Raw genomic sequence first — 72,089 nt, 5'->3', positions numbered from 1 at the left:
TTTTGAACTTTGCGTCAATTCCACCATTGCGAACTTACCAGTGCTTCTCTTCTTCGTCACCATATCCTTCTGAAACTTTGCATACTACAACATCTATTCAATCGCTTCAGTGAATGGAATGTTAATATGCAACTATTTCAGCATGTCCATGAAACGCTGATAATGTACCTCATCAGTTTTATTCTTTTTAAGTCTCTATGGGAATGGTGGCAGCTGTATTTTCACGATTCCCTGTTCTTTCGGCTCCGAAGTGGACGCAATCTCTGGTTTCATCGCCTCATTTTCTCCTGTTTCTTATTGAGTCAACGGGATCTGCGGTTCCATCGCAATTAGAGCAATCCTACTTGGCTTCTTCTTCTCCTCCGCCATAGTCTTTCCACTCTACAACGTTACAACTTGACATTGCTCTTTTCCCGTACACCCTGGTTTGTGCGGGAGTTCAGTAGAACTAGGCAATGCCTCGTGCGGTCCACTCTTGAGTTCGCCCGCAATCTGTCCTATCTTAATTTCAAGATTGTGAATAAATGTCGCTTGATTCTGAAGCACTATTTCATACTTTTCAATATATTGCTTCAGTAAACTCTCCAAAGATGAAGATTGCGGCGCCTGCGAACTGCTAGCTTGATTTTGCGTTTGACCGTTTGTTCGCGGGAAAAATCCTGGTGGCTCTTCCTTTTGCGCCACTGGTTGAAAATTTTGTTGTTGATTTTTCCATGTGAAGTTAGGGTGGTTTCTCCACCTAGGGTTGTACGTATTAGAAAATGGATTATTCTTCACAAAATAGAGTGACTATGGGTTCCTCGGGCATTCCTCCATTGGATGGCCTTCATCGCAAGTAGCACAACTTGCGGTTGTCTGGTTGATTGCGTTGACTTGCCCACTATGCATTCCTGGGCTATTGATTGTGATTCCTTGTATCAAATTCATCATCGCAGTCATTTGGTTGTGAAGGCATGCGATGGCCCCGTTGTTTGCGTCACTTTCTTTGATCCTCAATCCTTGATCACTTTCTCTCCGGTCTTCATGATTTTTAGAAATACGATCAAGTATATTCTTGGCCTCATTGTAAGTTTTATCAAGAAGACCTACAGTTGCTACCACATTGGCAGTTATCCGCGATGCAGGGTTCAATCCGTGGTAGAAAATTTCCATCTGTAAACAGTTTGGTAAGCCATTATGCGGGCAATCTCTTACCAACCTCTTAAACCTCGCCCAGGCATCACTTAGCGATTCTTCAATTGTAAACTGTTTAAAATTAGTGATCCACATCCTTCTTCTAGCATTTTCTGTCGGGGGGAAGTACTTCTTCATAAACTTCTCAACTACTTGTTCTCATGATGTAATCTCCCCTGGTTCGAGAGAATAAGCCCACTTTCGTGCCTAGTCACACAACGAAAATGAGAACAATGTTAATCAAATCTCCTCAGCGGAGATGTTTAGAAACACAAACGTGTTGCAGATTTTAATGAAACTCTGGAGATAAGCGTGCAGATCCTTGCCACGCCTACCGCCAAACTGTTCAACAATTTGAATCATTTGCAGCATCACTAGTTTCATTTCGAACCTCGATCCATCAAGAGCTGGCCTCATGATTCCTGGTGAGAAATCATAGAGGTTAGGCGACGCATAGTCCCGGATGGGCCTATTGTGATTGTTCACCAAGAGGATGGGATTCGCCATGATATTATTTGCATTTGGTGCTCCATCTTCTGGTTGCTCCACCATGTTTGGATCTTTCTCTTATTGTTGTTGTTGGCGGTTGTTTCTTCTTCTTCTTCGGAAGGTTATCTCAATCTTTGGGTCGTAAATGGGCTCAGGATTTTTTCATTCGCTCATACGACGCTCGCTTCTTCCCTTACCTAAGGAGAAGTAGTGCACAGAGATGGAGAGGCTGCAAAGAAAATAAAAAAGTTAACGTTAGCACAATGTATTGTCGTAGTCCCCGGCAACGGTGCCAAATACTTGACTTGTGATTTATGTGATGAAATAATGGTGTAGAATGCGATGGTGGAATATGCGTTGTGCAAGAAAGTTTTCTTAGCAAGATCTAAGTATAAATCCTACTAAGTTTCCTAGTAAGCTCAGGGTCGAACAAAAGGACTATGGAACAATATACAACGGTCATTTCTGATGACTTTGCAATGACAAATAGAACAATACGTTGGTTGGTATGTTTGTTTAATGTATAAAGTCTATGCGGCGGAATTGAGAAAAGAGTCAATAACAACGAAAGTACAATGAATATGCGGAGGAACGAGTTGAGAAGGTCTTTAGCTAACGCGTCCTGAGATTGGGTTCAAGCTATGCGATCATGCTACACTCATGCAACAGTAATTCATTTTTCAATGGAAATATGATAGCTCCTAGTTTTAGGACACATGTGATGTATGCGATGATGTCTATAGGACTTATTCCTAAGTCTCTATTTCTTACCTATGCGATGATGAATGATGCACATAGGTACAAGGTGACCGCATACAATCATATCTTATCTCTAGGTTGCATGCGATGCGTTAATAGCATACAAAACTTATTCTTAAGTTTATATCTGTTGATTATGTGGCTCTAATCTGACTCTCCCGAGCCTAGATTCTAATCTGACTTTTCCAAGCCTAGATTCTATCCTTAGACCACCCTTCCAAGCATCTCTAAAGGACGAATGACACATACATAATACAAGATGATCGCATAAAGTGAAGATCTCAGGTCATGCTAGCTAAGTATTTCTCAACCCATTCGATAGATTAGTTACTCATGCGTAAGGTACAGAGAGTGGACAGATATAAAGATGCAATTTTCATTTTATAAGAAAGTTCAGAATACAGAATGACGATGGAAAGTAAGGATAGAGAGCCTGGTAGAAATATCTTACTTCCCAAGGCTTTTACACTGAGTTTTCTCTACTCTGCCCAAAAGATGTTCTTGCTTCCGCAAGAGTTGGGCCTCTCTCTATTTTCGACGCTTCCCAACACTCTTCCTAGTCAACCAGGACGACCTCTCAGCCTATTCTCCCTTCACTCGCCTCCGCCTTTTAAATATATAAAATTATAGACTATGGCTATCTATGGTGAAGAAGAACAATAAATTAAAAATAGCGAAACCGAACTCTCCAAACTTCTTTAACGAATGTGGCCTTCGGTATTTATAGAGCTTCAGTTTGAAGAGCTTTTTCTCATGAATGATTGTACTGATGGATGTCATTAATTCTCTGTTTGATGCGCCGAATAATTATCATCGAAAAGTTGAGTGTACTTGCTACAGTGTATTGTTAACGGCTTGTCAACTAAATTCGGATTCGACCGTCATCAGCTTTCTGTCCCATCGTGATTTATTAAACTTTCACCTTGATGCACAGGCTCTATGCGGCCACCTTGTTTGAGCAGATCTTCGCGAATGCATATGATCGTATATTATTGTGGTTGCAATCTTTTATGCGTTCGGACGCGAATTTCCTTGGATCGCAATTTCGCCTTGCCCCAACACATTTTCCTGCACAAAATACATAAATTAGCTGCATTAATGCGATGGACGCATGAGATCGCAATGTTCTAACTTAATGCTTTTAGTCAAATATTTATATATTTTTACCGTCGCAATCTTTCATTGTTTTATATCTTTGCGTTGTCATAACATGCATTTCTGCCTGTTATCAGTCGTCCCCACGGCGTTCGTGTTCGCGGTTGTTTGTGATGCTGCAGTCGACGCTTCCACTGGGCGTTGGTAGATTACGTAGAGGTTTTTCACTGCTTTGAGTGCGGAAGTTTGAAGAACATCTTCAACTGGTATGGCAATCTTTCCCCTGTTATTTTGTTGTTCATAGCATGCCGATAATTAGTGTTTGTTTGCATAATTGTATGTTTTGAATGTATAATGTATAAGTCATGGTGAGATCGGAGCGATCCGAACGCGCTCATGGAACTCTTCGGTAAGAGATCCTTTAATTGGTATCAGAGCCATGTTATGATACTCTGATTTCATCTGTTGCAACAAAATGAGATTTACATTCATGGTGGGTGCATTTCTACACTGATTTTAATGGTTAAATTTGCTGTGGATGTGTGGATTAATGGATTTTTTCTGGATGATTAGCTTGGTTTTATTTAGATCCTTTTACATTTGTGGTTGTTTGTAAAGGCCCCTACGTTTTTGGGCATTAATAATCGTTATCGAGTCTGTATTCAAAGTTTGTTTGAAGTTTTGAGTCGTTCGTCAAAGTTCTGGGTAAACATTGCGGTTCTTCAAAGAAGAAGACGATCTAGGGTTGATCGCATCGTGTAGAAGATGTGCTACGCGATCTCTATTGATCGCATCGTAAATATGAAAGAGTACGTAATCGCTGTTGAATGCATCGGTTAAACGAAGGGGTATGCGATCAAGAGTTGATCATATCAAGTTGACGATCGGGATGCGATCGCTGAGTATCGCGTCGTGTAGACGATGAGATGCTCTCGGATCGCTTAATGCATGCGCACGCTAGATGATTGTTTAGGTTAGCAAGATTCATCGCTTAGTAACTGACAAACGATCACTTAGTATCGCAAGGTAAATCGTTTACCTGGTCGCAGGCATCATGTAGACGATAAGATGCTCGCATATCATTTAATGTATGCGCACGCTAGACGATCGTTTAGGTCAGCAAGCTTTATCGCTTAGTAACTGACTAAACGTTTGCTTAATAACGCACGGTAAATCATTTATCTGTCGTCATGCTAAGCGATCGTATAGACGATCAGGCTTCGCCGCGATCGCATATCGTTAAATGGGTGTGCGCGGTAGACGATCATTTAGGTCAGCAAGCTTCATTGCTTAGTAATTGACTAAATGATTGCTTAGTATCACACGGTAAATCGTTTACCTGTCGTCGTGCTACACAATCGCATATACGATCAGGCTTCACGACCTCGTTGTCATCTACGCGATAATTTAAATTATGCTTCTATTATCTAGTGCACGTTGAACGATCGTCTACCTACTGAAGTTTGCTACACGATGAAGACCTCTTGGTAGTTCAAGACCCGGTTCGTCTATGAACAGATTTGCTCGATGAAAAATGTAATAGATAGGGTTTTTTCATTCTGGTTTTTGCAAAGGCTCATCTCGGTCCATTAATCCTTTATTTATTACATGCGATGTATGTTTTTTATATGTCATATGGTATGCACATATAGTAAATCCCACCTTAGGTTATGTAATGGTCATGTATCATCTCTTTATTGTAATTGTTATAATTTAGAGAAGCATGATTTTAATATGTAAGAGCATGCTTATGCATCATATAATATAAGAGTTATATTTATGCATGCATAAAAAGCATTGACATGCATCATCTTTATATTATAATTGTTATAGTATAAGGGTGAATGGTAGCATGTTTTCTTGGTTGTTACGCGTTATATAAAAGTTATGTATAGTAATGACCGAACATTGCATGAAACATGACACATAGGTTACTTTATAAATTTTATAAACGCCTCGTTGTGTGCAATGGTTTTAGTTGTTTCTTTTTAAAAGTTAAAAAGAGAAATTAGAACTAAAAGAAATAAGAAAGACATGCATGCTCACTTAGGTTTAATTTATGGTTTTAAAGTGTTTAAAACTTGGATCACAAAGACCTAAGATCACGGTTCTAATATGATTAGCAACCCTAAGACTTTAATCTTTTAATCAGTTTAATAAGATTAAATTGGCTAATAAAAGTTTAAAATGTAGCAAATCTATCTATAAGAGACCTTTTGTCTAAGACGGATTCTGTTTAGGCTGGAATATTTATATTGATGGAAACGTAACACCCCTACCTGGGAACTTACCTGGAAACGTGAATTAGATAGATTTGATGCATGTATGCAAGTTAAGAACAGTCCATTAAAGTGTATAAATGTGACTACTTGAACTTGTTTATATTTCATAGACAAACGTTGATTATGAGCAGAGTTTAAAAAGACGACGTAGACTAAAATCAATGGTCGGATTGTCTAGGTTAATGAACCCCTAGGTAGAACATTCAGTGGGAGGTACTTTGGGCATGAGATGTTTCACTTAAACCTTTCACGTTTCTCCTACATAGTCCACACCGTGAGATCTATCCTCGACCTCGCAGAACCTTTGGCGTGTCCCCCCAATGGATGGTGTTTGGGTAGGTCGATATCAAGGTGGATGGAGAGAGTATTCATAGTAAGTGGGAGTAGTAAGTGCGACAACATATCCTTTGGTCTCCCTCGTTAGGTTGAATAAAGTTAATACGCATCGCCTCGAGGCACCCTGGGATTGTCCCCCTAAAGGATGGCAGTTTTGTACGTTTCTTTATTTGATCTCCTGTAAGAGGATAAGGTAACTTATTCTCTTGTCCTAATCTGTCTTTTCCCTACGGTAAGCGCATTAAGGCAGGACTCTGGCACCGAAAGCGAGGGGTTACACTTACGCGGAATAGTTAAAAGTTATTGATTCTGAACCAAAAAATGGTGGTTGTTAGGTTCAGTTCCAAGAGTTGGTTCTGCCTAATGGTTGAGAATGTCTCATCTCAGCAAAGGGGCAACTGATCACCCCACCAGTGGCATTTGTCCTACCTCACTGGGCATCATTGTAAAATAGAAGTCTATAACTTAGGATACTTGAAACTTTTTTGCAAAAATGATTGGTTTAAAAGTGGTTTAGAAAAATCTAATAAAGTTTTGTTCGTATTTTCAGTAACATTTTCAAATGACAACAACCACGTTAGCTTTGTTAAGCGCTGAAAAACTAACTGGTGATAATTTTGCAACATGGAAACATATGATCACGACGATCCTAATCATCGAGGATCTCATGTTCACACTCACGGAGGCTTGTCCTTCTATTCCAGCTCCTAATGACGCTCGAAATGTTCGGAAGGCATATGAGTGATGGACAAGGGCGAATGAGAAGGCCCGAGCCTACATCTTGCCAAGTCTTTCTAAAGTCTTGGCCAAGAAACATGAGCCTATGGTCTCAGCGCGTGAGATCATGGAGTCCCTATGGGGGATGTTTGGACAACCGTCTGAAAAACTTATGCATGAGGCTCTTAAATACATATTCAACTCCAAAATGGAAGAAGGCACCTCTGTTCGTGAACATGTGCTAAACATGATGGTCTACTTTAATGTGGCGGAGTTGAATAGGTCTACCATCGATGAGGGCAGCCAGGTTAGCATAATCTTGCATTCTTTGCCAGAGAGCTTCCTGCACTTTGTTAGCAATGTGATTCTTAACAAAGTGAAATATAACCTTACAACTCTCCTCAATGAGTTGCAGACAGATCAATCTTTACTAAAAAGTAAGGAGAGGAAGAAGGGTGAGGCAAATGTTGCTTCATCCTCTAGGACGTTCTATAGAGGTTCGACCTCAAGAACGAAGTCTGCACCTTCTACTTCTAACTATGGAAAGGGGAAGAAGAAGAAGGGTGGTAAGGGAAAAAGGAAGGCGTCCACAAGAACAAAGTCTGCACCTTCTACTTCTAACCCACCGCCTGTCGCTCCAAGGAGGCGTCCACAAGTTGCTAAGGGAAAGTGTTTCCATTGCAACCAAGATGGACACGGAAAGAGGAACTGTCCTTAATATCTGAAAAGGAAGAAAACAGCCAAGGCCGGTAATGGTAAATGTGATTTACTTGTGCTTGAAACTTGTTTAGTGGAGAATAATGATTATGCCTGGATAATTGATTAAGGCGTCACTAATCATGTTTATTCTTCTTTTCAGGGGATTAGATCTTGGCGACAGCTGGAGGCTTGTGAGATGATGATGCAAGTAGGCACCAGGCACGTCATCTCATCTGTGGCAATGGGAGGACTCCAGTTAGCTTTACAGAATAGGTTTCTTATTTTAAATAATGTATATATTGTTCCTTAACTAAAGAGGAACCTTATTTCTGTAAAGTGTTTAACGCAATGTAAAATATACTATCTCGTTTAATGTGAATAAAGCGTTTATTCATCAAGATGGTGTTTTTATTTGCACAGCAAATCTGGAATCGAATTTATATGTGCTAAGGCCATTAGCCATTAATTTCCTCCATAATACTAAATTATTCAGAACTGCCGTAATTCAATCAAAACATCGACGAATTTCTCCAAAAGCAAATGCCCAACTTTGGCATCTACGTTTAGGGCACATCAATCTCAATAAGATTGAGAGATTGGTGAAGAATGAACTTCTAAGTGAGTTAGAAGAAAATTCTTTACCAATGGGCGAATCTTGCCTTGAGGGTAAGATGACTAAACGACCTTTTATTGGAAAAGGTTATAGAGCCAAGGAGCCTCTTGAGTTAGTACATTCTAACCTTTGTGGTCCTATGAATGTGCGAGCCCGACGTGGCTATGAGTATTTTATCAGTTTTATTAATGATTACTCCAAGTATAGGTATGTTTATCTTATGCAACGGAAGTCTGCATCCTTTGAAAAGTTCAAAGAGTTCAAGGCTAAAGTTGAAAACACATTAGATAGACGGATTAAAACACTTCAATCGGTTCGAGGTGGAGAGTTTTTGGACTCGGCATTCCAAGACTATTTGATAGAACATGGAATCATTTTCCAACTCTCAGTTCCGGGTACATCTCAGCAGAATGGCATGGCGAAGAGGAGAAATAGGACCTTGTTAGACATAGTTCGCTCGATGATGAGTTACGCTTCCTTACCAAACTTGTTTTGGGGTTTCGCAGTGCATACTGCAGAGTACATACTCACACATAGTTGGCAAATGTATGAGATACATTATGTTGGAGGAAATTAGATATAAATATGATTTATATCAAGTAAAGGAGAAAATACTATAGTAGATATGTGATATCAAACTATAGGATATAAATATAATATGATTATTTTATTAATTAAATTAATAGATTAATTATTTGATAATTAACGAATTTATCCACGTTCGGACATAGGAAGTGGGCTGCGTAGGTTATGGTAACCGGTAGATTAAAAATTAAAATTATTTTCATTTTTCACAATCGTGCATTCATATTATCGTCCGTGCCCAAAAGAATCAGTGAACGCAATCGCGAGAGCCTATACAATAGAAGCTCGTCCATCTAAACGATCGTCTGTTTCACGTTTTATTTAAACGATCATATACGTTTTTCGTAAACGATCATTCAGTCTTTCATATACAATCGTGTAGCTCTATTATACAATAAGTATTTCCGCTATACGATAGCAGAGTTTCATCTCCCACTTGCTTATCGTCTACATGACACGTTCACCTCCGTCCTCTACCAAACTCACCAAAGCCCACTCTTTAGGTTTTTGACGCCGAGGGTACCCGAGTTTCTCTTGGGGTGGTGTCGTCCCCGCTGCAGTGTTTGGGTATGTTCTGATCGTGCGATTATAGTCGACCTACTCGCCGGGTGCTGGTAGATCCGTTGGAGGTTTTCCGCTACTTAGGGTTCAGACGTTCGAATAGTGTCTTCATCTGGTATGAACCCTTTCCTTGTTAATTATTATGTTCTGAGCATGCTGATAATTAGGTTTATATGCATAACTGTTTGTGTGGAATGTATATCTTTTGTGTTTCGGTCACTGTGAAATTGGAGCGATCTAAACCCGCTCATGGAACTCTCAGTATGAGATCCTTCATATCCTTGATCACATTTCAAAGAATTATGAAGATTGACAAGAGAGTGATCAACGAGTAAAATTTTGAGAAGGAAATGCAAACAATGGGGCCATCACATCCCTATAGAATCAAATGAATGTGATGATTAATTTGTTACAGGGCATCGCAATCAACAACTCTGGAACGCAAAGAGGGCAGGTCAATGCAATTGAATAGACGAGCACAAGTTGTGCTACTTGTAGAGAATCGCATCTGATTGAAAAATGTCCAAGGAACACACAGTCAATATACTTCATAAAGAACAACCCTTTCTCTAACAAATACAACCCCGGGTGGAGAAACCACCCCAATTTCGCTTCGAAAAATAACCAACAACAGAGTTATCAACCTATGGTACAAAAAGAAGGAACACCAGGATTTTTCCAAAGAACAAACGGTCAACTGCAATATCAAACCAGTAGCTCGCAAGCACCACCATCATCCTCCCTGGAGAACCTATTAAAGCAGTACATTGAGAAGAATGAGATGGTCCTCTAGAACCAGGCGACTTCCATCCGCAATCTAGAGATCCAAATAGGACAGATTGCTGAGGAGCTGAAACATAGATTGCAAGGGATGCTGCTGAGCTCAACTGAGCTCTCTCGCAATCCGGAGAACACAGGAAAGGAGTAATGTCAAGTATTTACCTTACGAAGTGGAAAAACAATAACGGAATAAAAGAAGGAGCCGAGTAGGACTAATCCAATTGCGATGGAATCCAAGAACCCCTTGACGCAAAATGAACCAGAAGAGCCTGAGACGATGGAATCGGAAGTTGCGTCCACCTCTAAGGCTGTAGAACACGGAACAGTGAAGGTACAACTACCACCATTCCCATAAAGACTAAAGAAGAAGCAAAATGATGAAGTGCAGTATCATCTCTTATGGAAATGTTAAAACAGTTACACATCAACATTCCTTTTACAGAAGCAATAGAATAAATACCAAAATATGCTAAGTTTTTTCAGAACATGGTGTCAAAGAAAAGAAGCACGGGAAAGTTCGCAACAGTGGTGTTAACGCAAAAATTAAACACCATAATCCCACCGAAGATGCGTGACCCGGGAAGTTTCTCGATACCCTGCTCAATCGCTGGGATCTATATCGGCCAAGCGCTATGCGACCTTGTGGCCCCTATAAATTTAATGCCTCTTTCAATCTTCAAACAGTTGAATGTGGTGTAGCTGACGCCGTGACTCTCCAGCTTGCAGACAGGACCCTAGTTCACCTTGAGGGAAAGTTGAAGGATGTCTTGGTTATAATTGATAAATTCATTCTACCGATAGACTTCACCATTCTTGACTATGAGGCGGAAAAAGATGTGCCCATCATATTGAGACGACCATTTTTATCTACTAGTCGTGCTCAAATTGATGTGTATAAGGGAAAGATCACGATGAGTATAAATGGGAAGAAGCTCAGGTTTAACATCATCAAAGCCATGAAGTATCCAGAAGATGAAGACCTATCCGATTCTGACAATGAACACAGTTGTAATGAAGAAGTGGAGTCCGAAGAAGAAGATGAAAGAGAGGATACGACCGCATCCGTAGAAACCTGCAATGTGATCACGGAAACAGCAAACAAAGAAGAAAAATTGAATTTGAATGAAGAGAAAAAACACAAAAACCATCCTTAGAACAACCACCTACTGTGGAGATGAAAACTGTGCCAAGTAATCTGAAATATGTTTTCCTTAGGCAAAATGAAACTTTGTCGATGATAATTTCCTTTGCGCTACAAGAAGGATAAGAAAATGCTCTGCTTAGCATCCTGAAGAAGTACATAAAAGAAATCGGGTGGACGCTAGCAGATATAAGAAGAATTGGCCCAACATACTGCACGCACAGAATACGTCTCTAAGAAAACAAAAAAGGGTCTATCGAACCTCAACGCAGATTGAACCCTGCGATGAAGGAGGTTGTGAAAAAGGAGATAATTAAATGGTTGGACGCAGGCATCATATACCCAATCATTAATAGCATGTGGGTCAGCCCGTGCAATGTGTGCCCAAGAAGGGAGGAATGACGGTAGTCCCGAACGCAAACAATAAGTTAATACCAATGAGGGTCGTCATTGGCTGGCGGATTTGCATGGAGTACCGCAAGCTCAATGCGGTGACGAAGAAGGACCATTTCCCTTTGCCTTTTATTGACCAGATGCTAGACCACATAGCAGGAAATGATTACATCTGTTTTCTTGATGGGTATACGGGCTACAACCAAATAATGATCACTCCTAAAGACCAAGAAAATACCACATTCACTTGCCCATATGGAACGTTTTCTTTTCGCCGCATGCCGTTCGAATTATGCAATGCACCAAGCATGTTTCAGAGGTGCATGATGCCTATCTTCTCCAAGTATCTTGAGGATTCAATGGAAATTTTTATGGAGGACTTCTCAGCTTATAGGCAAACATGTGAAGTGAAGGATCTCATATCGATGAGTTCCATGAGCGCGTTCGGATCGCTCCGATCTCACCGTGACCGAAATATAACATTAAACATTCAAATCATATAGTTATACAAATAATCTCTACTTAACGGCATGCTACGAACAACAAAATAACAAAGGGACAGAGTTCCATACCAGTTGAAGACAATCTTCACATTCCGAAAATCCAATGTAATGGAAACCCTCCACGCGATCTACCAACGCCAAACGAAAACGTCGACTGCAGCAACATGAACAACATGAACTCATGACACCACCACTAAAGAGCCCTGGGTATTCTCGGAGTGAAAACCCAAAGGGTGGGCTTAGGTGAATTTGGTAGAGGAAGGAGGACACACGAATCGTGTAGGATTTACTGAACGATCGTTTAGGAAAAGATATATGATCGTTTAGTTAAATTGGCACACTATACAATCATTTAGAGAAGCTATCTGATCATGTAGGCGAGAGCCTGTGATCGTTTAGCGCGAGGTGGACGATTGTTTAGGCGGAGAAGCGACTATCGTATAGGCTCTCGAGCAATCATTTTCTTTCACCAACGCGCGCTTCACTTGTCTCTTCGGGTGATTCGATTGAGCGATGCGAAAATGAAAAATATTTTCATTTTAAATCATCAGTTACAATAACTAATGTTGCCCACTAACCCATGTTTGAACATGAAACTTGGCATAATTATCTTATAATTAACCAACCAATTAATTAATAAATATAATCATATTATATTTATATCCTATAGTTTGATATCACATATCTACTATAGTATTTTCTCCTATACTTGATATAAATCATATCTAAGCTACCCAGGGGACCTAATGGACCTATGGCTTGAAGCTTCAATGGGTCGTGAATAGCTTACTAAACTCTTTAGCCACGAGATCCACCATCCGTTAACTATCAGTGATTCCACTAAAGACAAACAGCTGAACTCTTCTTACCACAGATATATTTTTGTGTCCATCAGATATAATCAATCATGAGTACGATGACCTTCACAGATGATCGTAAGTATAGCTGGGCCAAATTACCGTTATGCCCCTCTAGTTACATCTCACTCCTTAAGTACCACTGATTCCTCTAATGAACAATACAACATAGTCCAACTATGTGTGAACACCTCTCGGGCCAAGAGAAGATGTGTGGCGCCACATCGTTCAAGCCCCAGAATCAGCCCTTAAGGGAGCCATCTATCTACTTACCCCTACCTCAGTTAAGGAGTGAATTCCATCTTGTGTAGCTGAGTTCCCAGCTTCTAAATCAGACGAATCCCCAAAATGATAGGTTTGAATTGGCGACTTGGCCACTCGCACCCATACAAATCAAAGGACTGCCCTCAATGGCAGGAGTTCCCAACTCACTCAGAATTGAGGTCATGTTACCTATGGTCATCTTAGTGAAGTGAAGTCTCTATCATGAACGGTGTTATATAACGAGACATTAACACTTTGTGGTCAGGTCTTATACAAACTCTTTGTATATGACGCCCCCGCTCGCATGTCCCCAACACGAATGATCAGGATCAGACCATTTGTGACAAATCACAACACTTATGACCATTCCACAAAGCGGGCCACGTCCGTAGCATTACTAGGATAAGGTTTCCCTCCTTTATCCATTTACTACAAACCATTTTGGTTATCAATCAAGACATGATCTACTTCTATGTCACCACATACATGCTTGAGTCACATACAGATAACCAGGGATTTTATGTTAATTGGTTTGTGATAAAGCAAATAAAACAAATAACCGAGCAAAATACAAGATGTGAAGTAAATATCATATATTAACATCACAAGTGTTCGTACATATTGTTTACAAACTACAAGACACGAGACTTTAGGGCATCAATCCCAACAGGATATTCTTCGCCTCATCATAAGTTTTATCAAGCAGACCACCAGCTGCTGTCGCATTGGTAGCCGTCTGTGACTCAGGGTTCAAACCATGATAAAATATCTCCATCTGGAGATAGTCTGGTAATCCATTGTGCGGACAATCTCGCACCAATCTCTTAAACCTCGCCCACGCATTACTGAGCGATTTGTCTATTTCCTATTCAAAATTCATAATTAACTTCCTCCTTCTTGCATTCTCTGTAGGAGGGAAGTATTTCTTCATGAACTTCTCTACAACTTGTTCCCACGAAGTTCAAGGGAATATGCCCATTTCCTTTCTTGAACGCATAACGAAAATGGGAACAACGTTAGTCGAACTTCTTCAGCTGAGATATTCGAGAACACAAGTGTTACAGATTTCAATGAAACTCCGAAGATGGGCATGCGGATCCTCGCCACGCCTTCCACCAAACTGTCCGACTATTTGGATCATCTATAACATAACTGGCTTTATCACAAACCTCAATCCGTCCAAAGCTAGCCTCATGATTCCTGGGGAGAAATCATGGAGGTTAGGTGACGCATAGTCCCGAATGGGTCTATTGCAGTCGTTCGCCAGGAGAATGGGTTTGCCATGATGTTGTTCGCGTTCGCAGGACTTTCTTCCGGTTGTTTCACTATTCTGGGAATTCTCTCTTGTTATTGTCAGCGGTTGTTTCTCTGTCTTTTTCGAAATGTTCTTTCGATCTCTCGGTTGTAGTTGGGCTCAGGAATGTGTCCTTCGCTCATACGACACCTGCTTCTTCCCTTATCAAAGGAATGATAGTGCACAGAGGTCGAAAGCTGCAAAGAAAATAAAAAAAGGTTTACTGTTAGCGCAATATATACTGTCGTAGTCCCCGGCAATGGAGCCAAAAACTTGATGCATTGTAAATTGTGATGTGATTATGGTGTGAGTTTGCGGTGATGCATTATGTGTTGCACATACAAGTTTTCCTAATAAGACCCAAGTATAAGCCTCACTAGGTTTCCTGGTAAGTCCAGGGTCGAACACAGGGACTACTGAGTAAATATGCGACAGTTAATTTGATTCTCTTGTGGTGGTGAAAACAAATAAATTGGATGGTGTTTTGATTAAGAATATTTCCTATGCGACGGAGTTTAAACGAAGAGTTGATGAAATCGAGAGTTACAATGAGTATGCGATGAATGGGTTGAGAAGGGGTTTAGTTAACACTTCCTAAGATTGCGAACAAGTTATACGATCATGCTACACACAAACAAACAGCACGTTATCTCTCAATGCAAATGTCGTAATTCCTATTTCTAGGACGCATGCGATGTATATGAAAATGTCGATAGGACTTATGTCTAAGCCTCTATTCTTGTCTATGAGATGATGAATGATGCACACAGAAACAAGGTGACCTCATACTAACATATCTTATTTCTAGGGTGCATGTGATGTGTTAATAGCAATAGAACTTATGTGTAACACCCCAAATATTTTTTATTTTTTATGTGTAATTTCAGTATTTTCTTTTATTATTGAGGACATTTTTGGAATTTTGGAAGTCAAGTGTAGTTGCGAAATTTAATTTTTGGCGTTGAATTTATTCAATTTGGAAATTAATGATAGAAATTAATTTCATTTTGGAAAGGAAACAAATTTAATAGTATAAAGTGGAATAAGGAAAGGAATAAAATAAAGTTTATTTTATTTCCTTTTTAGTTTTTCTTTTATTATTATTAAAAAAAAAAAAAAAAAAACTTAAAATCTTCTTCTTCAACCTCACTGCACGCGCCTCCTCCCCTTTGAGAAAACTAAGCCGTCGACGACAGCTTAGTTTTTTTCGAACCCGACGCCGATGAGCAGTCGGCGATTCGAAGCCCCTCAGCGCGCCAGCTGGGCAGAGCAGACGTCTCGTCCGCTACGTTCCGCCGAGAGCCCAGATCCGAAGGCGTCCGCTGCGTTCCGTCGAGAGTCGCTCGCCCAAGCTTTGCCGGTCGTTCAGTCGTCGCTCGCGGTCAATCTCGCCGCGTAACCCTCCCCTATAACCTCCGCTGACCGTCGCCTCTCTTCACTGCTCAGATCTGAACACCGCTGCACCGCCCCTTCACTCATCTGGACCACGAAGCAGTCGCCGCCACTTGATTCACGCTCAGTCGTGCCTCTGATCGTCAAATCCCGACGGTAATGCTCGCCAACCCGCACTGCTCTCCGTGGGTTGCAGGTCGATGCCCAGAATCTCGAGTTCGACAGTCACGCAAGGGTGCATCGGATCAGTCTTTTCTTGTCGTTTGTACTACTAATAGTAAGGGTCGTCGAAACTTGTGGATTTAGAGTAAGATTGTGCTATTTTTTAATTGGATTTATTGGCTAATGGTGTTCTGCTTCAACCTATTGACACATATTTGTTTGGGTTTTAAAAATTAAGTTTTGGAGAAGCTTTGAAACTAAAAGGATGCTGTTAAGAGGATTTTGGTTGTGGTTTCGACAAGCTTTTGGGTAAGATTATTGGGAATTATTTGGTTAATTTGGTTGCTAGAACAAAGCTCTTTTTATTAATTGTAAATTTGGATTATGTTTAGGCCTAATTCAAGATCCATCTAAGCTAGGAGGAAGATTAATTTGCTTGTCGCTTAGACAAAATTTTTTACTTCGAGGTAAGTAATCTTACCACTGGAACTGCCCATGGGCCAGGCTCTAGTTGTATGCTAGTATGATAAGTGTATGTTATGGTAACTGACAATATGACTTGAATCAAAGTATATTCTGGCACAAATTCTAATTTGTTTACATACATACCTAAGTGCTTGATCGTTAGTATGTGATAGTATGTGTTTTCAAATGTCGATGTCTGATCTGCTAGCGTTGAGGCATACTTGTATGTTGTGGCTTTATGATATAAGTTATACATAGATGATGTATAATATGTTGTTAAGAATTATGGGTATGTGATGCAGCCATGGTATTAAGGATTTTTATGTATGCTTTAGAACCGTACAATGTTGAATCATAGCATGTTAAGACCGTGTGAATATCCTCATTGATTAGTTAGATGCTCACCAGTTTGTGTTTCCTTCGGGATTCACCAGTTTTGTGTTTCCTTCGGGATTCACTAGTTTTTTGTTTCCTTCGGGATTCACCAGTTTTGTGTTTTCTTCGGGATTCACCAGTTTTGTGTTTCCTTCGGGATTCACCAGTTTGTGTTTCCTTCGGGATTCACCAGTTTTGTGTTTCCTTCGGGATTCACCAGTTTTGTGGGCATACTTAACTACAATAGGATAGGACTCAGTCTCTTATTTGTTACATGTATTTATGTGCCATAGGCGGGTATCTAGAGGACATAAATGCCTAGCCTGACCCCAGTGGTGGGGTTACTTGCTGAGTATTTCATATTTATTCTTTCTTATGTTGATGTTGTAGGTAAGGGTAGAGATGCACCGGCGATGGCGCAGCAAAATTCGTGATCGTGTCACTGGGACTAGTTTTTACGCTTCCGCATCATGAGATTTAGAGTTCTTTTCATGTTTCTCTTAATGTTTAGTTTGATGTTTGAAACTCATTATTAAGAATCGTTTTTCATATGTATTTATTAACCTTTATGATTTATGGGTACCCTATTATTGTTGCATTTAATAAATGTCTTTTGAACTTTTCTTGTTTTAATTAGCATTTATTTCAAATAACTGAGTGTCGTTTTAAATTCTTTGCATGCATTTATTTTAGTAACGACCTTACCTAAGTCCTAGGGGGTCGGGTCGTTACAGTTGGTATCAGAGCCCATGTTTTGGGTTCTGTAGACTGACTTAATATGTAAGTCTAGATTGTCCCTGTGGCCCATGAACGGATTCCTCGTCATCGCCAGGTACGTCCTATCAATTACAAGTTTTATGATAGTTGTGCATTAAAATATTTGTTTAGCTTAAATGCACCAGTTATGTTCTAATGCTAGGTCAGTGACTCGTTAGAAGTTATTATAAGAGGATTATCAGGTACGACACTACAAAAGGAGGAAAATAAAATAAAATAAATTATGAGGTCACTTGGCACTAGTTTATCTCATGAAAATTATGTTAGAAACGAACAAATACATATGCCTCAGTTCAGAGATCTTAAAAGTTGATGAAACTATGTAGAGTTATGACAGTTTAGGAGTAAAGGTATGTATATGTTTAAGCCCCGGGATAAAATTGTCTTGACAAGAATTCATTAAGGACTAGTGTTATGTTTTGTGGTGCAATTGGAGACATTATAAATAAATTCCTTCACGTGGAACGTTCTCGAAAATAAGGTAAAAAAAAAATTGGGATGTTACATTATGTCTAAGTTTCTATCTCTTGCTTATGCAATTCTAATCTAACTCTCTCAAGCCTAGATTCTAATCTGACTCTCTCAAGTCCAGATTTTATCTGCATACTACTTTCTCAAGTATCTCTAAAGGGTGAATGACGCATACATAAGACAAGATGATCGCATAAAATATAAATCTTAGGTCATGCTAGCTGAGTACTTCTCAACCCATTCAGAAATTTAGATACTCATGCGAAATGTGGAGAGATTGAACATAGATTGAAATGAGATTTCCATTTTCTATAAATAAAGTGCTGAATACAAATAATAATGGGATTTAGAGATAAGAAGCCCGGTAGGCAATGTCTTGATTCCTGTGGTCTTTTACACTGTCTTTTTCACTCCAAATCTGTCCAGATGAATATTCTTGCTCTCACAAGTGTTGGCCCTCTCTCCCTTTGTAGCGCTTTCCGACAGTCTCTCGATCTGTCCGAGAATGATCTCTCGGCTTCTTTCTAAAGCTTTCACAATGACTCAAGGTTTTTAATGTATGACCTTAAATAACCCTATTGCATCACAGAATCAAGGAAAACGTAAGGAATATTGAAACGTGTTGTGGGGGTCTCAATCATAACTATTGAAAGTCCAAGAAGGTAAGTCACTTTCTATAATTAAATTGTTGTTCTTATGTGAAAATATAATTCTTTATTTAATTTAGAACAGAAACATTTTACATATTTAATTTGGATCTAAAAGAAATATTTGTATTTGATTTAGATATATAACATTTTTTATATTTAATTCCAATTTGAAACATTTTTTGGATTTATTTTAAATCGAAAAAAATTAGGTAAGGTTCTTACAATTGGTTACCTAAGTTCTTAAGGAGGGGCGGAGTTTTTGGCATTGTTTTTTCTCTAGTCTTTTCATACTTCTAGTCTGAGTAAATTTTCTAATTGATTACGATCCTTCTCCGACGAGTATATGTTTGAGAAGGGTGTTGTGTAATTTTAGAGAGCAACTGACAAGAAATGATTTAGCACCCAATGTCGTGCTGCAATTTACTTTCAAGGCAGTAATCATTCTATGACACAGCATTTAATTTATTCGATACTCCGGTATACAATAGACACAAACCTCAGTGCTTGACTAACTTTATAATTTGTGATAAAATAAAATAGTAATGACTCGCATAAAAATCAAATTAAAAGATCAATTCAAGTTTCTATATAATAAATCTTGAAACAAATCAAGTGATATAAAAGTTGGGAATACTTGAAAACTAAACTTTGATTATACCATCGAATTTGTAACTATTGTATATTATCTGTATTGTTGTTTAAGCTGACAAGATAATAGCAGATTTTAGGGTCTGTTTCATAGGTAATCTAAAAATAGAAATTTAAAAATAAAAGATTCAATAAAAACATAATTATATTCATGTTTTTAGATATGTGTTTGGTATCGGATTTAGAAATTAAATTCCAATTTTTAAAATGTGATTGAAAATATATTTAGTTACTTACTAAATAATAGATTGAATATATACCAATACTAATTAATTTATGAACTTATTTTATGTTAAAGTTTTTGTATAATTATTTTGTATAATTACTAGATTGAATATATTATTTACACTGTTTGGATCACATAATCCGAAAAAAAAATTTCGTAGAATCCAGACTGCCAATAAAAAATGTATTCGCTGACCTCAATGAATCTGAAAACAAAAAACATAATCTGAGTTGCCTATCAAAAAGGCCTTTAATGTTTCATTCAAAAAGATATAAAATACAACTTTTCTTTTGTAAAAATGGAAAAACGAATTAAAAAATAATAATTACAAATTTGTAGAAGTTCAAATTACTCCCAACCATGCAAATGAAATATTACGGTCTTATTGGGTTGGAACACGTGTCAATAAATTTTTTAATTTGGAAACCCAACTACCTATTCATCTTCCCCAAAAAGCAAAAGTGTTTTTTGCATCCGTCATTTCCAACGTTGACGGAATAACCAAAAGCTCTCCACTACTCCAAGATAATCCAAAATAGAAACCAAACCTTCTCAACTACCCCACGTTAATCACAAAACACATTCAAAAGCTCTCCATCTTTCAATTATCAAGCTACTTCATCGATATTTAGAAACTTCAGAAGAAAAATCTACAATATAATCCAAGAGTGAGATCGTCGATTAATAGTGCTTTCATCGTTGTTTGAAGAAAAACTCAATATACAACCTTCCAAACACCAAAACGCAAAAACGCATGCATTAAGGGTGCTCTGATCTTCTTTTGAGACTAATTTCGTTGATAAGACAAGAATTATAAATTAAACGCTATATTTCATGTTTAAAATAAAGTTTAATGTAAAGATAATGATGATTCAAAATTTTAAAATAAGAAGAATTGGTAAAAAGACGAGATGTATCCTTGTATTTTAGACAAAATTATAACAAAGATAATGGTAAAAACAATTTAAAAATCATATGATTTAGTTAGGATTGTTGGAATATAAAGACAGCATGCATAACAGAAGCAAAGATCGATAACGTTTTAATTACATTAAAACTAAGAATAAGCATGCAAAAAGGGTTAGAAAATACAATCTTTGTAGAATCCACTATAATCTTCCTCTCTGTACTCGAGTAACACTACCAACGAAAAATTCTCGTTATTCTCCAGTTGAAGAACACGGTTGTGGGACCGAATTATGAGTGAAAGTTAGGGAATTTCACTAATTAAATTGGAGAGTTAAGGAGATTTTGTGGAAGATGTGAATTCAATATTCAAGGAAGCATTAAGTTTTAATTTTTTAAAATCAAAATCTATTCCAGACAAAATACATGAAAAATCTCATCTTGCATATCTTCCACCGCAAACTACACTAGCATGAATCTCTAGGTGTCAAACTTTGGAAGAGTCACTTCAAAAACCACTTAGTTAGTGGAAAAATCCAACAATTGGATTTTTCTATTAACTAATTTTTTTTATTAAAATAAATTTTATAATAAAACAGTTTTTTGATAAAAATATGAAATATTATTTTCATACTTAGAAATTATTTAATTAAGATAATTTTAATTAAATAAAATAAACATTTAATATCGCATATTAAATTGTCTTTGACACCTAGATTTGATTAATCACAATAATCAATTTTTAAAACACTTTCATGCTAATATTTTATTTAAAACATACTCTCCAAAATTAATTATAAATTATATCTTATATAAAATACAATTTTTCCTAAAGACTGAATTTGAACATTTCAAATTCTCACTTCACCTAGTTCTTCAGTTTTGTCCGTAGTGAGTTAGCAAGTGTTGGAACGTACCATCGTGTAGCGGAAGTGACTAGGATCCATAAGCATTCTAATTCATTAATTTTCCCGAAATGAAGCAGTAGAAATAAATGGGTTTCGTGATATACCTTTGCAGAACTTCCTCAAAACTTGAATCCAGCTGCTAATCTCCTCTGAATCTTGCTGTAGACCACCCCAAGATCTTCTCTACTATTCTCTTGGTGCTCTAGATTGAGTAGTGGGACTCAAAGGAAGCCTGAAATAAGAGAATTCAGAGACAAGCTCACAGTTGCAACCCAAATGAAAAACACCTTTCTTCTCTCGAATTTTTCAAAAAAATTTGATCGGTTGCATTACTTGAAAGTCACTCCAATCTCTTCAATATAATACAGACAGTCATGCATGCAGCTCATGCTTAGAGTTCATGAAGCTTGAAGATGGTGGGTTGTTAATGAGCTATTTGAAGAAGTAATGGAGAAATGCTAAATTCCATTTTGTGTACTTTTCCTTCTTTTTCAAATTATCAAATATTGATTTCATAAATCATTTCTTTTAATAAAATTGAAAATATTATTAATTTAACAAAATTAATTTCATAAATTAATTTTCTTAATAAAATTAATAAATAATTATTTAAACAATTTAAATAATTTTAATTAATTTAATATCAAATATTAAATTAATTTTTACACAATTCTATTTTCAAATATTTAAATCATATCTTAATATTATTTCTCTAATTTCATTTAATTCTAATTTGAACGTTTCAAATTAACTTATCACGCTACTCTAGAGCTAATCCATTTATGAGCTAGTAGGGGAACCTCGCGGACCTACAGATCATGGGCTCCAACGATCCGAGATTAATCGACAAAACTCATTAGACTGAACTAACCCCCATTCGTTAACTAATGGGTGATTCCACTAAAGCCGATAGCTGAACTCCCTTCACTGTAAATATATTATGTCCACTTGATATAACCATGATTAGTAAGTTAACCCTTCACAAATTGTTCGTAATAACAGCGGGGTGGAATCTCTGTTTTACCCCCGAAATTACCTCTTGTTCCTTAAGTCTCATTGATCTCCTAATGAACAATTGATTTGTGATCCAATCAATAAATCGAATCCCTCTCCAGTTAATGAGAGGGTGAGACCTCTTGTTCAAGACCCAGAATCAGCACTTAAAAGAAACAATCTCTCTACTAAGCATAATCGGGTAGGAGTGAATTTTGTCTTGCACCCTATATCCCTAGCTATTTATCTAATCTTATCCCCAAAATGGGAAGCTTATTGAGCAGAGACAGTTGGTCTATTCTCGTCGCTTGCAGATCAAAGAATAATCCCAAACAAACAGGAATTCATAGTTAGCTCAGGATTAAGGTCAAGTTACCTAGGTCATCGCTTTGAAATAGTCAGTCTTAAACAGTAAACAATGTTATAAAGTAAGAGTGACTAGTTTCATGGTCCGATCTTGCACAAAACTCATTTGCACAAGACACCCCCACTCCTCATGTCCCAACATGAACGAATTAGGGTCACTTCGTTTGTAGCACTTTACAACTCTTTGTAACAACTATAGAGTAGGCCATATCCAATAGTGTTACCAGAATAAGGCACCCAACTATAGATCATTTTGACTATTTACTCGAACCTGATTCACTTGTATGTCTTCACATAAAGTTCAAGTACTCATGTAATAGTCAAGGGACTTAAATTTATTGGATTTCTAAAAAAACAATATATTCAATACAACTTATTGAATTTTTAGAATAAGTTCTATTGTTTACAAACCACGAGTTTTAGGACATAAAAATCTAACAGCAAAGAGACCTGATGGTATGAAACCCGGATTTCTATTTTCCTTACTTAAGCAAGTGATAAAAGGAATTAACTAAGTGAAAGTTAAATCCTAAGTTATGGGGAAGGAAATTTCTAAGTGTTAAGTAGATTTTCCTTGAATAATTTAAATTGAGCTTTAATTGGTAAAATTGCAATGAAATTTGTATAATAAATAGGTTGTTGAAAACAGTTAGTGTGATTGGTGAACGAAGGAATGGAGATTTGAAAGGAGAAAATAATATTGGAAAAGTTGGGGAAAATTATTAAGTGGAAATAAATATAGAAATTAAGTACGTGGAATTATATGAAGATTGAGTTTGGAAAATTCGGGGAAGAATACGACTAAGCATGAAAAATTAGGTGAAGTACGGAGTAAGGAATTAAGGAAAAATATAGAAAATATTATTTTGGAATTATCCTGGAAGATCCATATAAAAATATCATTAAGTGGTGAGTAAATGGGTAAAAAAATATATACGGGGAACATTTGTCACAGTAGCTAAAGATTGGAGAGAAAACTTGGAGAGAAAGATGGAGAGAGCGAGATCATTGAGATCGAGACTAGCGAGATTGGAGAGGAAATGGGAGAGAGCGAGATTGGATAAAAAATGGGAGAAAGCGAGACCAGCGAGAAAGCTGGAGAGAGCGAGAGTGGAGAGAAAAGTTGGAGAGAAAGCTGGAGAGAGTGAGGGAGAGAGCAAGATTGGAGAGAGCTGGCCAGCGAGATTGCTGGAGAGAGCGAGAGTGAAGAGAGCGAGACCAGCGAGAAAGTGGAAGAGAGCAACACTACCGAGAGTGGAGTGAGCGACATTGCCGAGAGCGGAAAGAGCGAGAGCATCTATGCGTTAGCCTTGCTTTGTCTGATTCGAACGTCACACCCACGCCTCGCCTATGCATTGAACGGCCAAGCAAGTTTCTGGACAATGTATTTGGACGCGTTGGGGTGGATTATGCATGTAAAACCCCTAATTTGAATACAAACAAAGCTTGAAGACGTAAGGACAAACGTCAATTAAAATCTAGGTGTCTGATTAAGAGAAATTCTTAAACCCTAAGAAATTGTGTTGGATGCGTTTGGGAAGAACACATTGAACCAAGATGAAGTCAGCTTACGTTGATAAAGGGAGGATTAAACATTTGGCCATGCAGCCAAGTAGGTGCTGTCAATCCCACGAGCAATTTGAACACCTATAAATAGGGATTTGGGATTTCATTTTCAAATCACACAAAAATCATAAATTTCGTAGAGAAAGTAGAGGGCAGTGAGGGTTTAAAGGAATGTGTCAATTTTGGACGAGGAGATCTTCCAATATACTCGTGCGTTTAGAGTGATTTTAAAGCCATCTGAAAGCTCTGGAAGTCTAGTTTTTAGATTAGAGCTGCTGGAGGAAAAGGCTCAAAGGAACTGGGCTGGAGGTTAAGAAGAAAGCAGAAGGGTCAGACTATTGGATCAGTCTGAGCCAGCCTTGAAGATTTTGAGATTCCGGCCAAACCACGAGGAATTATGAGTTGAAAGTTTTGGGTAATATTTCTATGAAATTTTAGAATAAGTTTGTAGAAGGAAGTATTTCTAAATAAGGTTCGAAACTATAAGTAATCTAAATTGAAGTTGAATCTGGATTCTAGGGGTAAAAAAGGGACTCGAGGAGCTACTAGAGTGAAAAGTTCCTAAGAGTTCGAGGTGAGTGGCTAAAATGTTTTCGAACTAAAACGTTTTTAAACTGTTTTGATTGCAAAGTTTTACAGAAAGCATGTTTGTGAAAATAATTCTCATGCCTACTAGTTTTCTAAAGTGGTTTCCAAGCAAGTTTGAATTGTGATTTGAACGCATGCATATTGTTGAAAAACTATTTACATATGTATATTTATTGATTTTATCCAGCATGTGTTACCATCTTTAAAGTCATGTTGTATATGTGTTATGTTGTACATGTTTTAAAGAGAAAAGTTGTTTATAAATAGTTTTGGTAAAATGCGATGCCGAAGTACAAGGAGAAGGCATCTACCTAACTAGATACTGAAGTACAAGGAGAAGGTATCTATTGGTACTGAAGTACGTTGGAGAAGGTATCCTAGTAGCTCGATACTGAAGTACAAGGAGAAGGTATCTGAGCAGTAGTACCTAATGTGTGAAGGTACTTAGTGTGGCCACAAGTGAATAAAGTCAGAGATTGAGCAAAAGGGTTCTCTCTGGACTAGTAGTTGGTGTTGGGATTATTTTACCAGATATACAGTACTTTGATTTGAGAAATGACTTTACTGTTTTATGTTTAAAACAGTTTTATATACATTACGCTTGGAAATTATTTATGCTGCAAAAGTTTATATTTCAGATAAAATTATTTTCTGAAATTATGCATGAGAATTTACTATGTTTTCTCGGTCACTCACTGGGCGTAAGCTCACCCCGTTTTCAAATAATTTTGTTTTTTCCCCCCCACAGGTAGCGATCAAATCCTCTGAAGACAGCTCAGTATCTGCTCTGCCACTAAAGGACCAAAAGACTTGTAACCGTTTGCTAGGTGGTTACTGTTAATATTGTACACATGTTACTATTGTTCATATAGGGACTAGGGTTTGTGGGTTTTGGGACTTGTAAATCTAATGTTGTAAATACTCTAAACATATTAAGTTTCTAAGTTAATACATTGTGGGCCTACAGCCGTCCCGTTGCATATAATTTGTATTTGGTATCAGAGTTATTCCGTAAGAGTTTTTAGGCAGTAAGTGTCAGCCTAAAGGTTGATAACTACTGCAATCACGCCCTTTTCTAGGCTAAGAGGGTGATCTGGGGTGGGGTGTGACAGATGAACCTATAGATCATAGGCTCCAACGATCCGAGACTAACCGGTTAAACTATTTAACCTAGTTAATCAACATTCGTTAACTAATAGGACTGTCCACTATAGCCTGTAGTTGCACTCTCCTCACTTTAGATACATTATGTGTCCATTTGATATAACCTTCATCAATAAGTTGATCTTTCACAGGTTGTTCGTAATCTCAGCTAGGTCAATTACTGTCTTACCTCTAAGTTACATCTTTTCCCCTTAAGTACCATTATCGTTCTAATGAACAATTAATTTAGGATCTTTAATCACTAAATTCATTCCCTCTCAGGCCACAAGAGGATGGGGCCCATTGTTCAAGACTCGGGATCAGTCCTTAAGGGAACAACCTTTCTACTATCCCTAAAATGGTTAGGAGTGAATTCCATTTTGCAAATTCTATATCCCCAACTATCTACCCGGTCTTATCCCTAAAATGGGAGGCATATTGAGCAGCGTTGTCGAGCTTATCCTCACCTATGCAGATCAAGGGCCAATTCCAAATAAATGAGAGTTCATAGACAGCTCAGGATTCAGATCAAGTTATCTAGGTTATCAAGAAGTGAAATTAATTAGTGTTTACAGTAAACGGTGTTAATACATACGGTGATTATTTCATAGTCAGTCTTACACAATCTCATCGTGTAGAACAACCCCGCTCACATATCTCTACATGAACGAACTAATCACATCGTTTATGACATTTTACAATATTTGTAACAATCATAAAGCGGGTTGTATTCAATAATATCTCCAAAAATAGGTACCCAACCTAATACAAGTACTATAGACTATTTAGGCTATTTTACTCAAACTTGATCCAGTTTTATGTCTCCACATAAGTCCAAATATTCATTACAATAGCTAAGGGTTCGTAGTTTATTGGATTTAGAGTTATCAATTCATTTTCATTCAACAACATTTGTCTAAATAAACTTCATATATGTTTACTATTTACAAATTACAAGTTTTAGGACATACAACCCAACAAGGATTAATAGAAAATATGATATAAATATAAAAAGTTAGATTTACAAAATGTAAAATAATATGAGATTTGAAAATTTGAACAATATTTGAAGATAGAACATTATTTAGATACAAATTTGGAGAATTTTGAAAACTGAATAGACATTAAGACTGAAAATTGAAAGTGAGTATGTACTCAAAATTGAAGTTAAAAATGTAAATTTTCTTGAAGCTTATGGGCCAAATTGAAATAAAATTCAAATGGCAAAGGTAAAGTTGTAGCATTTTGAAAATTAGAGTAAATTAAAGTCAAACTCAAAATTTAATAATTAAAATGTAACATTTTAAAACTTAATAACTAAATGAAAACTAGTCCCATAACATAGAAACAAAAAAAAAAGTGTATTTTTCTCTATGTCGAAGTATGATAGAAGTAATTAAAGTTTTATTATATAAGCTCATTTGATAACCATTTTGTTTTTTTTTTTTTTTTAAATTAAGCAGCACTACTTCCACATCTAAATTTCTTTCTTTGTTATCTACTTTTCACCTAAAAAACTAAGTCAAATTTTGAGAATTAAAAAAAGTATCTTTTAAAAAGTTGTTTTTGTTTTTGGAATTTGGCTAAAAATTCAACCATTGTACTTAAAGAAAGATGCAAATCATTATAAGAAATGTGGATGAAATAAACTTAATTTTCAAAAATAAAAACAAAAAACTTAATTACTTTTTTTTTTTTTTTTGCAATTTTCCTAACCAACTTAGTTACTTTAACTAAACCCCACATAAAAAGTTTAAAAAAATTGTAAAAACAAGCTAAAAAGTGGATAATCAATAAATTAACAAATTAGAAAGTTATGGTAAAATTAATCTAAAAATTAAATTTATTTTAAAGAAGATCAAACAAAAATAGGTGGCTCTAGTATGCAAGATAGAAAAGAAGAATCAAACCATAACCTATTAACATGTCAAGCCCAAAGAAAAAAAGAAATTCTTAAGAAAAAGCATCGGAGTTTTACCAAATAAAGAAAGAATTTCCAAATAGGATCTGCATTTCTAGAGACATCCTAAAAAATATCACGAGGATCATAAAGAAAAATATCTCATGAGACAAGATGAAGAACAAGGTTATCAACAACCCTACTTAGAAAATATAGCCAAAACAAAACTCTAACATAAATCTTGTAACTTTTCTATGTATGTATAATAAATCACTTTAAAAATTGATTTAGTCTTAAAATTTAGTATGTAGCAATTCTTTTTAAAAGTTGTAACAATTTAGTCTTGAAAACTTTAATCTCTATATCATTTTTTTGTTTTATCAAAATTTAGTGTCAATTTTCATTAATATGTAACTAAATGGATTGAATGCTTCAACCTTCAACGAAAGTGATGAAATCGTATGAGAATTAAAAATCTCCTAAAGCAATAAAATCCTTTGGAGCTTGTGGAATTAACGTAACGACATATGCTTCAAGAAAGGGGCTCTTGACTTGGATTCCTTTAGAATATTGATTAAAATATTCTTGGGTTAGGTTATTTTTCGATTATGCTCTAGAACTTTAAAATTCTTATGTTTATCCTTGTATTTTGAAATTTGTACAAAAATAGATATTTAAAAAATTAATGATATAAAGAAATAAATGATAATAGTCCATTAATTAACATAATCAAAGTTTTCGTAAAAAATATAATTAACTTAAACCTTCTTTTTTACAATTTTCTAGAATTTTCTTATGTACTCTAGAAGATTAATTGATTTGGTTTGGTTTCTTTTTTTTTTTTTTTTTTTTTTTTGCTTATTTTAAAATTTTCAAGGAATAAAATATTAAAATTGTCGGAATCCACTTCCCGGAAAAGAAGTTGTTTTCTATTTCGACATTTCTTAATGAAAGAAGAACAAATACAGCAAGATGCATTCAATGAATTAGTTTGATTTTGGGACACTTTTTTTTTAAGGTTATCAGCAACACTTCAGGTTTACTTCTTTTATTAGGTCTCAACTTCTTCGTTATGATCTTTCCAGTGGTTTATATAGGAGCTATAGCCGTTTCATTCATATTCATTGTTATGAGCACTTAAATTGTTTCAAGAAAATCAAACATTCTAAATTAAGTAGATGAAAATTTGATAAATGCATGTGAATATTCAAAGCTTATAGAACTTTCCAAATAAATTTGACTTTTAAATTACACAAATTCGAATCACTAACAAATCAAACCAAACATGATCAACGAGGCATAATTGACAATTGAGTCCCACCACTTATTTTTATACATTAAAAATCTTTGACGATTTTAAAGATAATGAAAAGTTGAAATTGACAAATTTCCTTTTGTTTACCAACAAAAACACATTCCATACATAATATTAAAATATGTTGGCCTCTTTGTCTCTCTTCTTTTTTTCTTTTTTCCCTTTAATTTACACTTGCTTTTTGTTGATCCATTTTATCCTATTGCGTTAAATATTAAATAAAGTATGGTAATGGTATTATTTTGATTTTTTTATTATTACATTTGAGATTAGTCGACTAAAATCCCTCGTCAAAAGTTAGTTTAGCTTAGCATAAGATTTCCTTCACAGTTGTGTTGTACCAAAAAACAGGAAAAAAAAAAGTAAAATTTGATCTTCAAGAAAAAAATAAAGACGATTTAGTAAAATCTAAACTTAGATGTTTTACTAAAAGAAAACTTGATGTTGAAATTCGGTCTTCACTCGTAGTTCTATATTTCATTATTATTATATTTTTTATATTTAAAGAATATCTAAATTAAAAATATCAATATTTTTTTAAATAAAAGATATCAATCAATTTAATCATAGCACTTCAATCTATTTCTTTTACAAAATAGCATGAGTAGTTAATGTTATAAACTATATGACCACAAATTTTCCTTATATATACACACATATATATATATATATAAAAAAGGTGGCACCTCATTATTTTTTCCTATTATTATAATTAATTATAAAAATTAATATTATTTTTTTTTAAAGAGTAAAAGAATATATATACTTGTAAGCAAAATAATAATAATAATATCCATATTATCTATTCCTCCTTGAGTTTTTCTTCTCTTTAAAAAAAATGCAATTTTATTGTATTGCCTAAGTTTTTAGGCCCCTGTTTCTTTTCAAGTAATGTAAAGATTATAACCTAGGGTGCTGATAGTTTGATTCGTTTGGTTGTATTTGATCTTAAAGCTCGCTTTTTTTAAAGAGATAAATTTATTAAAAAAAACACACAAAAAAAAAATACCAAACTAGATGGTTCGAATCGTTTTAGCATGTCTTCCTAAAATCCTTAATAATATAAACTACAACTCTTACCCTTAAATTAGGATGTGTATGATTCGATGGGATTTAGTTTTATTTGATCTCAAGTCTCAGCATTTTTGTATGTGTTTTTTTAGACTAGGTAGCAAAATAGCAAAATTGCATTCATGTCTATTATTTTTAAACTTTTTAATAGTTAGCAAAAAAAGTTGGCACAACCCAATTACTAAACTTAGAAAATTCCAAAAATTTCCTATGTCCATTATTAGTTAAACAAACGAATTTCACTTCCCACTAAAGCAAAATTAGTATAAAATGATGTAAGTTGAATATAAAGCTGGAAAAAGAAAAAGTAAATGGAGAAACATGATGGGAAAAAATAATTAAACCATGAAAAAAAATGATGGTGTATGGAAATAAAAATACGAAAGAAAATTGAGGAATGCAGCGAAGTACTTTATTTTATCAAAATATTATATGAAATTTGATTGTATATTGATTGAGTGTTGGTATATTTGAAATAATAGAAAATCCTTGAGGACCTCTATATATATAATTAGAAAATATTTAAGTGCAGTCTGGCTGGCTGCATCTATCTTGTATGTAATCAAGCTGTACCCCATATAAAATTGTCAAGTGTCAATTTCATTTTTCTTAAATATTTTTTCTTTCTAACTTTTTTTGTGTGATAAAGAAGTGGAGATTGTTGTACTTAATCATTGTTCTGTACATTTTTACGATGGGATATCATTGACCATTACAATAAATAGAATTAGAAAGATTAAAAATGATACGTGGAAATTAAATTAATATACAAATACTTTACACATTATAAATGGCAAGACTTTGATGGTTACATTTGTAGAACAAGTTAAAAAGAAAGCAACAAATATCAAACATGTTACATTTCAAATCCTACATCATCCAAAAGAAGGCTGAAAACTATGTTTAAAAATAGCTCGGAGAAAGTTACTTCCTTTACAAATTGCAATATTTTGTATAGATATAATTAGATTAGGTTTGGGCATCAACCTTAATAAATCCAACGTCTTGATTTATTAGTATTGTTTGCATCTCTCACTTCATAGTTCGTTGTCAATAGATGAAGTTGAAGCTAATTCTTCAAGTAGAAACAATGATTGATCTGCAATCGAGAATATTATTAGATGATATAATATTACATTTACCTTCACTTATCAACTTAAGTTTTTAGTTGATCAATCGGTTATTTGATATGGTATGATTAGAACAGGTCATCAAGAGGTTCTCTATTCAAACACTACTTATTAGCTTAAGTTTTTTTTTTTTTTAAGTCAATCCATGATTTAACAAATATATAATATTTTCTATATTGATGTAGTAAGAAATTTTATAGGAAGGAAGAACTATTAATTACAATATACCTTCAAAGTGAAGCATTGGCCACTCCCATTCTTGACCAAAGCCTAAGAGTGTTGTTTCTGAAAACTTATGGTGATCATTTAAATTCCTTTGTTGAATGCCTTCTATGTTTCCTTCAAATGGTTCATCACTTCCAACAAAATTTTGAATCTTTCAAGTAATATCAACACAAAATGAATGTGTATTTAGAGGAAGTCAAGAGAAATCACTTTGTATTATATCAATGCAAACTTATAAGCTTAATTACCTCAAAACTTGGATCAAAGTTGACAAGAGGGACACATTCCAAAGCATTATTGATCATCGCTTTCCATGTCTTGTTTGGGACTTTCTTGCCTAACAACTTAATTCAATGCATGAAAGAAAAAGAAAAAATTAGAAATATACCTAGCTATAGCTAAATCATCATTAGAAATGAAACTTATAAGGATGATAATTTGAATATTTTGTTTAATTTGGTTACCTTTTTCAAGTAGGGAGGACCTTTGTCATTATAAATTTTCAAGAAATCGTCAACAGTTTCAATGCCTTGAGAAGATAAGATATTATGGTAAACACCATTTTTGCTAATCCCTTCCAATCGCCATACTTTATCTTCCCTTGTTGGAGGGTGGTGCTTCTTATTCACTCAAGAAAGGAATATGCATTAGAGAAATAGAAATAGATCATAAGAGTAAGGGTGTCAAAAAAAAATCTGATATCGAGAAAAACTCCATCTAACACAATCCAATTCGTGTAGGTTGGATTGGGTCGATTCAAATAAATGAAAATTTGGTTCATAGATTCAACTAAAATAATATGGATAATTATGAATGTATTATTAATTTTAAAAATTATGTTTTTTTTTTTACTTCTAATACATCTATATATATACCTATATTTATTTTAATTTTACAATTAATTTAGATTATTTATTTTCCAACCACTATTAAAAATATAATATTTTAACAATATGGAAAGAAAATTTTCATAATATAAATTAAAATTGATTTGCTAATCTTAATTCAATATTTGAAAATAATTAAATAAATTCTTGTACATATTGACATTTTACTTTCAAAACAAAAATTTAAATAAGAAAAAGCTACCTTTTTAGATCCAAGTTTTTAAGAACAATGTGTTTGGTCTCTAAATTTTCAAAACATATCTTTTTAGTTCCTAAGTTCTTTATAATAGGTACATTCAGTCTTGGAGTTTTTAAAATTTGTTTTTCTAATTTAAAATAATGATAATAAATTATTGTAGAGACCTTTTAGATCTATTTTTAAAAAATTAAGGATTAAAAAGAAACAGTTTAAAAACTTAGGAACCAAATGCACCTATTTTAAAAGACTTGGAGACTAAAAATATATATTTTGAAAGCTCAATGACCAAATAATGCACAAAATTTTCAAAATTTGGAGACTAAAAAAGTAATTTTTCCCTTAAATAATAACCCAAATAACCCGAATCAACTCAATCCAAAGAATGTTTCATGGTTGAGTTCTTTATTTAATAATAGTTATTTAGGTTAAAGAAGCCTACACCAAACACAATTGTGTTCGATTTAAAAAGTATTTCGACTCAGTCCAACCCAACCTATAATCACCCATAATAAAGAGAGGAAAGAAAGAGAGGTTACCTTCCCCTCGATGATCCAATACTCTAAAGGGTTGAGATATAGCTTCTCCAATTCTTGGGTAATTCTCTAGGATTTTATCATCTTTAATTCTTACTCCTAATCGAAATTGCTTAGATCTCAACCAGCTCGAGTTGTCAGTGAAGCTCAAACTCTTGATGAACCCAACTCCATTTCTGAGATGAAGTTTCAAATCATTACCCACAATTAGTGGTCTTTTTCCATCCCTCTGAAACAAAATTCTCTGGTTGATGAACTTGGTCAGGTCTCCGTCGAGGACGACGACCTCAATTTGCGCCGTCGACAAAGGACCTATCGAGACAATGGCATTGGAGTTATTGACATCAATGAGTGCAACTTGTAATGCATCGCCGTTCTCCGCTTCTATGTCATTGTTGGTAAAAATGGTGGACGCAATTTGGTTGAGAAAACGTAACTCAAACTTAGTTTCAAACCCTTCAATCATTGAAGAAGATGGAAGGAAGTGATAGTGAGACTTAAACATGGTATTCATTTCCTCCCTAACCTGAAATTAAAAACTTATTAATTAGACCTAATTTGGTGATTAGTTTTTTATTTTTTGTTTTTAAAAATTAAATTTAGAAACACCCATTCCACCTCTAGTTTCTTTTGCTTTGTTTTCCATTTCTACAGTATTGTTTTTAAAAAGAAAGCTAAACTTTTTAAAATTAAGACTCTACTTGATAACCATTTCGACTATGGTTTTTGATTTTTTGATAATTAAGTCGATTTCCTCTTAATTTCTTATCATAATTTACCTCTTGTTTAGGGAAAAAAAAAGGTTAAAGTTCATAGCCAAATTTCAAAAACAAAAACAAGTTTTAAAAAACTACTTTTTTCAATTTTGAAAATCAGCTTACTTTTTTTAAAACATTAGCAAAAACTAGATAACAAAACAAGAAATTTAGAGGTAGAAGTAGTATTTATAGGCTTAATTTTCAAAAATAAAAAGTCAAATGATTGCGAAACGGAGTCTAAAAAAAGTAGTTTTTAAAATTTAGAATTTGACTAAGAATTTAACTCTTTTACTTAAGAAAGATGTGAGCCATGATAAGATATTGAGATGAAATAGTAATTTTGAAAAAATAAAAATAGAAAACAAAATGGTTAACAAATTAACGTTAATAAAATTTAGTTTGGATATCTTCAAACGTACATAAATAATAATTAAGTAAGCAAAAGAAAAGTACCACTCGACGAAAAAGAGCTTCCATTTGAGACCATAATTGAGGAGAGAAAAAGGTAGGTTGGATTGAAGATGATGATTCAGCTTTTTCAGAACTGAGAATTAAAACACTAATTAATTAACTTTAACAACAATAATACATCACAAAACCCATTTATGAAAAACACAAAATTAGGTCAAAGAAAGAAGAGAAAGATAGAGCAAACCTAGTTGAAAAAGAGTTGCATGTTCTTTTGGTTTTAGAGTAATTAATTTGAGAATCATCATCATCATCATCATCTTCCTCAACCATGCTTCTAAAATAATTTGGAGAGTATTGCCTCTTTTTGCCTGTCTCCATTAAGTTTAATCTCTTTTTCCTCTTCAAGTAAAATAAAGAAGGAAATTTTGTTTATGTTTGGATTTCATTGGAAGGGATATTTATAGGCTCATTAGTTAGGGATTTTTATTATTCTATATGGTTTTAATTTATCTCTTTTTCAAAGAAGATACTTGGAAAGTTCATCATATCTTTGTAGTTTATGAATTTAATTCAAAATGGTTGTTAGAGAAGTTGTGAGAGAATGAGAGATAGGGTAAAGTTTGATTATATAATTTCATTCACTTTTATAAATATATTAATTAATAAGAAGAACTCACTAATATATTAGATAAAAGTAAAAGTTACTTTTTGTTATTCTAGAGTTTTTCAACTTTTCATGGATAGGTGGTTATTAGAGTTATAATTTGACTTTTTTATTATTATTTTAATTATTGGCACGATAAATTTTAATTTTTTTTTTATTTTGACAACATGTACGGGTGTGGGAATCAAAACCACTAACTTCGTGATTAATAATATAGCATTATGACGTTAAGTTATACTCATTTTGACAACAAAATTTAAATTAAACAATACAAAATATTTTACATCTCGTCTATATTTAAACAAAAGAAAAAGATCGAGATGTTTGGTTGGAAATTTGAACTCTAGTTTATGTTTTGAAATTGATTGTTGTTGTTTTCACTTTTTTTTCATATTTTGAACTTTAAATTTTAAAATGAATTATTATATTAAAAACAAAGATTTTTAGAAATATAGTATTTCGTGTTATAATCTCAATTAATTTTTCTAAATTAAAATATGTATTATGTAATTTAGTATGAATTATATAATATGATTAGGTAATATTTATTCAAACAATTTCAACTAAAATGTTGTGTTACAGAATAAAAATAATAATAGTTTATATTCAAACTAAAATTTAGTAACTACAACAACTCACTAGTTTCATGACTTAAAAATGGAAAAAACTTGGATGTGGCCTCTATTGCATCCAATAAAATATTGTCATGTGGTAATTAATTTTTTAAACATGATAATTAATTTTTTTTTTTAAATTATTTAAAAATTATATTTTTGTTGTAAATGCTGCATCTAAACATTGCTCTTTATTAATATAACATCAAATACATATAAAACAATTGCTTTAAATTAGAATCAAATTCTTCAATCGAATTGACAAATACATGTCTAAAATACAATTCTATATACTTGATGTTTCTATGATTTTAAAATTTTCAATTTCATTTTCTTTATAGTTTAATCAATTCTTACCAATCATATCTGACATTAAAATATTAACAAAAAGAAAGAAGAGTAAGTCACATATTTTTCCAATGAAGTTTAGACCATCAATACATTTGGTTAATTTGCTTAGGTTGCAAAATCTTAGATGTTACAAATTTTATGATGACATGAACATGAAGCATCATGCAAATTTAAGGTTATTAAGAGTCGAAGAGATTGTCTTATAATTTTTATTAAGAGATCATCTTAGTAAAATTAATGACTAGCTGAATTACAAGTTTAGTTCATGACCTTTCATTTTGTATCTATTCGGTCACTAAACTTTAAAACGTGTCTAGGAGATTCTTAATTAAATTTTCAATTTGTTTCTAAGAGGTCTCTTGAAGTTAACAAATATACTAGATAAAAAAGATTTAACTAAGCCTCATATGAAATAAAATTCAATTTTAAATATATTAAATTAGTTAAAATTATAAAATGTTAAATAAGTCATAGTCGTATTAAAAATTGAAAGCTTAAGTCGAAGAACATGTTAGACACTTTTTAAAGTTGGGAGACTAAAAGTTTAAAGACTCATTAAATATTTTAAAAATTTATGATCTAAAAATGAGGGAATTATAATGTTGTAATTTAAATATAAAAAAGAAAAGCGAATTTGAGGGTGGCACGTGCGGTTGACCCAGTAGAACTGCCCCTAGAGGAAAAGGCTTACGAAGATTTTCATGGAAATTCCAACCCTTGCTAACGATGACGTGTTCACCAAAAATTTAAAATTAATATAATTTTGAAATGTTCATCCTTAAAATTAGTCAAACTGAGTGAACCAAAAACATATTTCAATATATACTACTCTAGTTCAAATCTCTATATTCTATTTATTACTTGAGCAAAAAAAAATCTCTCTTGATTTGAGTTGAAATCTTTTCTCATCTATAATCTTTTTATCTCAATATGCAATTTTTAAATTTAAGCTACGTTTATCTTAGTGAAAACGTAATAGATCAAAGGAAATAAGAAAAGCAAACCTCATTTGGTATTGTTTACTTGTGTTCTGTATTTGTATCGACACATGAGGCCCATATCCAAATATGTAATAAAGAAACGCAAATTGATTGACAAATTGAAAGCGCTTAATCTAATTGTATTTGAAAATTATGTCATATCGTTACTGTTACCGTTATAATTACCATTATTGTTACGGTTCCATGTGAAAAATTACCAATATTGATATCTTACTATTACCGTTATTGTTCATTATCGCTTGACCTTCAAAGGTAAAGGTAGAGGTAACGGTAACAGTAAATGTGACAAAATGCATAATTTTAAGTAAACACGATCAAAACCAATTTAATTATATTTGCAATTCAAGCTCATTACAATTGATTCATCAATGAAATTTCATTACAACTACACCAATTTTCATTATAGTTTGGTAACGTAGCCTTATTGTTGTTTCTTTTTAGTGAGAACAAATTTGAGATTGAGAAATGGCATCTTTGATCTTTAGGGTTATGGTTTAGGGATGGAGTTCTACAATTTTTAAGCTATGCTTGATTTGATCACAGTGACTAGTGAAAGTTTTAAAAAAATTAAGCTTAAATATGTAGTTTAACATAAATATATATATATATATATATATATATATATATATATATATAAACCAGCTCATATATAATTATCTTTTTTTCCTTGTAAAACCTATGCATAGTCACTTTAATTAAAATTGAAGAGGCTATGAAATCCAAAGCGGAAATCAATCGTTGGAATACTAACAGAAACAACAACATCCAAAGTGGCCACCACCACAAAAGAACCTTCTGAACCTTCTGTTGAGAATTACATAAAGTGAATCCTTAGAAGTTGAGAATTACAAGAGTGTGTGAGCTCTGTTGATTTTAGAAGAGGGAGAGAATTTTTCTAGATGAGAGGGCTTTTCTTCATGAGAATGGAAGACCATTTTTCATACACGACATTGTAGTTTTTGGGAGAAGAAGATCGCTCCTCTCCAACTTCCCACTCACAATAGTTATTGAGAGAAAATAGGGAGAGAGTTACTTTCATAACTCCTTCATTTAATTTAATTCAAAATTAAAATAAAATTTAATATACATATATGATAACTAACTTATCATATATTATACATTAAACTATATCTTATATCAATGATAATATATAACCTATAGTTTTTATATTGTATTAAATACAATATAACCCATAGTTAAAATTCTCTCGATAATATATGAAATTTAATATAAATCAAATTTATATTAAATATATGAATCCAATTCATATAATTAATATTTGAATCATATTTAAATATTTATATCCTCTCAAATAAACTTTATATTATAATTTATCAAATACATTATATTAATTATATCACATATACTTAATTTAAATTAATTATATCATATATAATTAGTCCCCCAATTAATTTGAACAATTCAAATTAATTTTCAATAATCCCCCTGCAAAGGGGACCTTATGGACATGTAAATTGAAGGTACATTAGTATTTGGATAATTAATTAAACTTCTTTAATTAAATTAACCGACTTCCATTAACTGTCAGTCACTCCATTAAAGACCAACAGCTACACTCTTTGCACTACAAATATATTTTTGTATCCATTGGATATAACTAGTCAATAACACGATGACCCTTCACAAATTGCTCGTAAGTGCAGTTGGATCAAAATTACAGTTTTACCTCTGTAGTTACATCTAACTCCTTAAGTATTACTGATTTCTCTAATGAACAATAAATCATAGTCAAACCCGTCTTAGGCCAAGAGAGAGTGTGGTGCCCCATTGTTCAACCTCGGAATCAGCTTTTAAGAGAGCAATTTATCTACTTACTCTGACATTAAGGAATGAGTGAATTCCGTCTTGTATAACTGTGTTCTCAACTCTCCAATCAGACAAATCTCCAAAATGGTGGGTATATTTAGTTGGCGAACTGGTCGCTCTCACCCATGCAAATCAAAGGACCGCCTTTATAAACGGAAGTTCACAACTCACTCGGGATTCAAGTCATGTCACCTATGGTCATCTTAGTGAAATGTAAGTCTCTACTATTAACAGTGTTATATAATGAGACTATTCATTGCATGCTCCGATCTTATACAAACCTTCTTGTATAGAACATCACCGCTCACATGTCTCTACGTGATGATCAAAATCAGATCATTTGTAGAACTTTACAACTACAAAGTGGACCGTATTCGTATTGTCACCATGATAAGATAAGCAGCCTTATTTATCTACTATAGACCGTTCAGATTATCACTTAAACACAATCTACCTGTATGTTGCTACATACATGTTTAAGCTACAGAAGATAACTTTGGATGTTTGTTCATTGGTTTTGTGGGTTAATGCTATTAAATGTCGAATAAAATACCTCAGATTTTATTAAATAAATAAATTGTTTGTACAATATAATCACAAACCCATGAGATTTAAAACATCAACGGCAACAAAAGCATGAAGTTTTTCAATATTATATTTGAATATAAAACATTGTTTTTTTTTAAAAAAAAATGATTTCTCATATAATGGATGATTTTTTTTTTAATCATGAATTTAACCTAACATCTTCAACCCACGATATTCCGTAATGATGAAAGTATTTTAAGCAAAAATCTACTCATAAATATGGAAAATCTCACCAAATTAATTACAACATGACCAATAAAGTTTGACTTAGAATTTTCCATAAATAATTTCCAAATTGAAGTTGACTTTGGTATAAAGAACCATAAAATATTAAAATGGTCCAAACACTCAACCTTTCTAGAACATACTTGAGAAAGACTTCTACATCATTTAATATTTTATATATAAGACTAAATTTCGAATCCCTTCGAGTAGACAGAATTTTTTATACTATGCAGCCTCAACTTTTTTGTTTCCTTTTTATAATTTATTTAATATTATTCATGGTTGAGTTAAATATATATTGATTTCATGTCAAAGGTAAAGATTTGATTTTCTACTTTGCTTGTAAAATAAAAGTAACACAAAAAGATTCTTAGATTAAGATCTCATTTGCTAAGATTCCATTTAACTATTTAAATTTTTTTTTTTTTTAATAAAGTCTATAAACATGGTTTTCACCTTCAAATTTATTCATTTGGTATCTACTTTTTACTAATGGTTTAAAAAACCAAGCAAAATTTGAAAACTAAAAAAGTAGGTTCCGTTTGGTAACTATTTGATTTTTTTAAAAAAAATTTAAGTCTATTTTATTCACATTTCTTACGATGATTTGTATATTCTCAAGTACAATGGTTGAATTCTTGGCCAAATGATGAAATTTGGAAGTAGAAGTAGTATTCATAGGTTTTTTTTAAAAAAAAAACAAAATGGTTATCAAATGAGATCATAACTTCTTTTTTTTTTTTTTAGAATTTGGCTAAGAATTCAACCATTATACTTAAAGAAAGATACAACTTATTATAAGAAACGAGGAGGAAATAAGCTTAATTTTCAAAAACCAAAAACAAAAAACAAAATGATACTAAACGAAGCCAAATTATTTAAATTTTTGTTTCTAATTTATTAAAGTTAAGCTTGGAAAGACTTCTTTTACGTGTAAATTTTTGTATTATATTATTATACCCTCCCACTAATGTTTAGTAACGAAATTAAATTTTGAAAACTAAAAAATCTATTTTTTAGACCATATTTTTTATTTTAGAATTTGATTAAGAGTTTAATTATATAATATAAAATTTATGAGAAAATAAACCCAAATTTTACCGCACAAAATCGAAAACAAAATTATTATCAAATGGATTAAAAGTTACTGCTGTTCAAAATCTCAATACATATCTAAGGTAAGTCTATAGAAAAAAAATAAATAAATAAGTAGAAGAAGAATAAAGTGATTCAAAGTGGGTCAACTCAACAAATTATAAAGAAAGAAAGAACAAAGGATACTTTATCTCAACATTAAATATATTATAAATGGTCAAATTATGCACCTTTATTACCTTTTGTAATTAATTTTTTATTTTGTTTCCATGTAGCCTTTCATTCTCAAGTCAAATATCTTTGGCATATATGTTTGTCATTTACATTTAATTAATGCACCATGATGAACTCATATATTTATTCTTAATAGATAATTCATCAAGAGTCTACGAGAAACTAAGAAGGTAAAGTAATTACGTATATAAAAGAGTGGAGCATTTTAAATTAAAGATTAAGGGGTAATATGAGCCTAAGTGTCTATTACACAATACTAATTCTAAATAATTAATAGAAATTATTTGTCAAATATAAGCTAAAAATAATTCCGACTACTTTTCAGTTTCAATTCTCATCAATTTATTACTGACTTGAGCCTGAGACCTAAGACAGTTGGTGTAATGCCCAATGTTCAATTTCTTTATTTTGTATGACACTCATATGATATTCCCTAAAAATATAAATTTACTAGTTGATCCAATTTTCGATATCAACAATTAGTACAAAACAATTGTTCTATTTTTATTTAACAATAATAAATTTTATATTTACATTTTATTTGTTACTAAAATAATATTAAGAAAAAATTTGAAATTAATTTATATATTAAAAATGAATTATGATCTTATAAATTTAAAGGGAAAATGTTATGAATATTCAAATTAATATATAATACTCTTAAGTAGATGCTTCATTAGCTTCCATAATTCTCCTGAAACAAAAAAGTTAGATAAAAATTGAAAATTGTTGAGAGTGGGATTTGAACCCACGCCCTTTCGGACCAGAACCTTAATCTGGCGCCTTAGACCAACTCGGCCATCTCAACGTTGACCCAAAGTTTTTATGTCAAAATTTATATAATTAAAATTATTAGCAAAATATTATTTTATAGCGTTAGATTATTATTATTATTTTAAAACATAGAACTAAATTATTAGAGTAGGAAATTTTGTGAACTGTAAATATCCTTAGAATTAAACATAAACTAAATTATTAGAGTATATTGGAGGTGAGTTCATTTTTATAAAAATAAACTAAATTACCTTTTCTTGTTTTTCTCTGTCTAAGTGGTGGTTACAAGCATTTTTGTGTTATTTTGCCTAATTTTCCCATTTATTTACTAATCTTAACTTCTGAAATTTCTTTCTTTTTGCACTATACATAATATTTGAGGGGGCAGAAAGAGGACAATTGTGTCAAATTGACAGACTATTTAAACTTGTCATTTTTCTATAAATTTCTTTCATCTATTGAGTTCTTCTAACATGGTACGGAATAACTTTCTAAAATACCACAATTTTTTTTAGTTCAATAATGGGTTTGATTAAAGATTGAAACTTCCGATATTTTAGTTCATAATATAATACTTAACTAGTTGGGTAATGTTCAAATTGACAAAAAAACGTTTTTGCATGTTCACTAATGCCAATAAATCATGTTTGTATATTATTTAGGGTCCATTTGATAATCATTTCGTTTTTTTTTAAAAAAAAAAAAAAAAATTGAGCCTATAGACACTACTTTTACTCCCAAATTTTTTTTCTTTGTTATCTACTTTTTACCAATGGTTTAAAAATTTTAGTCAAATTTTGAGAACTAAAAGAAGTAACTTTTAAAAAGTTGTTTTTGTTTTTGGAATTTAGCTAAGAATTCAATCATTGTACTTACTACAGATGCAAATCTTGGTAAGAAATGTGGACGGAATATGTTTAATTTTCAAAAACAAAAACAAAAAACCAAATGGTTATCAAACGAGTCTTAATTAACTAATCTATTAAAAGTATATAAGTTGTCATGATAAATATTATAAACCAAATATAAACATAATTTGTCTCCATAAAATTTTGATATCATTTTAATGTCCAACAAAAAAAAACAGTAATCTTTCACCTATTTATCGAGGACCACACACAAGAGCTAAGAGAAAGAGACTTGTGCTCGCAACCTTGTAGCCGTAGCTGTGGGTGACACCACATACCTCGTGATTACTAGCACACTTAAATGCCAATTAAGCTATGCTTCTTTTGGCTTAAGCAAATGTATTTCATCATTTTAATGATTGAAGAATTTATCAAACTTTTGTTGGAATAAATGGTAGTGATCTTTCGTGTAGAGTTTTATTTCATGAATTAATATATCTTTTTTAAAACAACCAACTTGAAGAAAAGACACGACTATTCGAATGACTACAAATAGTTTATAATTGTGCACCTTCTTCAAATTGTTTTTAAGAACTTTTTTATAATCACTTTTCTCCCATTAAAACTTTATTCCTTTTTATAAAATCGTTGAAGTTCAATTTATGTTCACAAAATATAGTTTGTTGGAACTTGTAGACGAGGTGTTGTTTCCATAAGAAAGTTAATTTGTTTTATTCTAGAAACAATTACTCAAGAAATTCAGGCATAGAATGTGAGTAAAATTGTCTTAAGGAGACAACGTGAAGTTGTTGGAGTTCAAATTCCCTTACGTTTTATAAGGTTATGTATTTTCTCATAAAAACTTAACAATCTCAAAATAATTTTCTTCGAATCTTGTTTTATATTAATTTTGGTGTTTTGTTTTGTAATTATTTATAGCTTATACATGGCTTTGAAAGGATGTTGTTTTGTACGTTAATAAAATTGAGTAATTTTGTGATTTTAAAGGATATTGAGATTATTGAATTTTTTTCTTTACTTTTGGAATTGAATCTTGTTACAACCAGAGGAATTGATTCTCCCCCCTCTTTTATGGTTTTATTTTTATTATATTTGATCATGTGATTGCACTTATCAATTTTATCTTAGTTATTTTCATTTTTTTAAAAAAAACATTTTTAAAGAGAAAATAGAACTTGATTCTACGTTTACTAGAAAAGAAAAGTTTTTCTTCTTTTGAATTGATTGTGTTTTGCAAGTGGAATTTTGTTTTTGTGGTTTCTTACACAAAATATATGTATGTGTATATATATCCAATGTTTGTTGATTTGTGTTATTATGGAGATGGTGAGATCTATGTTTGATTATTTTATGATTTTTTGCTATAGATTATTGTGGTAGTAGTGGATCTAAATTTTGGCATGAGTTCACCACTTGACAAATGTGCAGTAGATTTTTATTTTATGTTTTCCACTAATTTTGTACTTTTACAATATATGTATGACAATGATGATTTAAACTATGAGTATTGCACAATTTATATGTTTTTTTTTCATTGGCTTATATTGGTATATTTTAATATCAAACATAATGTTCTAATGTCGTTATGTTTCAAACCTAATGAATATTGTCTCAAATTTTATTTCATGAGAATTTGTTCCGCAAAGTTATTTACTTTGGTTTATAAATATTTCGTGATCAGTTTCACGTAAATGTCATTGACAATACCAAATTGTTTTACCACATAGTATTGGTGGAAGTTATGGAGAAATATATGAGAAATTCAATAGTAATGATTTCAATTGGTAACAAGAAGAAATACTATTCTTTGAATTTCGTAAGATTTTAAATGAATATGTTATTGTAATGTCAAAGGAGAAATAAACAAAGAAAAGTTGCTTACGCTTGAGGTATAGAAACATGCAATATAATTTATGCAAAAGTTATATTTTGAACGGATTCGATAACACACTATTAATGTGTATAGGATAGAAAAAATTCTCATTTATAAAATGATGAATTCTAATACCGTGATAAGACTTATCCGGTAAATATGTTTTGCCGCTTGAACACCAATTATGTTTTGTACATAATTTTATGTATGGAAACATACGAAATTCCTTGTGAATTATGGAAATATTGAAACCTTATTAAATTCTTGTGTTATAGTGGGGTATTTGGAAAAACTGATTATTCCCATTTGGGGAAAATGATTATTCCCAATAGGTAATCTAAGTTTGAGAATATTTGATAACAATATAAAAAGGGTTGGGATATGTTTGATTTGGCTACAAAATTTTGTATGGTATTTCTAAAGTGTGATGCTACAAAATTTTTGTACAGTATTCCTGAAGTATGAATATAACCTATACCTTAAGTGAATAATAATAAGTCTTGACACATATGATGAAGACATAATATAATTAGACAACTACTTTCTAGTAGAATTATCACAATTGGCTTTGTAAGATCAAAAAATAATATTGTGGATCTGCTTGGAAATGACCTAACTAGAAAGTTGGTTGAAAGTTCATAAAGGAGAATGAGATTAAAGTTTTTAATTTTAAAAAGTTAACCAGAGAGACAACCCGACCTAGTTGACTTGAGATCCCAAGATCTAAGTTCAACGAACAAACCAACCTTTAGATAACTTAGTGACCATTGCATTGAATGTTTTTTTCTTACCCATTCTAAGGATGATGATACAGTGCAAGTGTCATTTTAGGGTAAGCATTGTGTTGGGAATGTCCTAGAACTTGCAATTCGTATTAAACATTCTATTTATCAATAATAATAAATTGTTGATTTTGCATTCTATTATGAAAATCCAATAAACATATCCATGGCTATAGTCTGAATACTGTAACTTTATGTAGTAACATAAACAGGATCAAGTTAACAGTATATAGCCTAAATGGTCTAATAAGTATATGGATGAAATTGGGTATCTCATCCTGTTAACACTATTGGATGAGGCTCACTTTGTAGTTGTTATAAGAAGTTGTAAAGTGCTACAAGCGATGTGATCCACACATTGTTCATGTTGAGACATGTGAGTAGGGGCATCCTATGCAATGAGTTTGCATATAGACTGGACCACAAAAAATAGTCACTTTTCTTTATAACAATCATTTACTGTTAAAACTGACTATTTCATTTTTTACATAACCTAGGTTAACTCGATCTTAATCCTGAGCTAGCTATGAACTCTTGTTTATTTGAGATTATCCTTTGATCTGTAAACGGTGAGAGTAGTCCAATGGCACTGCTCAATAAACCTCCCATTTTAGGGATAAGATCGGATGAATAGCTCGGGACATAGTTTTGCAAGATGGAATTCGCTTCTACTCGATTTAGGGTTAACAAATAGGTTGTTCTCTTAAGTACTGATTCCAGGTCTTGAACAATCAAGGTCCCACCTTCTCATGATAGAGAAAGAATTTGATTCATAGGTGTTATGAATCAAAATTATTCATTAGAGAGTCAGTGGGAACTTAAGGAACAAGATGTATTCACAGAGGTAGTTATCTTGACCTAGTTGTGATTATGAACAACCTATGAAGGATCGACTTACTGATAATGGTTATATTAAGTGGACATAATATATCTACACTGAGGGGAGTTCAACTATGGGTTGTAATGGAGTGACCCATTAGTTAATGAATAGGAGTTAGGTCGGTCTAATGAGTTTAACCAATTAATCTCAGATCATTGGAGCCCATGATCTATAGGTCTACGAGGTCCCTCTACTAGCTCGTAAATGGATAAGCTTTAGAGTAGCTTGATAAGTTAATTTGAAATGTTCAAATTAGAATTAAATGGAATAAGATAATTTATATTTAAATATGATTTAAAAATATGAAGATGGATTTGTATAAAAATTAATTTAATATTTGATATTAAATTAATAAGAATTATTTAAATAATTATTTATTAATTTTATTAGAAAATTAATAATGTTTTCAGTTTTAAAATCAAAATTGGATTTTGAAATCTTATTTTATTTTTAGAAAATTGAAAAGTTGAAAATCATGAACAAACGGAAAATCAGTTTTTTCCATTACCATCTTCTACATGCTCACACAAATACCATTACCTTTCTCTTCATTTACTCCAAGCATGAGCTGCAACCTATGTATCATTCTTCTTTGCACGTTCACCTACAATAAATAAAGAAGATTAGAGTGATGCATTCTATAGAAATTTTATAGAAAATTTTGGCTGAAAGAAAGGTTCTTCAAGCAGTGTGGTGCTGTGAGCTTCTCCTTGTTTATTCATTACTTCAAGCTGTTCTTGAGTCCCACAACTCGTTCTAAAACTCCAAGAGGATAATGGGGAAGATCTTGAGGTGGTTCACGGTAATCTTTCGAGGAGATAACTACTGTTCATCAAGATCTTGAAGAGTTCTACAAAGGTATGACTACAAACCCTCTTTTATTAGATGAGCATGCTTTAGTTTCTGCCAAAATTAGTGAATTTGAATGCTTATTGATCCTTGTTGTTTTCGTTGCATGTTGATACACTCTTACACATTGTACTTTTAATGATTTTTATAAGTTTTTGAATAATTATTTATGAAAAAATTATATACGATGTTTTTTATAGGAATCACCTATATGGGTGTGAAGGGGTCGCTTCTATGAGAATCTCAAGGCAAATTCACTAAAACACTCATGAGACCAATGTTGGGATTGGTGTTCTAATTCTCCTGGGGTTTCGCTGTTTTGTAAAGATACACATTGTTCAATGAATAAAATAAGTGTTATTTAATTCTAGCATTTAAAAACTCATATCCAATAAATAAAGCTCCTTGGTTATCTTATGTGAATTAAGCATGTATATGTGATACACAAATGGATCATGCCTTAAGTGATAACCTAAATCCGTCTAGTATAAGGATTAAGCTGTGATACCTGATCCTGGTGATACTATGGATACAGCTCGCTTTGTAGAGGTTTGCAAGTATTGTAAACTACTACAGATGGTAGATCCTGACCATTCATGTGGAGATGTGGAGCGGGGGTATCCTATACAAAGAATTTGTATAAGACCTGGACCACGAGATGACTAGACTCTGTATATAATGTCGTCGATACTAGAGACTTGCATCTCACCTAAACGACCATAGGTGACACGGCCTCAATCCTGAGTGTTTTGTGAACTCCTGCCTTTGAAGGCAGTCCTTTGATTAGTATGGATGAGAGTGGCCAGATTGCCAACTCAATATGCTTACCTTTTTGGAGACTTATCTAATCTGGGAGCTGGGAACTCAATCCACAAGATGGAATTCACTCCTTTCCCGAAGTAGGGATAAGTAGAGAGATTGCTCCTTAAGGGCTGATTTCGGGGCTTGAACATAATGGCCACAACTTCTCTTTGGAAGAGAAGACTCAGTCATAGTAGGACTATGACTTATGTTCATTAGAGGGATCAGTGGTATTTAAGGAGAAAGTTGTAACTACAGGGGCATAACGGTTATTGGCCTAGCTGTACTTACAAGCGATCTGTGAAGGGTTGTCGCGCTGCTGATTGGTTAAGATGGACACATAATATATCTATGGTAAGGAGAGTTCAACTATCGGTCTTTAGTGGAGTGCATGGCCGTTAAAGGATGGTGGATCCCGTGACTAAAGAGTTTAGTCAGTTATTCACATATCGTTGGAGCTTCGGAGCTACAGGTCCATGAGGTCCCCTTGGTAGCTTGGATTCTGTTGAGGATCAGTTCTTGGTGTTGATTTGAAATGTTCAAATTGACAAGAGGTATTTTGATTATATATGATATAATCGATATGATGTATAAGATACATCTAGTGGAGGATTGATGTAAAAAAGATTTACATTAAGTACCATAAAATAGAAAAAGAACTATGGTTTATATATTTCATGAGATGGAATTTTAAAACTATAGGTTATAAATATAGTATGATAAGTTGGTTATCATTTATGTTTATAATAATATTAATTATTGGATAATTAATTCTTTTTCTTTTAAATAACCAAAGTAGTGGGTGGTTATTGGATCATGGTAACCGTGAGTTTAAAAGGAAAGCGATTTCCTATTTTGAAAAGAAGTTTTTACAAAAGTTTGAAAAGGGTTTTTGAGTTTTCTCTCCGCGAAAAAGAAACTCACAAAGTCATCAAGTAAATTTGGATTTACTAAACTACGGTTGGACGAGTTAAACGATCGTGCAGTATTTACTAAATGATCGCATAGTTTTGCTAGACAATCGCTGGCCCAAGGTAAATAATCGTGTAGTGTCTGTAGACGACAGACCGAGCTAAATGATAGAGCTAAACGATCGCATAGATTTTGCTAGATGATTGTATAACTTTATCTAAATGATTGGGCATCGACCTATACGATAGGTTTCAACCATCTCCCACTTGCCCAGTCGTGTACGCGATCGTTGTTTTCTCCATTCGTCTGCCTCATACCAAGTCCGAACAGACTCCACCCTCTGGATTCTCATACCGAGAATACCAAAGTCTCCTTATTGGTGGTGTCAGACTTAACTCGACACCGTCGAGGTTTTCTAAAGGCTGTTCGTGGTGCTGTAGAGGTCATTCGTATTACGGAGGAGTTCGTGATCGAGGAGATCGTTGAGGACGAGCACGAAGTATTCGTGTTGTGTTCGTGCGGTGTTGCGGTTGTGTAGATCGAGTATTCGTGGTCGTTGTTGTTCGAGCGGTCGCGCAACGGACCGTGGAAACTCTGCTACCATTGTTTATACAATTTTTCCTTTGTGCTTTTAAAACTTTCATGCTGTAATTTTTGCATTGTAATTGTATACCGTTTGTATTCAAGTCGACTGTAAATATATGTTCGTTCATGATTGTAATTTGAAATAGTCTTGTTCCACTGCTCATGGAAATCATCGCTTCCGATTTCCTTCAACCAAACGGTGTTCAAGGCCAAAATGAACACAATTATGAGAACAAATTTTGTTATAATAAGAAACTGTGTGACTTCAATTGTCTTAGTTTACTCTAGAACGACTGATAGTTTAAGACATCAAGTCTACTGATTAGCTAAGTAAACTCGACTGGTATAAAATATAGTTCGTTGGATCTTGTGGACGAGGTGCTTCTCCCATAAAAAAGTTAATTTGTTCTATCCTGTAAGACAATTACCCAAGAAACTCAGGCACTAGAGTGACTGAAATTGTTTTAAGGAGAAAACGTGAAGTCGTTGGGCTCAGATTCTCTAAGTTTAAAAGGTTATGTATTTTCTCATATTTTTTTGTGGAATTATTCATATAACAAACTTAAAGATTATTTATGAGGTTTTATCCAATCATAGAGACTAAATGCTAACTTTTAAAATCATAGAGATTAAATGTTAACTTCTTTCAAATTATATAGACTAAATTTACGATTTAACCTAATTTTTATGCATGACAAAATTCAAGTATAACTCCTATAAAACAAATCGGCTGAAGAAGAGAGGTGATAGAGAAATACTCTCTATTTCATGTTTAAATTAATTTTAATTGCTCTATTTATTTTATTTATTTATGAACTAATATGATTGTTTTAATGGATTGAAATATACCTTTTTTTATTATTAAATTTAATAATTGAATGATTTTTTTCATGAGGAAAAATTCTATTAAACAAACTCACTATTCAATATTAATTATCTTACACATTCAAATACATATATATTTACATATTAGATTCTAAATTCTCAAATACTTAATTTTCATACTCACCATAAACAATCATAATCCAAATGAACTATAAAAGACCAAAATGAAACTTTTTAAACCATCAAAACCAAATTCATGAAAGATTAGGAGTTGACAATTTTTAAAATCCATATTAAAAATATTATTTATGAAACTCATCATTGTAATATTGTAGTTTTTAGACTTCTTGTGATTCTTTCTTGAAGAGATGATTTAAGTGAGAAAAATATTTATAATGTCATTTAATGAAGTAACACATATGAAAAAGATGGTCTCTATAATCTATTCTTAGGAATTAAAACTTAGAATATCATAATAGTAAATTTCATGAATATTTTAATAAAAAATTGGAGAAAATATCTGTATGATCCTTAAGTTTTTTTTAGTCTAATTTTTATTTGATCCATAAATTTTAAAATGTTATACTTTTATCTCGATTTTGAATATAATTTTCTTTTGGTTCTTAGGTTTCAAAATATAACATTTTTACTCTTGAATTTTGCATTTGATTTTTGTTTGTTCTTTGAATTTTAATATTTTATATTTTTACTCTCAGATTTTTACTAATCAATAATCAATATAAAGAAGGAGTATTTAATGAAAAATAAGGAGTAAAAATATAAATCTCTAAATTTAAAAGACAATTGTAAATGATTAAAAAAATGTAAATAAAATTCAAAACTTAAAACTTAAAAAGGCAAAAATGTAATATTTTGTGATTTGTAACCAAAACTCAAAAAATTAATATCATATTTATTTGAAGGGAAAAGTAATCTATTAATGGTAATTTAAAAAGTGTATTTCATTTGCTTACGTTTTATGTTGTTTTCCAATGTTTCATAATCATATTTGAAATGTGAGGTTCATTGTCAAATTCGTGATAATTCGATTACATTTAAAAATTACATGAGACACATTGACTCTCTCCTCATATTTAGAACGATTTTTCAATTTTTATCTCCAAATACGTTACTATAACTGTTATTGTTAGAATAATGATGATAAGAAGATATTGCAACATAAACAATTTCAATCATAATAAAATTATATTGGTAAAATAGGTAAGTAAATGTAATAAAAAATAATCTAATTATGTTTCCAAATTGGTTTGATTAATTGATCGAATCTATTAATTATTCATGAAATGTTATTCCGATTACACATCTGAAATGGGTAAATGTGGCCTGAAAACTCTAATTATGAGATATCTTGAGAAGAGGAAAAAGAGGGGGGGAGTGGAACGGTGGGTGTTGTGAAAAATAGTGCATCGTGTCAGCAGGAGGCTTCTCCGTCGCTGCAAAATCAGTGGAATGGAAATGACAATTTCGTCAATCCAGCCTTAAACCTCATTTCTCCATTACTAGGGTTTTAGAATGCCGCCTAGGCTTTCTCTATCATCGTCATTCTTATCCCTATCCTCTCTCTGTCGGTTCTGCTCTCTTTTTTGCAGTAATGATCTTACGTTCTCCCCGTCTTTCTCTCCCTCATTCAATTTTCTTCCTAAATCGTGAAATGGGTATGATGGATTTGAGGCAGAAGGTCAGTTTCAGAGCCCTTTTCAGACGAATCTTTGTTACTTCTACTGATTTTTTTGTTAATTCGAATCCTTCTGTTTCAGGGACTGTTGTTGGCAGATACTAAATGTTGTGTTGATTGTAAGACAACCAAAACTCCTTTGTGGCGTGGAGGCCCTACTGGACCTAAGGTTCTTCCCTTTCTTTCTCTTTTTGTTTTTACTTCTGTTTTGATCCTTTGTTTACTTCGATTTTCTGGGTTGTTTCTGTTGACAAGATTTGGGTTCCTTCTTGACTCTGTTCTAATAATTTCCTGTTTGATCTTTGCCATTTTTTTTTTTTTTTTTTTAAATTTTCTCTTCACATTGGGTTTCTTCTTCAATGTCTTCTAACCTGCTATGTTTGATCTTGTGCTTATGAGTTTTGATTCTTGATATATTTATGGTTTATAAGTTTCCCTTCAAACTGGGTTTCTCATCTGGTGATAAACCTGATCATTGTCTGATTCTTCTACTGTTTTCCCACATTCCTCGTTTGATTTTGAGCTTTTATGTTACAATCATGTTCTGTTTTGGCACTGATTTCACTTGAATATGGGTATCTCCTCTATTCATGAAGCTGATCCTCTTTTTCATTTATGTTCTATTTTTATTGGGTTTCTCCTCTTTTCTCTTAGATGTTGAGCTTTCCTTTCATTTAATTTTCTCTCAATTTTTTGTTTGATCTTGTGCCTCTGATTTGGATTCACATTTGTTTTTTTTCCTTGTTCTGTTTTTAGTGGGGTTCTATGTTAATCAATCTAACCATTATTTTATTATTGAAACTTTGAATCTTCATATCGTCAATTAAACAAATCTCTCTTCCCATTTGGGATTTTTGCAGTCACTGTGCAATGCATGCGGGATCAGGTTTAGAAAGAGAAGAATATCCACCATAGGAACAAACAGAGGATATGACAGGAAGAGAGAAAGAGTTCATAACAATGGCTCCACCATTACGACCACCGTGTCAGCCACCACTTCCTCGACTGGGACGACGACAACCACCACCTCTGGCAGTGGTGATGGAGATGGGGATGAGAATTTGGGGGAATGTGGGTCATTAGGGATGAGATTGATGATGGCATTGGAGGAGGAGGTGATGGTGGTGCAGAATTTACCGTCATCGGTGAAGAAACAGCGTTTTCAACGGGAGAGGAAGCTCGGGGAGGAGGAGAAGCAGGCAGCCGTGTCGTTAATGGCGCTGTCATGTGGCTCTGTGCTCTCCTAAGGAGGAAGAAGAAGAAGAAGGTGCAGAAGTAGTATTTAGTATTTTACTCATCAAAGTTCTAATCTATACAAATTACCAACCAAAATGTCACCAACCAAATGAAATTGGAAGATGACCAGAGAAGTAGGGAAGGGGTTTCTTCCTAAAATGGTAGTTTTAGGCAATCAAGAGAGAAGATTAGGGAATTCTAAATGATATTTTGTGTAGTTGTAGCTTTGTTCTTTTCTTTTTTTGAACAACTCATGTGTACATATGCCAACAACGTAGTGCACATTTACGTGCTTAGTTTCTTTCTCCTCAAACAATTGAGATCGATAGTACAAGCATTATATCAATAAACAACTCATATGTGTACATATGCCAACAAAGTATTACAATTTATGCTCAATTTATACTCAAGTGTGAGGATTGAGGGTTCAATTTTTAAAATTGAAAGTTTAAAGGTATAATTGTAATTATAATGAAGGATGATTTTTACCTAGTATGAAAAAAATTAAATTATCATTGAGGTGAATCTTGCTGGCTCATATTTGTGATCCATATCATATTCGATAGTTTCAACTTCTAATCCAGAAAAGATACAAGGTGTGCATATGTTTTTTAAAAAATAATAGTAATAACCATAATCTTACAATAATTTTAACAATAAATTTGCACCTCTGAAATTACCTGGCATGAAAATAGAACCTATAATAGGAAAAAATCTTATAAAAGTTTCCAAAAATGTTTTTAAACGTCACACTCATAGCATATCGAAGAAGAACCATAATCTTCTTTCTTATATCTTAGATTTTAATATTTAACATTTGAGTTTTATGAAATTTTAATTATTAATATGTGTTGTACACAAATTTAAGTATTTTAAGTTAATAAAAAAATGTAATAAAAAAAAATAAAAGAAAAGATAAATAACCAACAACCCAACTCAATCTGAATTTTAAGGTTTGAATTGGGTTGGAGACCCTATTTGGGTTATTTTGGTAACCAAACTAACTAATTCGAATGTTTAGATTGGTTAAAAAAATGCTTCCAACTCAATCCAACTCACGTATATCTCTAACGGTGATCTTTAGAGGAGCAATCAGTCTTTGTTTTGTTCAATGGCCGTTGCAAAAAAAAAAATTAATAATAAAATAAAGTTACCAATAGGAGACTTCTTTTCCTTTTATGGTAAACATGAATTTGTCTAAATACAAAAGTAAGATTGATTTAGTTATGTCCTTATTTACTTTATGGGGTTCGACTTTTATTTGTTCATTTTTGGAGTTTGTGTTTCTATTTTCCGGAGAAATTAATTTAGGGATTTATTTATTTTGTTTGAGTGGTAGAGTTTTAAGGAGTCATCATCCCTCCTACAATCTTTTATAGAAATTTTGATAAAATAATTTTATGATTTTTTTTTCTTTGACATTCTGAGTTATCTTTTTGCCATAGTATATATATATATAATAATATCATATATGCTTGTTTGTTCATCTTTTATGCACCTACTTTTTTTTTTTTGTTTATTCCTCTATATTATTTTTTGGTATCTTAACCTTTTATCCCTTTTCATTTTTTTAAAAAAATTAATGCGTCCAACGTTGTCTATTTTTAATTTATTTATTCTTTTCTAAAATAGTAACTCATTTAATATTATATGCATTTCTCATTTTGTGTGAAGTTGGAAAAGGAAGAGTGAGATAGGAGAATGAAAGATGAGGAAGAAGAAACAAAATAATCTTATGCCATATTTATGTGATTTCTATCGGATTAGTTTTTATCTGATTTTCATTATTTAAAATATTTTATCTAATTACAATTGATTTATATATGAATATTTACTCTAATAAAATTTATTTGATTTTATTCATTTTAAAATATTTAATAATGACAATATTTTTTCATTAAAAAAAGTTACTATAATATAAATTATAAAATAAAAGTAACGATGATGTAAATTATAAAATTAATATTTCATTAACTTGTGGAGAAACAAAAGTTATTTTGTTTTTTTAATAACTTATAAATGAGAAAAAAAAATCAATTTTACAATTTGAAATAGACCATATTTTTTTTAATGAAAATCAAGAACAAATTTGCAGAAAAATAAGTAATTGTAAATCATTTTTTTAATCAAACAAATAGCATTGTGTATAATTTTGAATGGTCATGTCCAAACTCCAACTTATCTATACTATATAATGAGAGGAAAATTATTTTAAATAATAGAATTGTTGAAAATATTTATAAATAATAACAAAATATCATAGTCTATCTATTGTACACAGTGATAAATTACTATCTATGTCTATCATGACACAGATAGATACAGATAATAGTTTTTTTTATTGTAAATAAGACTGAAATTTTGTGTTACGAAATCGACAATTAAAGAACACAGAAAGGAACGTAGAGATAGAGAAGATTGACACACAGATATACGTAGTTCACTAATGATGTGTTAGCTACATCCACGGGTAGAGGGAGAACAATATTATTAGGGAGAATATTTTCAGAAAATTACATCAAACAACACCTCTAGGGTTTGAGAGTTTATATAGTGCACTATTCTAAATTCTATGGTCATAATCGTAAATAACTACAAATAAATAAATATGCTAAATACGAATTCTGAATAAGTTTAGAGAGATCCCGTACTTGGTTGTTCGAAGCGCCAACAACCAAATTTAAGGCATTCCAACATTTTGATATATTTATAAATATTTTGGTTCAATTCCTATATATTAGAAAACAATCCAACAAAAAAAAGCTTTAGAGAATAAAATATTTAAATACCCATGTTGCTTCATCATTTTTAGTTAATTCTTATGTTGTGATTTGTTGATAGGAAGCAAGAAGGTGTTCATCCAAAGACAATGGAGATACTTTTCTAATATATAGTTTACAAACTATCTTTTTATATTTAAAAATTAAAGTTTTAGGTTGTATAGGTGTAGGAGATGAGATACGATAGTATGAAAACATTATAATAAATTATTTAATCATCTAATCTTTAGAAGGTTGTGAGAATTAAAACAAAATTATATATAATATTTGTTTGTTATTTTCTTACAAAATTGAACTAAAATTGCAATATTTCGGGTGCATTACGGGTTTTTTGATCAGTAAGTTTAAAAATACAAAGATCAAAATAATATTTTAACTAAAAACAAACTTATTTTGGTAGTTTTCAGATACACAAGTTCTACAACATCACTTTTTTCTTTTTTTTATTAAATTAAGTTTAGTTTATGAACTTTCATGTTTGTATCTATTTGGTTTCCTTTGAAAATTGTTTAATTGGTCCATGAACTTTAAATTATGTGTCCAATAAGTCTCTAAACTTTAAATTTTGTATTGATTAAATAGGCTCCTGATATATTCATTTTTTTTTTTAAAAAAAAAAGATTGATCTATTAGATATAAGATTTCAATTTTATGTTTTTTGTACTTAGATTTCAATTTTATATTTAGTTCATGCGTAAATTTTAAATGATTTGTTAAAAAGTTAAGATTGTATAATTTTAGAAATTTATTGGACATGAAATTGAAAGTTTAAGAACTATTAGATACATTTTAAAAGTTTAGAAACTCAATTAACATAAAATTTTAAAATTTTAAAAATCCATTACACATTTTATATTTAATGACTTATGTGACATAAAATTGAAAGTTCAAAAATTTATTACACATTTTTTTAAATTTAGAGATTAAGTAGACACAAACTTTAAAGTTCGTCCTGTAACTATACTTATAATTTGATTATTATTATTATTATTATTATTTATTTTTATTTTAAAGAAACAATGGCTTCCTCCTTTTCAGCAAGGCATATCCATAAACACAGTATATACTTTATGCCTCTCTCAAGCAAAATATCAATTGCATTTTAAAATCTCTCTTTTTCATATAAAAAGATTTCAACTACTATATAATTTTGTTAAAGAAATGCACATGTTCTCAAACAATAAATTAAACTCCTCTTTTTATATTCAAGATTGAATAATGATATGATATTTTTACATAATGTTTAAAGCCAAAAATATTGGATACATATTTTTCTTCTTAAATATTACAATATTAAGTAAAAATGGTTCTATTCCTATTATATAACCACTCATTCATGTGTTTGTAAGCTTAATATTTTACTTTTTTTTTTTCTTTTATCAAATGTTAAATGTTCTTTTAATTTAAGTTTTAATTTGGAGAGTAGAACGAGTGAGGATTTTTTAATAGGGGTCGTTGATAACTTCTAAGGGGAATCCTCATTCTTATAGTGACAGACAAGAACGGTCTACTTGCAATGACAAACAGAAATGGTCTACTTGTAATGAGAGATGTGATAGATTAAAGATACTTTTAGGAGTAATTAAGGGGGTGTTTTGTTTAAGGTTTTCTAGATGCCCAGGAATTAAGGATGACTGAGAATTATAAACTTGGGAATAAAATTAATGGGAATCAAGGATAACTTTGTTTGGTTGTGCATGAAAATGCTATATGAGTTTTAGTGGAACAAATTACCTTTGTATTTAATTTATAAAATTAATTGTGACAACTCTAGAAAACTTTATAGATTAATTGATAAACAATAAATTCTATTCAAAATTTTGAGAAAAATAATTATTTAACAATAAAATAATAATAATAATAAAATTATTAATTACAAGTATTTGTAAAATGTGTGTTTTATAATTAAAGTTATTGAAATAATGAGCAATTATAAAGTATTAAATTAAACTAAATTTATCTTTTAATAATTAATTTACACCATAATAATTTTAAACAAGATAATTTAATTTAATCTTCATTCATAGAACGGAAAAGCATGAGAATAAAATGATAAAAATGGAAGGAAATAAAATAATAAAATAAAAAAATAGAAATAGAAAAAGATGAATAATAAATAGAATGAGGAAGGGAAAAATAAATAAAATAAATATATTAAAGAAAAAATAGAAAAACATGTAAAAATATCATATAAAGTAGAAAAAATATTAAAAAATGTTGAAATAATAAATATAAAAAGAGAAGAAAAATAATGAATAAAAAAGAGGAAAAAAAACATATGGAAAAGGGAATAAAAATGGAGGGAAAACAAAAGAAGAAGCAAAAGTTTGGGTTTATTAAAAGCCACCAATTATTATGGGAATAAAAAATATGCAAAAAGAGGCATCCTTGATACTTGGAAAAAAATGTTTTCCCAAATATATACATCAAATTCTCCAACCAAACAAAGATTTTATATATCCATGCCCATTTCCACTCTCTATTCCCTCAAACCAAACTAATAATAGAGATTCTTAATGCTTTGCTTGTCTTTTAAAATCATATAGATGTGTTAGATTTCAACTCTAAGCAGGAGAATTAACTGAGCTTGAGAGAGAGATAATTAATAATAATATCTTCTTGGCTTATGTATGATGTGAAGGAATCAGATTTCTTATGCGAAAGCATGTGATAGCTATTTGCCTCAATTGTGTTATATGAATTTTAAATAGAACAATAACAAAGTTGTAGAATGAAACATGCTCTTAAAGATTTCTAAGGAAAAATAAATATTACTTTTGAAGAACAACCTTCAATGTCTTCACTCAATAGAATTGATCCTTCACAGCATTACACGAGAGTAGGACACCACCAAAAGAAATTTCTCTACTATTCTCTTTAGACAATGAGGTTTGTGGGAACCTTGTGGAAGGCAAGGGAAAAATAGAGAACTCATTTCTCTGAGAGAATGTGAGAGAGAGTGTGAGAGAATAAAGTTTCACGTGAATCTTATTCAAGCAACCCCTTCAACTGCAAATTTAAAGACAGAGAAGAAGAAGGTAACTGCCCTCTTACTACTCTCCCACTCTCCTGTAATGCAAGAGAGTTTAATTTAATTTAGTTTAATTTATTAATTTAATTAAATAAAATCAATTAAATAATTTAAATATCAAATATTTAATTTAATTAATTTTAACCATATTCTAAATGTGCATTTCTCACATAACCTATAGTTTTAATATGAATCTTATTCATATTAATTATAACCTATAGTTTTAGTATAAATCTAATTTATATTAATTTAATATTTGAATCTTAGTCAAATATTAATACTCTCATATTATATAGTTTAATTTTGAATCTCACTCAAAACTAACTTTATAGTGTAATGTACATTAATTGTATCATATGAAATTAACATTATATTATTTTTGTATCATATACAATCAATTTCCTTTACAATAATTTGTAACTTCAAATTATTTCCACTTAAAAATCCTTGTTTAGTCCGTTTGTGAGTTAGTAGAAGGACCTAATGAACATATAGTTATAAGCTCTAATGATTCATGATTAATTAATTAAACTCTTTAATTAAGTTAATCATCATTCATTAATTATGGGACACTCCACTAAAGACCATAGTTGCAATCCTATGAACTGTAGTATATTCATATGTCCATTGAATTAACCATATTTTGTAAGTCAACCCCTTAACAAATTGTTCGTAATTACAACTAGGTCAAATTACCATTTTACTTCTATAGTTACTTCTTGTATCTTAAGTACTATTGATCCTCTAATGAACAATTTTGTTTATGGTCCAAACATAAACAAAGTGCCTCTCGGGCCAATGAGAAGATGAGGCCTCATTGTTCAAGTCTTGGAGTCAGCACTTAAGAGAATAATCTATCTACTTTTCCTATAGTCGAGAAGAAGTGGATTTCATCTCGTAAAGCTATGTTCCCAGCTCCTCACTCGGTATCGTTCCCAAAATTGTAGGCATATTGAGTCAACAGCTAAGACCACTCTCACCCATACATATCAAAGAACGACCCTTATGAGTAGGAGTTCATAACTCACGCAAGATTAAGATTGAGTTACATGGTTATCGTTTCAAATATAAATCTCTTCAATTAACAGTGTTATAAAGAGAGCTTATATTTCATGGTCCAGTCTTATATAGGCTCACTGTATAGGATATCCCCACTTACATGTCATCATATAAACGATTTGCACTTCTAACTGTTGTAACTGTTGGGTTTTATGTCCTAAAACTCGCAGTTTATAAAATAATAAACATTTTCTATTATCAATATACTTGTTATTGATCTCATAAATTGTATGTAAGTCTAAATCCAATAAACTAAGACCCATGACTATTGTATAAGTACTTGAACTTTATGTGGAGACATAAGAGCAGATTAGGTTTGAATAAATAGTCAAAATGATCTATGGTACATGAATGAGGTTGGATACCTTATTCTGGTAACACCATTGGATGCGACCTACTCTGTAGTTGTTACAAAGAGTTGTAAAGTGCTACATATAATGTGATCCTAATTCGTATATGTTATGACATGAGAAGTAGGGGCGTCCTATGCAATGAGTTTGCAAAAGATCAGGACCAAGAAATAAGTCACTCTTACTTTATAACGCTGTTTACTATTTAAGACTGACTATTTCACCTAGATGACCTAGGTAACTCGATCTTAATCCTGAGCTAACTATGAACTCCTGTTTATTCGAAATTTTCCTTAGATTTTCATAGTTGAGGGTTGGCTCAACAGCGCCGACTTAATAAGACTCCCATTTCAGGGGTAAGACCGAATAGATAGCTAGGGACATAGGGTGCAAGATGAAGTTCATACCTACCCGATTTAGGGATAGGAGAAAGGTTGTTCTCTCAAGTACTGAATCCAGGTATTGAACAAGGGGCCCCACCCTCTCACTGGGCTGAGAGAGTTTGGTTTAGTAATTGGATCACAAACCAGTTGTTCATTAGAAGATCAGTAGGGACTTGAGGAATAAGACATAATCTCGGGGGTAAAACAGATATTTGACCTAGCCATTATTACGAACAACCTGTGAAGAGTCGACTTGCTGATTATGGTTAAATCATGTGGATATAATATATCTACAGTGAAGGGAGTCCAACTATGAGCTTTAGTGGAGTGACCCATTAGTTAACGAATGGAGATTAATTTGGTCTAATGAGTTTAGCCAATTAATCCCGGATCGTTGGAGCCCATGATCTGTAGGTCCGCGAGGTCCCCTATTAGCTCATAATGGACTAGCTCTAGAATAACATGATAAGTTAATTTGAAACGTTCAAATTAGAATTAAGGGATTTAGTAATTATATGAGATATAATTATATATTTAATTTTAGAATTAAATGGAATAGGAGAATTCATATATTTAAATATGATTTAAATATATAAAGATGAATATGTATTAAAATTAATTTAATATTTGATATTAAATTGATTAAGTTTTATTTAATAATTAATTTATGAAATTAATTAAATTTTCATTTTTAAAACAAAATAGATTTTATAAAATCAAATTTTCATTTTTAGATAAAATTGAAAAATTGGAAAACAAAAAACATACAAAATGGAAAAAAGAGTTTTTCCATTATCCATCACCTAAGTAGCTCCCACATGAAGCATTATCATTGCCTTGTCTTCTCTGAGCATGAGCTGCAACTCATGCAACTCTTCTCTTTGCATCCTGATCTATAATATAATGAAGAGATTGGAATGAAAATCGGGCATGCAATCCATAAAGAATTTTAGAGAAAAATCGGTTTGAAGAAAGGTTCTTCAATAAGGTTGCTGCAGTGAACATTTCTCTTTCTACCCTTCATTCAAATTTGTTTTGAGTCCCACAACTCAATCTAGAGCACTAAGAGAATAGTGGGGAAGATCTTGAGGTGGTCTACAACAAGATTTGGAGAAGATAGTAGCTGGTGAAGGAGCTTTGAAGAAGTTCTACAAGAGGTACATCTTGAAACTCATTTTTTTCTGCAAAAATATGCTTTATATTTTGTCAAAATTAGTGATTTTGAGTGTTTAGATGATCCTTGTGCTTCCGCTGCTGTTGATACAATCATACAATTGGTAGCAGAGCATCAAATAAGCATTCAATTTGGTTTAATTTTGATTTGATGGGTGTTTTATATGAGAAATATAAAACTGGTGCACTTAAATGGTTTTATGAGTTTTGGCTGTTTAATTCCCTTTAATTTCTCATTTAAATTTGTAATTGGCTCTTTCTTGATGAGCTTTAATGTGTTCCCAAGAGTCTGTAATTTATTTGGAGTCATTAGAGTTGAAATTAAGCTATAAATCGAAGAAACAAACGAAGAGGTCGAGTTGCAGTTCCAGAAAATCAGCCTCTATACTTATCGTTGCTGAGGTTCCAGTCGCTAAACGATCGTCTAGCTCTAGATCCTACACGATGTGAAGAAAAGCTAGATGATCGTATAGCAATGGGCGCTGATCGTTGTGATGTTGAACGCTAGATGATCGTGTACTTGCGAGAGTTAAACGATGCGTTCAATTTGCTATACGATAACATTAAGCGATCGTTTAGCTTTGGAGTGGGAACTAAACGATACGTTGAATTTACTAAACGATGGTACTATGCGATCGTTTAGCATCGATTTGTTTTAAGCGATGTGATGAACTGCTACGCGATAGCGCTGAACGATTGGATGCAGAGCTAAACGATCGTGTAGACGAAGTGCTAAGCGATGTGATGAAGTTCTTATGCGATAGAACTAAACAATCACTTACGTATGATGCTGAACGACGCGATGATGTTCTATACGATGGAGCTAAGCGATCATTTAGCTATGACGGATACTATACAATGACATGAATCGTTAAACGATTGGCTTCATGTGTTAGATGATGGAGCTAAGTGATCGTATAGTAAATTGTACGTGCTAAATGATGGACTTGCGCAATAGTGTGAGACATTAAGCAATTGTATAGCTTCCTTCGGCACTAGACGATGATACCATGCAATAGAAGGAAAATACTACACGATCGTGTAACTTTGCTAAATGATCAAGGATTTACTTAACGATCTGGCAAAATGTAAGACAATGGTCGTCATTGCTAAACGATGAGACTTAGTGAGATGTTGAACATGTGCAAGGGCTGCCGATTCGACCGATTCTCTTGTAGTCTGATTTGGTTTAGCTTCGAATGGTTCTTGGCTAATTCGGTTTAAACTTGGCTGGTTTGGTTCAGACGGTTCGGGTCCAGTTCAAGCTACTTGAGTTCATTTTGGAGCGGTTTGAGTGGTTCGGGATTGGTTCGAAATCTGTTTTGTAATATTTAGGTTTTGTTTGCTTGTTTTTTCCAAAACTAAAAAGCATATTAGTCTGTGTTTAATTATTTATGCATTTGATGTATGTTAGAATTAAATAAATCTTGGATGTGCATATAGTATGCCATTTAGATTTAAAATCCTACCATATGAGGAATGTTACTTGCATTGAAAGTATGTTATAATTGTTATAATATATAGTATGCATGTTAGGGTTTCTTGTATTTAATATAAATGTTATATTAAATTTGAATGCCTCATGTATGTTATGGATTAATAGCATGTCTAAAGTTTTATAAGTTGTTATAAAATTGGGTTAGACATTTAAAATCCATAAACAACAGCTGCATGCTCACATAGGTTGACCACTTGTTTTAATTGTTAAAACTTATAAAACCTAGGTTACAAACTCAACTGGTATATAATCCTGTCTAAGACTGGGGGTACTTAAGTTGACGGGTTATGAAACACCTCCTACCTGGGGATTATGGCCAAATTATTTAGCGTTGAAAACCGATTTTATGAGCATACGTGAGTAATGTGAGGTAATAAAATGGTTTATCACTTAGACATTATAGGTTAAAATCCAATTATAAGAGTTATACTTAGATAAACCACATAGACTTATGGTTATTTTATTAGCCGAAAAGAACCTAAGTATAAATCTACCCAAAATAGAACACTTTAGTGGCAGTTTAATAACTTCTATATAATAGAGTTATTAGAAAACTTCGATGGGTGATTAATAACATATATGATATGTTATTTTTAGCTCTCACGTCTCCAAGAGTTCATAATCTAGATTTAAGCAATACTTCGTGTCACCCTGGAAGTGACCTCCCTATGGAAAGTATTTTTAACTAAAATCTAGATTTCGGTGAATAAGAGGAAGTTGTTCAAACATAAGTCTATTATATGATAAATAGATTTCAACTGCTACGTCTCTACATAGTTTACACCGTGAGATTCATATGACGCTTCGTGTCACCCTGGAAATGGCCTCCCTATGGAGAGTGTTTTGTATGAGTCAATATCAAGGTAAACGGAGGAAGTAGTTCATAGTAAATTAGTGAAGGATATGTGTCAATATATCCTATGGTCTCCTCCATTAGTCTGAACTGTGAGATTCCTATGTTGCGCCTACTGGTTAGCTTTGAGCGGCCTTTTGCTAATCGTTTAGCGATGACTATCCCCATGGAGGGTTATAACATAGGATTCAGAACAACCCAGGCTTCAGTAAAATGAATAGGATTTATAGTTTCGTCTTGGATATTGTCTTCTAGTTTGGAGGCAAGTTCATACCGTTCTATAAGATTTGAAAATGGCGGGTCACACTTACAAGAATTACTGAGTTGTTAGTAAAGATCTTGATTGAAAACGATAACTAAACGACTATAAGAATAAAATTTATTCTGGGGATAGTGTTTGGTCAAAATTGTTTGTTTTAGTGAAGGAGTATCTGATTGCCTCACGGTAGCACATATTCTGACTCACTAAAATATCATTGCAAATAAATAATTTTTATAGGTACATTATTACTTTTTGCTAAAACTTGATTTTGGATTTAGTTACAGTTTTCTAATTAGAATTTGTTTGAATTTTATCAGCATGTCGAATTCTAGAATATTCACTTTCGATATTATTAATAGTAAAATCAAATCAACAAACAAATTACTAGCGGTTGATTACACCAACAGAGTTTTAACAAAGGATTGTCCTCTATCTCCCAACTCTTCTAAAATTATGAATTATGTAAATGAGAATGTTGAATTCGAACAACAAGATAAATATGATTTACTTGTTATCGAAGCATGTTTAGTGGAAAACGATAAAATCTGGATAAATTGATTCAGGTACTGCTAATCTTGTATGTACTATCTCACAGGAAACAAGTTCTTGGAGACAGTTGACAGTAGGTGAAACAATCTTTAAGGTAGGGACTAAGAAGATTGTTTCAGCCAAAGTAGTGGGAAATATGAAGTTATTTATAGGAGATAAGTACATTTATTTGAAAAATGTATATTATATTCCTTCTATAAAAAGGAATCTCATATCTGTCTCTTATTTGCTAGAACAAAATTATAAAGTTTATTTCAAAAATAGTGAAGTGTTCATCAAAATGGGAAATAAACAGATTTTCTCTGCAAAATTAGAAAATAACTTGTACATGTTAAAACCAACTGAGGTCAAAGTTGTGTTGAACATAGAGATATTTAAAACTGTTGAGACTCATAAGAAGAGGAAGATTTCTCCAAATGTCTATCTTTGGCACTTGAGACTGGGTCATATAAATCTCAACAGGATTGAGAGATTGGTTAAGAACGGTCATCTAAATAAGTTGGAAGAAAGTTCATTACCACCATGTGAGTCTTGTATTGAGGGTAAAATGACAAAAAGATTTTTTTTCTGGAAAAGGTCTTAGAGCCAAAGAACCCCTAGAGCTGATTCACTCAGACCTTTGTAGGCCTCTAAATGTTAGAGCAAGAGGAGGGTATGAATACTTCATCAATTTTATAAATGATTATTCCCGGTAGGGGCATGTTTACCTATGTGCCAAAAGTCTGAAACTTTTGAAAAGTTCAAAGAGTATAAGGCTGAGGTTGAAAACCAATTAGGTAAAAAGATTAAAACACTTCGATTGGATCGAGGTGGTGAGTATATGGACATAGAATTCCAGAACTATTTGATAGAACATAGAATTCAGTCTTAACTCACAGCCCTCTGGTACACCTCAGCAGAACGGTGTAGCAGAAAAGAGAAATAGAACCTTGCTGGACATGGTTTGTTCCATGATGAGTTATGCTCAGTTACCAAATTCTTTTTGGGGACACGCGGTTGGGACTGCGGTATATATTTTGAACATAGTTCCCTTGAAAAGTGTTTATGAAACGCCTTACGAGCTCTGGATGGGACGTAAAGGAAATTTACATCACTTCAGGATTTGGGATTGTCCAGCATATGTGTTGGTGCAAAATCCTAAAAATCTAGAACACCGTTAAAAAATATGTCTATTTGTAGGCTACCCAAAAGAAACAAAAGGTGGTTTCTTTTATGATCCTCAAAAAGATAAAGTGTTTGTATCGACAAATGCAACCTTCCTAGAGGAAGATTATATAAAGAACCATCAATCTTGCAGTAAGCTAGTAATAGAAGAAATGTCTAGAGAAACGACAAATGCATCAACAAGAGTTGTTGATCGAGCAGGTCCTTCAACAAGAATTGTTGATAGAACAGATCTGTCAACAAGAGTTGTTGATGAAACTGGTATTCTTCACATACTTCTCATGAGTTGGGAATGCCTCGTTGTATTGGGAGGGTTGTGCAACAACCTGACCGGTACATGGGTTTAACTGAAACTTAAGTCATCATACCAGATAATGGTTTAGAAGATCCATTGTCTTTTCATCAAGCAATGAACGATGTGGACAAAGACCAATGGATTAAATCCATGGACGTTGAAATGGAATCTATGTATTTCAATTCTGTCTGGGATCTTGTAGATCAATCAGAAGAGGTAAAACCATCGGTTGCAAATGGATCTACAAGAGAAAACGAGACCAAGCTGGTAAGGTACAGACCTACAAAGCTAGACTTGGGGTAAAAGGGTTTACTTAAAGAGAGGGGGTAGATTTTGAAGAAACCTTCTCTCTAGTTGCCATGATAAAGTCTATTAGAATACTCTTGTCCATAGCCACATTTTATGATTATGAAATATGGCAAATGGATGTCAAAACAACTTTTCTGAATTGCTATCTTGAAGAGAGTATCTATATGTCTCAACCAGAAGGGTTTATACAGCAGGGTCAAGAGCGAAAGATTTGCAAGCTTAATCGATCCATTTATGGATTAAAACAAACTTCTAGATCCTGGAATATGAGATTTGACGTTGCGATCAAATCTTATGGCTTTGAACAAAATATTGACGAACCTTGTGTCTACAAGAAAATCGTCAATAAAACTATCGCTTTTCTGGTGTTGTATGTTGATGATATTCTACTCATTGGGAATGAGGTAGAATATCTAGCTGATGTTAAGAGATGGCTGGCTTCACAATTCCAAATAAAAGATTTGGGAGAAGCATAATATATTCTTGGAATCCAAATAGTTCGGAATCGCAAGAACAAAACATTAGCTTTATCTCAAAAATCTTATATAGACAAGATGTTGTCTAAGTATAAAATGCAAAATTCCAAGAAAGGATCTTTACCTTTCAGGCATGGAATTCACCTGTCTAAGGAACAGAGTCCTAAGACACCTCAAGAAGTTAAGGAGATGAATCGAATTCCATATGCATCTGTAATTGGGAGTTTGATGTATGCAATGTGGTGTACTCATCCCGATATATGCTATGTCATAGGAATTGTCAGCAGATTTCAGTCCAATTCTGGTCATGACCATTGGACTACTGTTAAAAACATTCTCAAGTATCTACGGAGAACGAGAGATTAGATGCTCGTGTATGGTCCTAAGGATCTTTTCCTTACTGGATACATTGATTCTGACTTTCAGACCGATATTGATTTGAGGAAATCAACTTCCGGGTCAGTATTTACTCTTAACGGAGGAGCAGTGGTGTGGAGGAGCATCAAGCAGTTGTATTGCAGACTACACAATGGAAGCTAAGTATGTAGCTGTAAGCGAATCAGCAAAAGAAACATAGCTAATCCATTTACGAAGGCCCTCTCGGCTAAAGTGTTCGAGGGTCACCTAGTAGGACTAGGTGTATGAGTTTTGTATCACTAGAGCAAGTGGGTGATGGGTATTGTGATACCCTAGTTTATTGTATTTGTACTTTTTATTCTTTCCATGCAAATTCAACATTGTATATATTTGTATATATTGATCCACTGGAGTTTTAGTCCAAGTGGGAGTATTATTGGGTTTTATATCCTAAAACTCGCAGTTTGTAAAATAATAAATATTTTCTATTATCAATATACTTGTTATTGATCTCATAAATTGTATGAAAATCTAAATCCAATAAACTAAGACCCATGACTATTGTATGAGTACTTGAACTTTATGTGGAGACATAAAAGCGGATCAGGTTCGAGTAAATAGTTAAAATGATCTATGGTACATGAATGAGGTTGGGTACCTTATTCTGGTAATACCATTGGATGCAGCCTACTCTGTAGTTATTACAGAGAGTTGTAAAGTGCTACATACGATGTGGTCCTAATTCGTACATGTTATGACATGAGGAGTGGGGGCGTCCTATGCAATGAGTTTGCATAAGATCAGGACCAAGAAATAAGTCACTCTTATTGTATAACGTTGTTTACTATTTAAGACTAACTATTTCACCTAGATAACCTAGGTAACTCGATCTTAATCCTGAGCTAACTATGAACTTCCATTTATTCAGGATTTCCCTTAGATGTGCATAATTGAGGGTTGGCTCAATAGCGCCGGCTCAATAAGACTCCCATTTTAGGGGTAGACCAGATAGATAGCTGGGAACATAGGGTGCAAGACGGAGTTCACACCTACCCGATTTAGGGATAGGAGAAAGGTTGTTCTCTCAAGTACTGAATCCAGGTCTTGAACAAGGGGCCTCACCCTCTCGCTGGGTTGAGAGAGTTTGGTTTAGTGATTGGATCACAAACTAGTTGTTCATTAGAGGATCAGTAGGGACTTGAGGAATAAGACGTAATCTCGGGGGTAAAACAGATATTTGACCTAGCCGTTATTACGAACAACCTGTGAAGGGTCGACTTGCTGATTATGGTTAAATCATGTGGACATAATATATCTACAGTGAGGGGAGTGCAACTATGGACTTTAATGGAGTGACCCATTAGTTAACGAATGGAGATTAATTTGGTCTAATGAGTTTAACCAATTAATCTCGGATCTGTAGGTCCGCGAGGTCCCCTACTAGCTCGTAATGGACTAGCTCTAGAATAGCGTGATAAGTTAATTTGAAACGTTCAAATTAGAATTAAGGGATTTAGTAATTATATGAGATATAATTATATATTTAATTTTAGAATTAAACGGAATAGAAGAATTCATATATTTAAATATGATTTAAATATATAAAGATGGATATGTATTAAAATTAATTTAATATTTGATATTAAATTGATTAAGTTTTATTTAATAATTACTTTATGAAATTAATAAATTTTAATTTTTAAAATCAAAATAGATTTTATAAAATCAAATTTTGATTTTTAGATAAAATTGGAAAATTGAAAAACCAAAAACACATAAAATGGAAAAAAGAGTTTTTCCATTATGCATCACCTATGTAGCTCACACATGAAGCATTATAATTGCCTTATCTTCTCCAAGCATGAGCTGCAACTGATGCAACTCTTCTCTTTGCATGTTGATCTGCAATATAATGAAGAGATTGGAGCAAAAATTGGGCATGCAATTCATATAGAATTTTAGAGAAAATTCGGTTTGAAGAAAGGTTCTTCAACAAGGTTGCTGTAGTGAGAATTTCTCCTTCTACCCTTATTTCAAGCTTTTTTTGAGACCCACAACTTAATCTAGAGCACCCAGAGAATAGTGGGGAAGATCTTGAGGTGGTCTACAACAAGATTTAGAGAAGATAGCAGCTGGTGAAGGAGCTTTGAAGAAATTCTACAAGAGGTATGTCTTGAAACTCATTTTTTTCTGCAAAAGCATGTTTTATATTTTGCCAAAATTAGTGAATTTGAGTGTTTAGATGATTCTTGTGCTTCCGTTGCTGTTGATACAATCCTACAGTAACATCATAATTGAGTGGAAGCAGATCATTCCAAATCCATTGTGAAAGAACAACACATTTACAATCAAACAAGAATAGTTACGTATCATCGAGTAAATTAAAGCATGTTTTTAAGTTAAAACCAAAGGTAATCAAGTGACATACCTTTGAAGAACTATTCTTCGAGTATTCCCTCAATCAACTGTTAGGATTGGTGTCCTAATTGTCCTAGAGTCTCGTAGTTTGTAATCTATATACATTGTTATGAATAAAATAAGAGTTATTTTATTTGACATTTACTCATATCTAATAAATAAAGATCCATGGTTATCGTATGTAAACTTAAGCATGTACATGAGATATAGAAGTATATCACGCCTTAAGTGATAACCTAAATATGTCTGTAGTATAAGGATTAAGGAGGGATACTTGATCCTGGTGACACTATGGATGCAGCTCGCTTTGTAGAGGTTTACAAGTATTATGAACTACTACATATGGTAGATCCTGACCATTCATGTGGAGACATGCTAGCGGGGTGTCCTAAACAAAGAGTTTGTATAAGATCGGACCACGAGATGATTCGTCTCTGTATATAACACCGTTAATATTGGAGATTTGCATCTCACCTAAACGACCTTAGGTAACATGACCTCAATCTTGAGTGCTTTGGGAACTCCTACCTTTGAGGGCGATTCTTTGATTAGTATGGGTGAGAGTCGTCAGATTGCCAACTCAACATGCCTACATTTTTGGGGATTTGTTGATAACGGGCAGAAATGCACATTATTACAGTGCTAAGTTATAAAATAATGTAGGTTTGCGTTGATAAAAAGATACAAGATTGCATCCAAAAGCATTAAGTTCACAATATTGCGGTCGCATACATCCATCGCATTAAAACAGCTAACTTGTGTATTTTGTGTAGAATATGTGTTGACGCAAGGCGGAAAAGGCGATCCAAAGAAATCAACGACCAAGCGCATTAAGAGATTGCGTTAACGCAAGGCTATGCGATCATTTGCGCTCGCGAATATCTGCTCGAGAAGGTTGCCGCATAGAGCCGATGCATCTTTGGTGGGCGCATTTAGGTGAAAAACATAATAAATCACGATGGAACAGAAAGCTGATGAGGGTCGATTCTAAATTAAGTTGACAAGCCGCTAGAGAACTACTGTAGCAAGTACACTCAACTTTTCGGTGACAAATATTCGGCGCATCAGACAGAGAATTAATGCCATCCCATCAGTGCAATCATAAGAGAGAAGAAGCCTTTCACCCGGAAGCTCTATAAATACCAGAGGCCACCTTCAATGAAGGAGTTCAGTTAGTTCAGTCTGAGAGTTAGAGAATTTTCCCCTTAGATAGAAGTAGCCTTGTTCATAGTTTTCTTTTACTTAGAAGGCGGAAGTGAGGGAAATGAGATTGTACCGAGAGATCGTTCCGGTGAACTTGGAAGAGTTCCGAAAGCGTCGAGATCAGAGAGAGGGCCAACTCTTGCAGAAGTAGGAACATCTTTTGAACAGAATAGAGTTAACACTGTAAAAGCCTTGGGAAGCAAGGAATTGCTACCAGGCTCTCTACCCTTATCTTCCATTGTCATTTTGTACTCTGAACTTATTTATAGAAATAAAATTTACATCTTTATATCTGTTCACTCTCTGTACATTATGCATGAGTAGCTAAATCTGTCGAATGGGTTTAAAAGCACTTAGCTAGCATAACTGGGTATCTTCACACTATGTGATTATCTTGTCTTATGTATGCGTCATTCGTCCATTAGAGATACTCGAGAGGGTAGTCTAAGGATAGAATCTAAGCTTGGAAAAGTCAGGTTAGAATCTAGGCTTGAGAGAGTTAGATTAGAAACGCATAATCAAGAGATAGGAGCTTAGGAATAAGCACTATTTGCTATTAATGCATCACATGCATCCTAGAGATAAGTTATGATTATATGCGGTCACCTTGTCCTTGTGTGCATCTTACATCATTGCATAGGC

At 32.9% G+C, this 72,089-nt stretch overlaps 2 protein-coding genes, 1 long non-coding RNA gene and 1 other non-coding gene across 4 annotated transcripts; 2 read left to right on the top strand and 2 right to left on the bottom strand.

The window, feature by feature from the left end:
* Nucleotides 1-15,625: 15,625 nt before the first annotated feature.
* On the top strand, nucleotides 15,626-17,568 carry LOC120071693 (uncharacterized). Its single transcript, XR_005480313.2, has 4 exons — nucleotides 15,626-16,240; nucleotides 16,334-16,404; nucleotides 16,488-16,562; nucleotides 17,326-17,568. It is a non-coding gene; the product is annotated as an uncharacterized LOC120071693 (long non-coding RNA).
* Nucleotides 17,569-31,220: 13,652 nt separating this feature from the next.
* LOC120072180 (calmodulin-binding protein 60 B-like) lies at nucleotides 31,221-34,984 on the bottom strand. Its single transcript, XM_090311139.1, has 7 exons — nucleotides 34,851-34,984; nucleotides 34,649-34,739; nucleotides 33,441-33,963; nucleotides 32,283-32,446; nucleotides 32,067-32,162; nucleotides 31,822-31,969; nucleotides 31,221-31,562 (listed from the first exon to the last, which is right to left on the bottom strand). The coding sequence occupies exons 1-7, from the start codon at nucleotides 34,982-34,984 to the stop codon at nucleotides 31,501-31,503; spliced, it is 1,218 nt and encodes a 405-aa protein (XP_090167265.1). The 3' UTR covers nucleotides 31,221-31,500.
* Nucleotides 34,985-41,932: 6,948 nt separating this feature from the next.
* On the bottom strand, nucleotides 41,933-42,013 carry TRNAL-AAG (transfer RNA leucine (anticodon AAG)). The gene has a single exon. It is a non-coding gene; the product is annotated as a tRNA-Leu (tRNA).
* Nucleotides 42,014-51,677: 9,664 nt separating this feature from the next.
* Nucleotides 51,678-53,696, top strand: LOC120071870 (GATA transcription factor 15-like). The gene is made up of 3 exons (XM_039024279.2): nucleotides 51,678-52,054; nucleotides 52,134-52,220; nucleotides 52,912-53,696. Exons 1-3 carry the CDS (start codon nucleotides 51,968-51,970, stop codon nucleotides 53,296-53,298), a joined length of 561 nt encoding a protein of 186 aa, XP_038880207.2. The 5' UTR covers nucleotides 51,678-51,967; the 3' UTR covers nucleotides 53,299-53,696.
* The last annotated feature ends 18,393 nt before the right edge of the window (nucleotides 53,697-72,089 follow it).

The sequence above is a fragment of the Benincasa hispida genome, chromosome 2, assembly GCF_027475165.1.
Source record: "Benincasa hispida cultivar pf3 chromosome 2, pf3_genome.v1.1, whole genome shotgun sequence".
In the NCBI taxonomy this organism is placed as follows: Eukaryota; Viridiplantae; Streptophyta; class Magnoliopsida; order Cucurbitales; family Cucurbitaceae; genus Benincasa; species Benincasa hispida.
Note: the sequence above shows the minus strand (reverse complement) of the source record. Positions and strands in the feature narration are given on the sequence as shown.

Coding starts and splice junctions, on each gene's coding strand:
- LOC120072180 (XM_090311139.1), bottom strand. CDS start 34,984: ATGGAGACAGGCAAAAAGAGGCAATACTCTCCAAATTATTTTAGAAGC. Junction 34,740..34,850: donor TGCAACTCTTTTTCAACTAG/GTTTGCTCTATC, acceptor TTTAATTCTCAG/TTCTGAAAAAGCTGAATCAT. Junction 33,964..34,648: donor AAGCTCTTTTTCGTCGAGTG/GTACTTTTCTTT, acceptor TTTTAATTTCAG/GTTAGGGAGGAAATGAATAC.
- LOC120071870 (XM_039024279.2), top strand. CDS start 51,968: ATGATCTTACGTTCTCCCCGTCTTTCTCTCCCTCATTCAATTTTCTTC. Junction 52,055..52,133: donor TGATGGATTTGAGGCAGAAG/GTCAGTTTCAGA, acceptor CTTCTGTTTCAG/GGACTGTTGTTGGCAGATAC. Junction 52,221..52,911: donor GAGGCCCTACTGGACCTAAG/GTTCTTCCCTTT, acceptor GGATTTTTGCAG/TCACTGTGCAATGCATGCGG.